Genomic DNA, 63,581 nt, shown 5'->3' on the forward strand with positions numbered 1-63,581 from the left:
CTTAGGATGAAATGTTGGAGGGAATGGCAGACCTTCTAAATGTCCCTATTTTCCAGGAACGTCCCTGATTTAGAGACACCGTCCCTGTTTCTGATTTGATCCTGGAATGTCCTGCTTTTCCTTAGGATGTCCCTATTTTCATTGAATAAATATTAGGAGGGTATGGAGTTATCTGACCCCAGAGCTGTCTGAATGCAGCCCTGTATAGGGGAAGTTTTTGAAATGTTTAATGTTTTATTATGTTTTTATGTATGTTGGAAGCCACCCAGAGTGGCTGTGGCAACCCAGTCAGATGGGTAGGGTATAAATATTGTATAAATGTTGTTGTTGAATAGGACGTCCCTATTTTCACCAGGGAAATGTTGGAAGGTATGGAACCATGTGAACCACCTTGAGCTCCTTAGTGGAAAAAGATGGGATATAAATGCATTTTATACATATAAGATTGCATATGGAAATTGGAGAGGAATGAGGTTTGAAGTTACCCAAGCCACTAAGAACAAGCTTTACCCACATTTCAGAAATAAACACTGCAAAACCCCATGATGAAAACAAGACAAGGTCTCATGTGAAGAGACTGTCATTTCTGGAGACAGTCATCCATAGTAAAACATTTAGTGAGGAGCTAATAAGTTGCTTGGATCTGATCAGGAATGGATAGGCCCACTGGAGGGAGCAGGGAGGAAGAGCCAGTGTGGTGTAGTGGTTAAGAGCAGCGGACTCGTAATCTGGGGAACTGGGTTCGCTTCCCCGCTCTTCCACATGCAGCTGCTGGGTGACCTTGGGCTAGTCACACTTCTCTGAAGTCTCTCAGCCCCACTCGCCTCACAGAGTGTTTGTTGTGGGGGAGGAAGGGAAAGGAGAATGTTAGCCGCTTTGAGACTCCTTCGGGTAGTGATAAAGCAGGATATCAAATCCAAACCTCCTCCTCCTCCTCCTCCTCCTCCTCCTTCTTCTTAATTGCACTTTCTGAGAACACTATGCAAGCTGAAACAAAATTCACCCTTAGAAATTTGCACTTCTCTGAATTTTGCAAGGCAGTTTTCCAGTCATGTAAAGTGTACTAAAAAGGCACATACTAGAGTAACATTTGCATAACAGATGAATATGCTTTCTACAAAAGCACATATTGTAAAACTGTAATGATCCAGAGAAGATCCGCAAGTACGACACACAATATTGTGAAGAGTTTCGTATTTTTTCTGCATATGGGGGGGCGTATTGTTTCTGTTTGTGTATTGTAAACAATCCTGTGATCCTCAGATGAAGGGCATTATAGAAATTTTAATAATAATAATAATAATAATAATAATAATGGTGAAAATAGCATGCAAAAACGTTCTCCATGAGGGAATATTACTTTGCCAAAAATGTGTATATTAGACAAAATTGCATACAAACATGTGTTTATCTGGAGAAATGTATGCTAAAATGCTGGTGAATTTTCATGGAGACTTTTTTAAAAAAAATCACAAATGGAAATGAAGGGGACTTAAGAGCAGAAAAATGAGAAACTGAAAAGTGACAGATTTGCTCATCTCTCCTTTCCTGGACAGAGTTAGCGTTTGGCTATTTCCTGAGCCACTTTCAAGCAACCTTTTCTCCTCACATTCAGATCATTCCACTACTACACAATGGTCATCGCTTGGGCCAAAGAAGACTCTTCACCATCTCAGAAATGTTGAGTTTCAATTTCCTGGGTGAACTTTTAAACCTCCTAGCGGGAGCCACCTCTAAACAGTAAACAATCACTTTACAGCGAGGGACAAAGAACAAAATGGCTGAACAGTTTCATTCCTTCAGTGGGACTGGGTTAAACATGCAGAGGATAGGCTGCCAATGTAAAGAAAAGCTGGATCCAATCTTATTTCGATACAAGAAAGAAACGACAGGATCAATACGGATTTTGGCTAATGACCTGAGAATGTGGCTTCAAATATTAGCAGTGGGAAGCTCACTGGATGTAGAGTAAGCCGTAATGCGAACATACCCACAGTTCTGCCCTAGTAGCTCCCTTCAGCACCCCCCAATTTTTTTTAAAGGGGTTGGGTTCCCCCAAAGTTGATGGGTATTGCCATTAAAATGGTGTGTGTGTGCCATGTAATGTGATCAATTACGCAGGGTAGGACATATTTTACGCAAGCTGGCACCCCTGCACACCACAATGCTTGATCTTGAGCGTAAATCTCAACACAATTCAGAAGAAAACAGAGGCAAAGTTTTCTGCTTTTTCTTTCCAAACATATTGCAAGAGACATTGTTTTCCATTACATACAGGTCAGCATGGAAAGTTTCCGCTGTAAAATGGGCCCAATGTCCTCTTTAAACCCAACATTTGGAGGATTATTTATTAAGTGTCCAGGTTGTCATAGCTTTTTCTAAGTGTCCAGGCTGTCAAGCTTTCTCTACTGATACACACATGCCTTAAAGTGTCTCTTGCTGATTTCTTAAAGGCCTTACCATTATATATAATAATTCAGAAGGTTCCTATTTAAGGCCAGGAATTCTGAAGCCTTTCATTTATACTCCCCGTTACCTTCCAAAATACAACTTATTAAGAGACCAGATTTTCTCTGCTTTCAGGATTTACAGAGAACAACAGGTGGGCTATGAGGAAGCAATTTGTTATGAGCATAAACTCTTTCCATATTCATCACGGTAGACCCATAATCCTCCATTGCAGTTTTAGTAGCCAACATGTGAGAACTGAGGGGGCGACTTTGTTTATTTATTTATTTTTTTAAAAGTTCCCCTCTCCCAATATGAGTAATATGCTATAAGGATCTGACAGCTCTGATTATATCTTAGCTCCCTCCTGCAGTCTGGAGGAAAGATTTCGAGCCAGTCATATCCTATGGCATTTAGCAACCTAATTTCCAGTTGGGGCCCTTCTTAGGTTTTCATCCTTTCCAGGCACGGGAGGAAGAGGGGGGTTTCAGCAGATGAAAGATGCTTGCGCATGCTAACAGAACACATTCCATATTGGAAAGGATGCTGAAACGCAGGTTCCGTTCTCCCACCAGGATATTAGGGGCTACTGAGTTCTAACTGGCACTTACGCTCCACGTTCCACGTCTGCCACTGGCAATCCGACAGAGCTGGTTCACATGATACGGGTACCTTGTGGAAGCTATGCAGGTCTGGATGGGAGGCTATTAGGGAGCCCTGCAGATGCAGCCTTGAACTTCATGGAAGAAAGGTGACCTATGGGACATATATTGCCCTAGGACAGCAGGATCCAAAGGAGAAACACATACTGGCCTCTGCTGCCACCAGTAGGGGAAGGGTGAATATGTCAAGTTAAGCTTCTTCTCTTTCCAGGCTTAAGTTCAGTTGTCTGTATTTCCAAATAATAATAATATTTATTATTTGTACCCCGCCCATCCGGCTGGATTTCCCCAGCCACTCTGGGTGGCCTCCAACAAAAATCAAATACATTAAAATATCACACATTAAAAGCTTCCCTAAACAAGGCTGCCTTCAAATGTCCTCTGAATGTCTGGTAGTTGTCTATCTCTTTGACATCTGAAGGGAGGGAGTTCCACAGGGCGGGCGCCACTACCGAGAAGGCCCTCTGCCTGGTTCCCTGTAGCTTTGCTTCTCGCAGGGAGGGAACCGCCAGAAGGCCCTCGGCGCTGGATCTCAGTGTCCGGGCTGAATGATGGGGGTGGAGACGCTCCTTCAGGTTTGCTGAAGTTTGCTGTACATTGGTACCCCGTGTTATGCACGCGATCCTTTCCAGGTCGCGCTACGTAACACAGGCGTGCTTAACACAAACGCCCCCCCAAAAAAGAAAAAACCCGGAAGTTCGCGCGTTTTCACGCATGCTCCAGGGAGGACTTCTGGATCGCGGAGGTCCGTAGGTACACAACACGGAGCGTCCACAACTCGAGGTATGATTATATATGCACAGTGTAGATAGCTGATAGCTGATTGATGATGGTGATGGTGATAAATTATTTATACCCCGCCCATCTGGCTGGGTTTCCCCAGTCACTCTGGGCGGCTCCCAACAAAATATTAAAATACAGTAGTCCATCAAAAATTAAAAGCTTCCCTAAACAGGGCTGCCTTCAGATAGACAGATAGATAAATAAGTAAACAGATAGATAGATAGTCCTAATGAAGATTCATCAGCATTTTTGTGTGAATTGCTTTGATTAAAAACAATACATTTTATACAGGGTTTTGCCAAATATGCATAATTTTGTTTGCACAGCCATTTCCACTCATATAACGCATTTATAACACTCCCAATCGAGTGTTAAAAACAATACAGCATTAAATATTAAAAACTTCCCTAAACAGGGCTGCCTTCAGATGTCTTTTAAAAATAGGATAGCTGCTGATTTCTTTGACATCTGATGGGAGGGCGTTCCACAGGGCGGGCGCCACTACCAAGAAGGCCCTGTGTCTGGTTCCCTGCAACCTCACTTCTCGCAGCGAGGGAACCACCAGAAGGCCCTCGGAGCTGGACCTCAGTGGAGGGGTGGAGACGCTCCTTCAGGTATGCAGGACCGAGGCCGTTTAGGGCTTTAAAGGTCAGCACCAACACTTTGAATTTATGTTATTGTTACTAACATATGCATCTCCCTGCACATTTTAACACAGTACGTGCATTTTTGTAAACATTAATTGGCTGGAGAACTGTGTCGTAAAATTCAGAGAAGTACAAATTTCAAAGGATGTGTCTCATTTTGCATATTGTTTCGGAAGGTGCAAACTGAACCGAATTTCTCTTCATCCCTAGCCATTAGCCCAGGGGAGGCGGCATAATTCCTGCAATTTTGTTGGGTCGGCGACCATGGGGCATCTCCATTCAGACCCCAGAGAACCAATATTGACATAAATTTTCAGAATAATGCAAATGGATCCTGAACGCCTTGGTACTCGGATGTTTTGGCTCCCAAACACCGCAAAACTGGAAGTGACTTGTTCCGGTTTGCGAACTGTTTTTGGAAGCCGAACGTCCAACGGGGCTTCCGCAGCTTCCGATTGGCAGCAGGAGCTTCCAGTAGCCAATCAGAAGCCGTGCTTTGGTTTCTGAACATTCTGGAAGCCAAACGGACTCCCGGAATGGATTCCGTTCAACTTCCAAGGTACGGCTGTACTCCTACCAAAGTAGGGATGCACAGGGTAGCCTGAAAATAAAGGCAGGATAGCAATTTCACAATAAATGCCCTAATGTGTATTTTCTAACTAGGGGATTTTGAAATGTTTTCGATTCGGTGTTGTAAAACATAAACACAGAATGCTCTGGGAAACAAGGATAAGAAGTTATCTTTAGTTTACACTGACCATACGCAAAGAATGCAGGAGGAAGCAGTGTGTGGTGTAGTTAGCACATGTAAATGGATAAATATAGCAATAGCTGGCATGCAGATTTACCAGGGGTGGGGAGATAAAAGCCCTCAGATGTATTCCAAGCTTGCCACCAATGAAGGATAATGCTATGTATGCAAAACAGTTTGCTTTTTAAAGCAGCCCTATATATTTACAAGCATCTGTATCCATAGTGAACATATGGGGTGGCGATCAACCCGGCCCTGTGGAGATAGCACTATACAAGGGCATTTTTAAAAGTTTTTTTTTAAAAAAAATCTACAAGTGATGTTGCATCTAAGTGAACGAGAAAGATATTGCGCTCAGAGCCGCAGCGGCAAATCACGAGGTAATTGTTTCCTTCTGCAGAAGTTATCGTAATACGGGCCCAAATTAGTTATCATATTCAATGAAGTTTATCCGAGAGCACTTTTACTGCCCTGCTAATGATCTGGCTAAGGCAAGTTGGGGCAAATAAATTATGAAACAATAGGAAGATAGCGGCGGTTTACAAGGCATGCTCTATATAACAATTTTAAAAAGGCTGTAACACAGGTTTATTGAATCTGGCACAGCTTATAAATCCCAACACCCGTTAGTACACCATGGGAGTGAGTTGGGCAGGGAGAGAACAAAAAGGATGTCCTTCCATTTGTCATTGGAAGTTTTACACCTAAGTGGGTTTACTGCAGAATGTGGCCACCGCCCCACCCCCACCTCAACTGGAAGATCTACCAACGAATGGCAAGATGTATTAAATACTGACATTAAAATGTTCCCTTTGCTCTCCAGCAGCAACCAGTTGTTCAGCAAGGAAACCAGGATGGAGAGCTTTCTGGGTTTATGTTACTTTGGAAAACTGGCTGAGCAATTGATTTTAAAGTATTCATGTCCAACATCTACTATACATTTTGGAAAGTGGTCTGTCTGTCTATTTGTTTTTTCTCTACACATTCGGACACCTCTCAAGATATTGCTGCCAAATTTGATACAAGCTTGAGGTGGGGGCTGCACTCTTCATCAACACTTCTCACTGGGTTCCAGTGGCGTAGCATGAGCTGCTGGTGCCCGGGGTCACACAGAGGGGTCTGAGGAAACCAAAACGAGAATACGCATGTGCATTCAACTGCCTAACAGCGTCCACGTCAGCCAAGAGATCACAGCTGCAGAGATAAGAAAAGAAGAGTCGATCTGTTGTCTGGAGAGGTCACTTCCTGGTTCGCATGGAGAAGTCATTTTCAACGGAGTCCAGCAAGAGAAGTACACAGCTGTATTGAGCCAGCACTGGTTGCTGAAATTTTGCACCCCTAACATTTTTGCAGCCAGGACAACCATCCCTATGCCCCCCCCCATGCTACACCACTGCTGGGTTCCATTTTGAATCAAGATGGTGGGTTTAAATGTCACTTTGACCAATTTTGGTCATAGTTTTGGCTGCCTCTCAAGATCCTTGCCACAAACTCAGTACAATGATTCCTGGAGTGGGAATGGGGGGTCTATGTAGATGTTGTGGTGCCAGCCACCCTTTCAAGTCAAGATAGCATCCTGAAGTATGACTTTGGCATGACCTCACCCTTTTTTGACATAGATTTGGCCTCCTCTCAAGACATCTGCACCAAACATGAGGGCGGCAACACGAGAACGGGCATTCTCTGCAGTGGCTCCCCATCTGTGGAATGCTCTCCCCAGGGAAGTTCACCTGGCGCCTTCACTATACACCTTTAGGCGCCAGGCAAAAATGTTTCTTTTTAACCAGGCCTTTGCCTGACTCAATCTACATCCTATACCCTGTTTAAAAATGCGGGCTCTTTGGGGGATTTTATGTGTACCGACCTGAGACCTTTGGTGATAGGACGGTATAGAAATTAAATAATAATAATAATAATAATAATAATAATAATAATAATAATAATAATAAACAACTTGACACAAGAGTTCTCAAGGTGGGATCGGCAGACTTTGTCCCCATCAGGATGCCAGGAGCCATTTTGAATCAAGTTAGCAGACCAAAACATCATTTGGGATGGCTCTGCCCATTTTTGACCTCTTACTATGTTGTTGATGATGTTGTTGTTGTTGTTGTTGTTTAGTCGTTTGTTGTTGTTCAGTCGTTCAGTCGTGTCCAACTCTTCGTGGCCCCATGGACCAGAGCACGCCAGGCACGCCTATCTTTCACTGCCTCCACAATTTGGCCAAACTCATGGCAGTCGCTTCGAGAACACTGTCCAACCATCTCGTCCTCTGTCGTCCCCTTCTCCTTGTGCCCTCCATCTTTCCCAACATCAGGATCTTTTCCAGGTAGTCTTCTCTTCTCATGAGGTGACCAAAGTATTGGAGCCTCAGCTTCAGGATCTGTCCTTCCAGTGAGCACTCAGGGCTGATATCCTTCAGAATGGATAGGTTTGATCTTCTTGCAGTCCACGGGACTCTCAAGAGTCTCCTCCAGCACCATAATTCAAAAGCATCAATTCTTCAGCGATCAGCCTTCTTACTATATCATTGCCAAATTCAGCATGAGGGTTCCCGAGGTTGAAGTGAGAGTCTTCGTTGACATTTAGACACCAGGCACTGTTTTGAATCAAGATGACAGACTGAAACATGACTTTGACATGACTTTCTGTGGTCCAGGGAGCCTAGAATTTTCCAAGATAGTGATATGGATGGTTATTGTATCACTGGATACTAAAGCATACCTTCTAGAGTTCTCGTTTTAATCCAACAACCCTCTTTCTTTCTTTCTTTCAGGTCACTTCCATAGGACCTGGAGGAGGCATTAATGGTATTTTATAGAAGCTCATCTAACTTAGACTGTTCTTCCTTAAGCAAGAATAGAGTAGGATCAGGGATTTTGTTGCTGTAAATTACATAAAATCCTTACCTGGCCATCAGAGATGCCTGACTGGAAACATAAAGGGATGCAGACAGAGCTAACATTGCATGTAAATGATGGCGAGAGTCAAAAAATGGCTTTTAATGATCCAGTGGGCTACAAACTATTACACATAAAACCTTTGTTAAAAAGAGGCAAGTGGGAGATCATGACTCAGCATTTTATCTCCACGGTGTTGTTTAGTCTATCCGCTTTCGGAAAATGAAATAATACAATTAAAGTTAAATGGACCACACAAGAATAACAATTAGAGTATTGCAATGTATCAGATTGTTGTTGGTTTGGGCAATAATTCAAATCTGGCAAGAATCTCTCATTGTCACTGGTGTCCTTGATTTGAACTTTTTTTCCCCCTCACCGCCCCTCATTATATTTGCAAAGTCTTTGATTCTTGCTCTGCGTTTGGAAACATATGGCAGCTTCATTGTTTGCCGCAGGATTCAGCAAGACCTTATTGAAAGAGGTGCAAAAATGAGCAGCTGCAGTGATGGGAAGAACACTTCGGTAAGAAGAAAATGGGAAGTTTGCCTTAGCATTCAAAACACAGCTTTGAACCAACAAAACAAACTAAACAGCTCCAAGTGGTGATGGCCAATGAAACAATCATGTGATGCATGTCAGTTGACTTCTGTGTTATTCAATTAACTCCAATGCACTTTACCAATAGCCTTGAAAAATATTGTTATGGGATCTGGTCTAGCAGATGTGTTGATGGCTGGGGGAGGTAAGACCCAGCCTTGAGCTGCAGTCCTGTGCACATTTACTTGGGAGTAAACCTTTTGGACAATTGGGTGTATTCCATTTCTAGCCTCAATCAATTAAAGGATTAGGAGCCTCTCGAGAATTTGATCAACCCAGCTTCCTAGTTTCCCAACATTCATAAATTTGCCTGATCTTCACTTGAAGTGCAGTTTGGGGGTTTTCGAAAACGCTTTGTCATAACTTAATAGTGTTTGAACAAACAAACCTGTTTTCAAGTTCCAACACAAATAAAAGTTTTAGCTGCCATTTTTTCCAATCACTCTGAAAGCAAAGAGAAATCAAACTCAAAGTCATTTGGGATTATACAGGTTGTGTTTCATAACGATCTTAGAAAGCCAAGCTGCAGCCTTAGCCCTAGCTGCAACTACTGAGATCGTCTTCGAAAGGCTCCTGTCCCCGCTAAAAGGCTTGTTAACGTTCGCAAATCCCTTTTCAGAATCTGCTTTATGTGAATCTGCTTCTGGCTTCAACCTTTCTCAAGCTACCCTTACTTAAAGCAATATCGCTTAAATGAGTTGCATGGTTTTTTTGAGTCACTTCTTGCAGCATATCAACGTGAGGCTGATTCAAGACTCCTTTGGAGCCGACTTTGGCAACAAATACTTATTCTGAGATCAGAGGCACATTTTAATATGTAAAATATGTTTCTTGGGCAAGAAATCCCTCTCATTTATTCTCCCCCCCCCCTTTTATCATTTCAGGCTGAGCAGCAGAAAGCCTTTCATTAACATACTTCTACACCACATAAAAGTGAGCTATTGTGTCAAAGACTACAGCTGGTGAAAGTAGTAGATGAGGTAATACCAGGCAGATGCATCTGCGTTCATCAAAGGGAACTTCAGATGGTCTGGGAAGAAGGTAGGGGAGTTGAGGTGCCCACATTTACCCACCTTTCCCAACCCCCTGGGTCGGTTTCGAAAGAGATACCCTTGATTCAAAAAGATCTAAAAGCACACACACACACACACACCACTCCCTGGATTCCCTTCCTACACCGTTCTGAGACCATCTAACAAAAACGTTCTCTGCACACTGCTTCAGAACACCTTTGCCACCCTCAGGGCATGCCAAAAATCTGCTTCACTTATCCTCTCCTACCATTGGCTGAGCACTGGGTGGGCAGAGGTGTACAGCCAACATGCATCATTTGTGCTGTGACACATCTGGGCCACTTGGATGTCAGATGCAGAAATTGCTTGGAAGACAAAGCATTGGGCTGTGCACTTCCATTAGGGACCAACTTTCCGTGCTCCAGGACTGGCTGCATGACACACAACTGGGAACATGAACAATCTGGATCCAGGAAATGAAAAGGCCCAGTAAGCCAGGACAGCCAGAACTGCTGGACGCAATGCTCACACTGATCCGGCAATTTGCACCCACCAGACATGTGCAATGGTGTATTGAGGGGGCAGGAGTTTGATGCACCTCACACAGCAGAATGAGCAGGAAGACTCCCAAATGCAGCTGGGCTGGCTTGTCCACTTCAAAGTACTACTATCTAAAGAGCTCCCTGTAAGCCCATGAAATCCGGTTTATTTTTAATTTTGTTTTTAAATGATTTGTATTGAATTTTACAATTTTATCATCGTCACAATCAATATTTCAAAAACAAAATACTGTACATTATAAATCCTCAACCCCAACCCCGGTTGACTTCCCTCAACTTCCTTTTCTGGGTTTGTTTGTTTTTTGGCATATTATCTCTCCCTGCTCATTGGTTAATTCTTATTCTTTATAGTTTTTTAAATAATTATTATTATTCTCTAGCCATTTTGACATCCTGTTTCTATTTCTACATTTATTTTGTGAATTGCAAGTGTTTAATCAAACCCTGGAAGTGAGTCCACTTCTTTACATTGATTCTGTAAATATAACATAAATTATTCCCAGTCCTTCTTAAAATCTCTATTGTCTTTATCTCGAAGTCTTTCCGTTAGTTTTGCCATTTCAGCGTATTCCATCAGTTCTCCTTGCCCTTCTTCTTTAGTTGGTATTTCAGTACTTTTCCAACTTTGTGTATGAAATCCAGAGTCTAAATGGCCTGTATACACTGCATCTGTGTGCGTGCAAGTTGTGTATATTCTGTTTCTCTTGACTTGCAGGCACAAGAAACGTTTGAAACAATCCTCCATACCTACAAAATCAAAGCCCATTAGATAACTCCCTCAGGGAAAAGAAGGGAATTCTGGGCGCATGCTTTCTCCAGGAACGGCGTTGATTTTTGCAGATGACCTGTGTTATGACCAAACACATTGAATACCTACAAGCAAGGTGTGAAGGGTACCAGGTGTTAGTTCAAACAAACTAGGAGGATCAGCAAATGAAAGGTGAAACCATTCACGGCATGTCGATCATGGTGTGCTTTGCTTTGCTCCCTGGTTTCAGCCAGCCCAAGCCAAACATTTGCAAGAAATGAATGTCAGTACAAAGCCTCATACATACAGATCAGCCATGTTGAGGACAGTATGATTTATATCTCACACCCACACACTCAAATGTGCAGCCCTGCCTTTGTGATTGTTCCTAAGGAGGATACAATAGCTGTGTATGCCAGCGAGATGTTTCTGGCCAGGAACATCAGCCATATCTCCTAGTCAAGCCCAACTTTCGTCCTCTAGATGTGGGAATGGCTGTGTGTCTCATGCTGCAGATATATTTGCAGGTTTTTGAGCTGGGAGTCCACTGTGCGTTTGTGGCAGCCGCAGCCAGAAAATCAGTTTGCTAAACCTACCAAAAGAACAGAAAGTTTTGACTCCCACCCATTTTTGTCCTTCTGAACTACACAAGGGGATCTTTCCTTTGTCTGAAAATCCACCCCAGTGGAAGAAGGCATAACTTTACCGCCTTAAGAAAAAGGGCCATTTCAAACTTCTCTCTGGCCACATCTGCACCATACATATTAGAACAGTATCGTGCCAATTAAAACAGTCATAACTTCCCCCCCCCCCAAAGAATTCTGAGAGCTGTAGTTGGTTAAGGATGCTGAGAGTTGTTTGGAGACCTCCTGTTCCACTCAGAGTGCTACAGTTCCCAGAGTGGTTTAACAACCAAATCCTCTTCACAGAGAACTCTGGGAATTGTAGCTCACTGAAGGAAACAGGAGCCACCTAATGATTCTCGGCAGCCTTAACAAACTGCAGTTCCCAGGATTCTTTGGGGGAAGCCGTAATACTGCTTTTAATGTGTCGTGCAGAAGGGGGTCTCTTAGAAAATGCTTCCAGGAGGGCAGCTCCTAGCACCAAGCAGCACGGTGGCTGTTTCTTTCTTTGTTTCAAACAATCAAAAATTGTTCTAAAACCCTTATTTCGTTTTCAGCACAACCGTGCAAATATTTTAAGATTTCTTTGTACAAAAACCACAGAAGCCAACTGGAGTGACTGTTGAACCTTACATCGGCCATGCTAATTGGATCTGAAAGCAATTGGATTTGAGATTTCCTTCAAGAGAAGAAAGCATATGCCTTAGCTGGTTCATGCCATTTCTTGTTTCGAGGCTGTCTCCAATGCTGTCCATGCTGCGTTCAGAGCTATGCGCCCTGCAATCTGGATCGTAGAGTTTGCAGTTAATCCAGCCTCAGCTTTTCTTTTCTTTTTCTTTTTTGGCAGTGAGGAGAGGCTCATATGTGGAACATGTTGGGCAAAGCATTCTGAGCTCTATATAAGCATAAATCCCTTCTGGATTTGGGATACATGGTTATACAACTACCCAATGTCATCTTGCTATAGCTGGCATCTTTACAATATCTTCTTGGAACAAGATGAAAGACAACTTCTTCTTTTTTAAATAGTGTGGCTATCATGCAATTCCAAACATCTATTAATTAGGCAGGTTATTTCTGCTGACTCATTCTTCAATGAATGAGGCACGCTGCGATTTCTCGATGTGACACAGAAACGCCCCATCTCTCCATCATCGTCAGTTCCTTGGCAAGTTGCCTGACAGGGGCTGAACTTGTTGATATTACAGACGCATACGTTTCCCTGGAGAAATGTAGCCCCATATCTTCAGGCATGTATGAGAATGCAGCGTTTACAAGAATGCCGTTGACCACAAGTCACTTCAGTGAACAAAGAGGAACAACCCTCATATTCTAGTAGTGAAAACTGTGCTTTTAAATTCCTGTTAACAAATACCCATTAACAAACAAGCCCCCAGTCGCTCTAGCTTTCCCCTTAAATCAATTTTCTATCTTGGGGGGCCACTTTATCTAAATTATATAATTCAATATTTGAATGACTGCTATTAATAACAGTACTATAAATTGGTATTGTTATAATGAGGCTATTAAAAGGTAAAGGTAAAGCTACCCCTGATCATTAGGTCCAGTCACGGACGACTCTGGGGTTGCGGCGTTCATCTCGCTTTACTGGCCGAGGGAGCCGGCGTTTGTCCGCAGACAGCTTCCGGGTCATGTGGCTAGCATGACTAAGCCGCTTCTGGCGAACCAGAGCAGAGTACAGAAACGCTGTTTACCTTCCCGCCAGAGTGGTTTCTATTTATCTACTTGCACTTTGACATGCTTTCGAATTGCTAGGTTGGCAGGAGCAGGGACTGAACAACGGGAGCTCACCCTGTTGCGGGGATTCGAACCGCCGACCTTCTGATCGGCAAGCCCTAGGCGCTGTGGTTTAGACCACAGCGCCGCCCGTGTCCCTTAATGAGGCTATTACTGGACTGTAATTGAAAACTAATAAAAAAGTATTATTTAAAAAAAATCAATTTACTACCCATCCAAATATTACTCTTAGGACAGCTGCAAACAGTTGGAATAAGTGATAGATGAACCAGAGGGCAAAAATCCCAACTGAGTCATAATCCTCCTCGGAAAGCGGAATGCTCATGCCGGATATGAAAATAACTTTGTGGTACAATTGATGAACCTAGATACAAATGACCCATTTTCTGAAATTTTTATTTCCGCATTATTTCAAATCTGTGATGTTAGGGACTTCAGGAATCAGCAAGGGAATTACACAGTCCTCTCTTCCAATGGAGCCAGTATTATTGATTATAAATTGGTTCCCATTGTGATATCTAATCATTTTAATAATGTTGAAGTTTTTACTTTTAGTTTAGGGACAAACTTTTTTTCTTTTTAAGGAATAAGGTATATTTACTGTGCCCGTTTGGTGCTAAACCCATTGAAGCATTTTATGAAGAGCTAATTAACCCTTAACTCCCCTGCTTGCCCTAAGCAAAATCCTTTCTCTAAAGCTTACATTTGCATTGAAAAGAAACCCCTCATTGCACTGCATTTTGTAACCCTTTTCTGTAGATTTCACTCCAAAAACTCCGTTTTTAAATTTTATCGTACATAACCCACAACTTCATCAACATTCTGTTTTAGGATGTTGCTTTAGATTCAGAAGAAAGAAGGGATCAAATGCTTTTTCTGCCTCTGGCCACTGATTGGCCAGTTACCTCTTCGACCCCTCAGTAAGGCTGGATCTACACTGATTGCAAAAACGCTTTTCAAAAACTTATATAGCTCTCAATGCACTTTTACACTGATGATGTACAGCGCCCTCTGGTGCCACATGTTTATAACACCTTTATAACGTTTTAACTCACCAGTGTAGATGAGTCCTAACTCAACCAACTTCCCTCCATATGCATTGCAGCAGACCAAGAAAGAGTCAGAGAAAAGAAAGTCTGGCAAATGCACATACAAAGGACATATAATTCACACTTCCATTCTCTAGGCTTAACAAGATAAAATGAGACCGGATGTAATACCTGGAACTGAGCTGTATCTCTGAAAGTTTCCAGGTCAAATTTCACCAGGATAAGATGACATCAGGCAAGCAGCTCACTTTCAACCTCAGGACTTCCATCTGCAATAAATGGACTTACAGGGTTGTTTTAATGACTGCTGCAAGACACAAGAAGTAACATTTGTACTACCATACAAATGTTATCACATTAAAGGCCCTCCAGTTTTACAATATTATAGCTAAAGTCTTTTATAATATTATTTTACTATTTTTTGCATTAATCAAGAGTAATCCAAAAAATGCTTCCTCTTTTTAACAGACACACACACACACACACACACACACACACACACATATACATACATACATACATATATATATTCTTTGGAACTTGAAATTAGGGAAAGACAAAGCTAGCAAAAGATGGGAGGAAGTTCTAAGCAGATCCATTTCATAGTGAATAATGTTCTTATTTACAGTATGTAAACAGTATGGTATCACACATTTGCTAGACTTCCAAAATGGGTTGGTCTCCTAGGATTTGCTGGAGGTATAACATCGATAATGCTAGTTTCTTGCATATTTGGTGGCACCATGTCAAAGTCTCACCTTACTAAGAAAAATATCCAGTGAATAATTAGATTCAGCCTCTTTAGCTACCAGAAGCAATTACTCTAGTTTTATTTTTATTTTATTTAAACGTATATGGACAAAAAGTGCCATTCCTTGGTATGATGTCCTCTTACAGCAGCCAGTACTGCAGTTACAAATAAAATAAAATAAAATAAAATAAAATAAAATAAAATAAAATAAAATAAAATAAAATAAAATAAAATAAAATAAAATAAAATAAAATAAAATAAAAATGGAGGACCAAGCACACTTCTTGTTGACTGGAATAGCTGGCTGAAATCTGGATGCTTCTTTTATTAATAAAATGACCTATTGTGCTCTTATACGACAAGGAAGAATAATGACCATCACGGTTGGACTCTTTGGCAGCTCCTTTGTATTTTTTGGAAAAACTGGAGACGAGATATAAATATACAAGATCGTTTTTATCTTGGTAAGCTTTTAATAGTATCTGTAAGGAGCTGTTTCTTTTTTTTCTTATGCGGTCTCACTGTACTAAAATCCTTCAAAACAACATTTAAACAAAAAGAGAATGGACCAACTGGAACTTGGACAAGTCTCAACACCCAATTAACTTTCTGCTACTCTCCACATAATCCCCCATCCCTTCACCGGAGATCCCTAAGGGATTATCCATACTTACCATTTGCTCTGCTCTTTCCAGGCACAGGTCTGTGCTTAAAAGCTCCATGCCTGAGCAGTTGGGGTTATTTGCCCTGGAAAATCTGTACTTTACAGTGGTACCTCTAGTTACAAACTTAATTCGTTCTGTAGGTCCGTTCTTAACCTGAAACCATTCTTAACCTGAGGTACCACTTTAGCTAATGGGGCCTCCCACTGCCGCCACGCCAGCAGTGCACAATTTCTGTTCTCATCCTGAGGTAAAGTTCTTAACCCGAGGGTTAGCGGAGTCTGTAACCCAAAGTGTTTGTAACCCAAGGTGTTTGTATTGGACTAGAGCATGCACCACTCTGGCGAGACAGTCTGCGGGCAGGTAGGGCAAACATGTGAAACACCAGACAGGCCAAAGAGCGGCAGTCTGACAGACCAGAGGACGAACCTGCTGGTCTCACAGAGGTATAAGCTGCTCATGCTGACAAGTATTCTACCAAACAGACATAAGATTGGCCTTCTAGTTTCATCAGACTCCCTTGACCAAGATTCTGGGAAGCTGCATGAGCCCCATCTACAAATTCCTGCAGATCTTTCTTGTTCTTCTTCCTCCTCCTCCTCCTCCTCCAGCCAGCAGCCCTGGTGGCGCACAGAGCCAGCTTCGAACCTGCTCTCTAGTGCCCAATAACTTATTTTATTAATTAGAAATGCAGCATGATTCATGACCAGATCAGATCAGAACCCTCCTTTTGGGGGGGGGGGGCGGGCGGGAAGAAACTTGATTTTTTTTAAAAAAAATAATAATCTATTTTTTATTAACTTTACGACCTTGGAGTTAACAATGCCAGGATTGGCATTAGCAGCCGCCGCCACTGGTTGTTGCCAATTTGTATCTCTTACATAAAGCAAACATATGAAAACACTTAGCTTGTTAAAACATTGTCAAGAGCAATGATGGCAGAAGTGGGAACCGTTTAGCAATTTTTCTTTGTCAAAGTTGATAGGAAAATTATATTTGCAGAGCAGCTGTGTGCCGAAGAGCTTCGAATTTCGCTGGCTTGCAGGCACAAACAGCTTTGCAAAGAAAAGTTTAAGATGCAGAACACTCTTTCTTGATGCGGCTGGGAGCTCTAGTTATTCAAATTCACCACCGCGGCTCCCTATGATTATCATCAGATGTTAATTACAATAAACAGTAGTTGCCATGCTAGATCCAGAAATGGAGGCTGCAATCTCAAAACATGTTTACTCGGAAGTGAGCCCCATTGGGGTCAGTGGGACATTTTCCCTTGAGTATTTACAAGGTTGTACTGTCGGGCTAGAGTCCTACATTCAGGGCGAACTACACATTACTCAGTGGCTGTTTCATTCAATCATAAACAAACCCAGGAGGCTGCGGTTTTGAGCAGCGGAACAGCTTAATCCTTTTCCCACCGGCTGACTTCCTGCTCTTAATTGCCCCCGCCCTTTTGGACAGCAAATCCCATCGAACTCTGTGGATAATAGGATTGTTGAATCAATTTGCACATGCCTTTCCGGCCAGTTGTCCCACACGGTTTCCCCACATGAGTTTTGGGACAGTGCCCAGATAGGATCCACACCGTTGCTCCGAGCTGGAGCTGTTGAACGTAATATGGGCAATCCTATCCATTGGGGGCTGGACTTGAAACTGGCCCCTCTTGGCTGAGGAACTGCTGCAATAGCTGGGAAATGTTGGTGTGAGTTCTGCAACTCTCTGCCGCTGATGCACACTGAACTCCGCTTGGTTCAGCCTCTTGCGTATTTATTATCTATTCCACCATGTCTCTCCCAACACATCCCTTTGGGTGTTGTTCCGCTGATGCATTGTGCTTTTACCTGGCTGCTTCCTTGAGAACTACCTAAACTATAAGTTAGCAACCACAAGTTAGACAGAGGACTAATCCACACTTTTGTCTGTCCTGTAATTTTCAGATAAGGTTCTGAGAGGTTTTTATTTCATTCTGGTGCTTTGCCCAGGAAAACCCACTGCTTACTGCTGAATTAAAAAAAAAAAGTCAGTTGGATTTTCTGCAGCTTGACATTAGTTCTGATTCAGCAGTAAATATAATAATAATAATAATAATAATAATAATAATAATAATAATAATAATAATAAATTATTATTATTATTATTATTATTATTATTATTATTATTATTATTATTATTATTATTATTATTTATACCCTGTCCATCTGGGCGGCTTCCAACAAAAGATTAAAAATACTTTAAAACATCAGTCATTAAAAACTTCCCTAAACAGGGCTGCCTTCAGATGTCTTCTAAACATCAGATAGTTGCTTATTTCCTTGACATCTGATGGGAGGGCATTCCACAGGGCGGGCGCCACTACCGAGAAGGCCCTCTGCCTGGTTCCCTGTAACTTTGCTTCTCGCAGTGAGGGAACCGCCAGAAGGCCCTCGGAGCTGGACCTCAGTGTCCGGGCTGAACGATGGGGGTGGAGACGCTCCTTCAGGTATACTGGGCCAAGGTCGTTTAGGGCTTTAAAGGTCAGCGCCAACACTTTGAATTGTGCTCAGAAAATGTAGGTCTTTCAGGACTGGTGTTATGTGGTCTCAGCGGCTGCTCCCGGTCACCAGTCTAGCTGCCACATTCTGGATTAGTTGTACCGGTAGTTTCCGGGTCACCTTCAAAGGTAGCCCCACGTAGGGCACATTGCAGTAGTCCAAGTAAAGAGTCGGTTTTCTTGGTGAAAGTGGCAGAACTAAAGAAAAACTTCTCAGACCCATGGCTATAAATCACAGGACAATTGGAAGAAATTGCAGAACAAAGGGAAGTGAGGATGAGCCCTAAATTAGCAGATTTGTCCCCTGGCATGTTCTGAATTTATTCTTAGCACTAAGTGTGCTATGAAGCTGTGAATGAGATCCATACCTATTTGACACATGCATTGCTCCCCCCTTTTAATGGTTTTGTTGGTTTTAAAGGTTAAGTCAGGGGTGTCCAAACTTTTTTCAAAGAGGGCCAGATTTGATGACATGAACATGCATAAGGGCCAATCAAAGGGCCAATCAAAGTTGTCGACCTTTTTTTAGGATTGAAGTTTTGGGATTTTATCCCAGGAAATAAACTGCCAGACCCAGCTGCCAGTCCCAGAAAAATTTACCACCTAGAGAAAAGTTATATCCCTTTTTTAGCTCACAGTTTTAAAAAGTTCCATTTTCCTCTCCCACTTACCTTTGAAATGCAACTTTATATTTCTTTTTTAAACAGAAAGTTTCAATGCTTTTAACAAGTCAACAAACCTCTCAATTAATATCTGTGGCCCTCTGTTCAGTAGGGTGACCTTTAAAAAGCATTCCAGCCTAGATATGTAATACGGGGGTGTCCCCTGAGCCATTTCGCTGCGTCAGGACTTAACTGCGGCTGCAATCCTTAATCATGGATTTGGTGAGGCCACAAACAAAAGCTTGGGTTTGGCAAGAGCTATAAACGAAGCCATCAGGCCTTGCATGCCCAAGCTTGGTTTCCACACAGGAACTGGAAAAACCCATCTGATTCTGCATGAGTTGCAAAACAGGCCATGTATCTGTCCCACGAGGCTCTGCGGTTCTCAGCACGTACGCAGCAAAGTCAGCAGGTGTCTTGATTTACTGGATGCATTTTGCACAATTGCTTCATACGCGAAGATGATGAGAAAAGAAGTAGAAGAAGAGAAGCAATGGAGGGCCAAATTGTGTGCGCGGTTCTGTTATGTAAATTGGAACATTGGAAAGCTTGAGCATCTTTTCACAGTCACATCTCAGGTCGCTTCAGGTTGTGTTTTTTCAGGTTAAGAACGCAGCAGCCCCAGAAGTGCTTATTGCCGTTTGTGCATGCGCAGAAGTGCTCTATCACGCTTCACGCATGCGCAAAAGCACCGCTCTGGTTGCAGACTTTTCGGGGTGCAAACAGCACCCCGGAACAGATCGTGTTCGCAACCAGAGGTACCACTGTACAACAACAACAACAATTATTCATTATTTGTACCCCGCCCATCTGGCTGGGTTTCCCAAAAGAGAGGAAGAAAGTGCCACCCAAGGATTTGGAATCAGTCACACGAAGAGCTGCTACTTCTTGTTCTCTCCGTGTGTGTGTGTTTTAGCCTCCTGGATACGCAATGGCAAATTTTCTCCCCCACCCCCAGAAACCGCTTCTGATTTCCACATAAGCAGTTTCAGATAGTAGAATGGTTTTGTCACAGTGTAATTTGTGCTTGTTTTAATACAGCTGTTTTCTGCAAGAGCGCTTCTGTGCAAAAGAGCTGTTTTAATTCCCTTCCCTCCAAACAAACTAACTAACTAACTAACTAACAAAAATTATGCATACCTTCAGCAACAACTGGTGGGGGGAAAGGCAGGCTACAGCTGACAATGAGTTCATTTATTAAAAAAAAGGAATTCTAAACAATATTATTTTGGAAACCATCGTTTTCAAGCATGAATTTTGAGATCATGTTTCTGACCACTTCTCCCTCACTTAAGCTCCTATTTTGGTGAGGTAGATAATCTTCTGTGTAAGGGAACCAAGCAATAGCAGGTTCTGCACAATCAATTCCACTTAATGAATGCCCCTTTGATTCATATATATTGTGCAAGGTAACACAGGCTGTATACAGTAGTCACTGGAAATAATAATAATACTAATAATAATAATAATAATAATAATAATAATAATAATTTTATAATTTATACCCCGTCCATCCGGCTGGGTTTCCCCAGTCACTCTGGGTGGCTTCCGGCATATATAAAAATGTAATAAAATGTCAAACATTAAAAAAACATTAAATGACTCTGTGAGACAACACCAGCATCCCTTTGAGATGTCAAAATGTTATTTCCACTACATTTCTGCATCTATTAAGGCTGCAGTTGAAAAGCATTTTTCTGGGTTCCAAATATGCACCACCATATGGTTTCATTAACCACTTCCTTAGTGGATTTGCAACATATGCAAGAATTAGGGGGGGGGGTCTTCTGTTTGCCATGAACTGTTATGGTAGGGATGCAAGGCAGAAATGCCCCCTCATCCACTGCCTGGCAAAGTACAAAATTTACAAAAACAAAGGCATCGTGATTTCTGCCACTCCAGCAAACTTCCACATTGATAAATTGCCCACCAAGGTCCAAGCAAGGGCTTAAGTTGACCCAGGCATTGCGGAGAGGGGAAAGGAAATCTCAGGCAATGCTACTCTTTGGGGCAGCGGGTCCATTTTCTTTGCAACGTGCAGTTCCACTCTTAAATACATGCAGTTCCGCTAAGGCTGCCAGCCATCCCAGCCACTGTTTTGTGTGTCCATTATTTTAATTCAAAGTTAATGAGTGAAGTAGGACATAGCCCACAAGGAAATTGAGCAACACGTCACAACTAGGTGGGATCAAAGCACAACAGGGAGCTGATTTAGTTTGCATTTACTACACAGATTATTTGTGCCACATGCTACAGCAGAAGGTTAAAAAGTGGGGGGGAGGCCCCGTGGCGTAGTGTGGATTGCCAGTGCCCAGTAGGGGGGAAGGGAAGGGCAATACTGGAGGGGCAACCAGTGGCGTAGCATGGGTTGCCAGCGCCCAGGGCCATGTAGAGGGGGGAAGGGAAGGGCAATGCTGGAGGAGCAACCAGTGGCATAGCGTGGGTTGCCAGTGCCCAGGGCTGTGTGAAGGAGGTGGGGTGGAAGGGAGGGAAACAGGGGGAGTATGCATGCACGTTCAACTCCACGTCACCCAGGAGATTGCAGCTGCAAAGATAATAAAAGAAGTTCCGTTCCGTTGTCTGGAGAGGTCACTTCCTGGTTAACATGGATAAGCCATTTTCAATGGAGCCCAGCAACAGAAGCATGCAGCTGTATTGAGACAGCACTGGGTGTTGAAATTTTGCGCCCCCTAACAATTTTGTGCCTGAGGCAATTGCCATTATCTCTGATCAACTGGCCATGCTGTCTGGGTCTGACGAGAGTTGGTGACCAACAATATCTGGGTGGCCGCTTCCCTGCTTTAGATACACAAATTCAATGACTAAATAACAGAAACAAAAAAATGCCCTGTTATCCTCCTCCCACCCCATCCCATCCAATGTGGTGATGGGAAAGAAGACCGTTCTCTGCCAGAGGCTCTGAAAATGAGCCACCGGCAGTCAGAATAGTCAAGACTGGGATAGATGGACAAATCACCTTTACCGGTATAAGGCACCATCCCTATGTTCCTGGCTCATTTATTTCCACTGTCAAGAGAGTAGCAAGTGAGTTCAGGACTTCTGTCTGCAATAAATGGACTTACAGGGTTGTTTTAATGTCTGCAAGACACAAGAAGAAACATCTGTACTACCATACAAATGTTAAGTATTATTACATTAAAGGCCCTCCAGTTTTACAATATTATAGATAAAGTCTTTTATGGTATTTGTTTGATCATAATTTTTGCATTAATCAAGACTAACAAAAAATGCTTCTTTTTTAACAGACTCAACAGCCGTTAAAAGATTACTAATATATAATATTCTTTTGAACTTGTAATCTAACAAAAGATGGGAGAGAGTTCTAAGCAGATCCATTCATAATGAAGAATGTTCTCATTTATGTAAACAAGGATAGGATATTTCAATGCATGTCAGCTTAAAAGAAAACTTTCAGAAAGGCTTGTATATCAGTGGTATCACACATTTGCTAGACTTCCAAAATGGGTTGGTCTGCTAGGATTTGCTGGAGGCATAACAACGATAATGCTAGTTTCTTGCATATTTGGTGGCACCATGTCAAAGTCTCACCTTACTGGGGGAAAGTGGTAGATAGGATCCAGTTAATAATTGGATTCAGCTGTCATTGCCACCATGTGAAGTGGTGGTCACAATGTGGTTTGCTGTTGCTGTTAAAATTTGTATACCCCCCTGGCATCCGCAGATCTCAGGGTGGTTCACAACAAAAAAAATACAATATAAAAGCATAAAAAACAAAGAAAACAACCAATAACAAACCAATAATTCCCCCCCTACTAGATGAACTGAGCCACTAGAGATTGTTGCTGTCAGTTCCTTGCTTCCCTGCCAGTTGCCCCCAGTGACATGGATTGGAGCTGGGGAATTTACACTACCCAATTCATAGGGTGCTGTTAAATATTCCAGCTGGGACATCTCACCATGGCGGTGCCAGTCTGGTCCTCGTCGCATCTCTTAAGATGCTGCCCAGCTCAAAGACAGACCTATCTAGGAAATGCAACATAGCCCACCTAAACCACAGAGCCTAGGGCTTGCCAATCAGAAGGTTGGCGGTTCGAATCCCCGCGACGGGGTGAGATCCTGCTGCTCAGTCCCTGCTCCTGCCAACCTAGCAGTTCGAAAGCACATCAAAGTGCAAGTAGATAAATAGGTACTGCTCCGGCGGGAAGGTAAACGACGTTTCCGTGCACTGCTCTGGTTCACCAGAAGCGGCTTAGTCTTGCTGGCCACATGACCCGGAAGCTGTACGCTGGCTCCCTCGGCCAATAAAGAGAGATGAGCGCTGCAACCCCAGAGTCGTCCGCGATTGGACCTAACGGTCAGGGGTCCCTTTACCTTTACCTTTACCACCTATTGGAGTTCCACATTTACAACAGTAATATAATATAAAATGTTGTTTGTTCCATGTAACAAAAACACAAACTAATAGTTGGCTAGTAGCTTAGGACACATTTCTGCCAGGGCTGGCTGTGCTGCATAATCTTAATCTAGAAGAGTGATGTGTTCAGGGGTACATGCCTTGGATAAGTGACCTTGTCAACTGTGTTCCCTGCCCCAAACAAAGCTACGGTGTTAAGTCCTATAATGTTAGCATAACTCCACAATCAAAGGGATTTAGGTTTGGGGATCTGGAGACTCATCTGGCCCAGGACATCTTTTAGAGAAGAAATATTGATTTGTAGCTGTGCACCTGCTTGCAAAAGGCTATGTTTATGCGGATGGTTATTTATTTCTAGATCTTCTTCCTGTAGCTTGACCCTTGGCAATCTACCCCATCTAGGGCTATTTTAAAACTGCACAAACCATTTGGGTCAGCCTCTCCCCGTCCCACTTCTCAAGTATCTACAGTGAGCTAATAATATTAACAGTGAGACTCTTCTTTATTCTCGATGATCTTAAACGTTCTGCTTTTGTAGGCTTGGCACTTCTGTCTAGGAATGCGTTCGGCATCATCGCTTTGGATTAAAACACACAGGGAGCTTTTTATGGACAGTTTGCCAGCATATTTAATGTTCTCATAAAAAGTCCAACTATTGAAAAGAGGGCAAGCCAAGTAATAAAGCATTATCTGGGCCCAAAATAATACAAATGTTTGAAGAAAAGTTAGGCTGCAGATTTAGAATATGTTAAGTGTTAAGGAAATGTGTAATAATGAATTAGGATAATAGTTGAAGAAATGGATAAGATTTTTTGGGAAATATGGTTTGTATAATGTAAAGAAATTACTAAAGATGAATGACAATGAACACAGAAAGGGCAAACGAGAGGAAGTCAAACAACAATGTTAAGGGAAGAAACAGTTTTTAAACAAATAATTTTTTGTTTTTTTGTTTTTTGTAGTTTGTAGTCTGTTTGTAATAGTTTTTATTTTTTATTTTTGTAACGTGTTTGTAATTGTTGTATTGGTTTGTTTTATGTATTTTGTTGATGTTTGTAAAAGGTTAATAAGTACATTTTTAAAAAAGAATACAAATGTCTAGGCATTGACCATTTCTGATCAATAGGTTAGCCAAACCCCATAGTCATTACTATCGTTTTGACCACTGGACTTCTGATTGGTTGTGCTTTTCTGCTTGGTAGGCTTGTGTCATAAAATGGCTCCCCTCAGGAGGCAGGAAGTGTCTGGGTAATGTGACGACCATGTGGAGATCAACAATATTTGAGGTGTATAAAGGACAACATGAGTTTGGCCAAACTGCGGGAGGCAGTGGAGGATAGGGGTGCCTGGCGTGCTCTGGTCCATGGGGTCACGAAGAGTCGGCCGACTGGACGACTGAACAACAACAAAAGGACAACAAGCCTTGGTGTCTTCTTGAGGAGAAAGTTCAAGAGGAATGGTCTACTTTGAACCACCCTCCTACCTCTTTTCTCAAATAGCTTTGAACAATCACGGCATGAAATTGTCCAATTTCAACAATAGTTCATCCATTTCATCATGCAGGATCCACTCTTAAATCAACTAATATGGGATTAATATATTAATGGATGACAAAACAAACTAGCAATAAAGAGAATAAAGAGGAAAAGCCTTCCCTGTCTCCAAAAATATTTTTTTAATAAAGAACATTATTTGGGTCAATCCATCCATTCACTCCCCATTTTGTCCTATTCCAGCAGCTTCATACATTTTTTTAAAAAATGGTGCTGACTTAAAACACTCACAAATCAAATAGGGTGCTAAAATGATGGCGAGATTTACCTGTTTCAAAATGCCAATTCAACTGCTAACGTATATGGTATTTCTGGGATCCCTCCATCTGGAAGCTATAAAAGGCTATTTTCCTGCCTGCTCTTGGCTGATTCCAGCAATACCATCAGCAGTTCTTCTTCACGCCTCACTTTTCAATAGCAGAGAAAATGTACCAGTAGGTGCTTAACTAGGAACCTCATTGTCCTAAGCAAACTGAGGAGGATCAGTGGCTACAGCTATCAGCTCTGCTGGCTTAACATGGCAACTGTGGGATTAACCAGCCTCATATAACCAACTTTCTTAAGTTTAATTAATGCATGAAGGAGTTAATACCACAAAGTAAGCTGTCCTGCCAGGCTTAGCTATGTCCTCTTCCCCTCATCTTAGGAGGAACTAGATAAGCAAGCCTTTGTTCTCCTACAGTCTACCTGAGCAGCTCAGTGTGTGAAGAGGTTTGAACTGGTTGCTCTAGCAAAACCGCATGGCTCGCACAAGCCACTATACCATGGGTAGGCAAACTAAGGCCCGGGGGCTGGATCCAGCCCAATCACCTACTAAATCTGGCCCATGGGTGGTCTGGGAATCAGCGTGTTTTTACATGAATAGAATGTGTGCTTTTATTGAAAATGCATCTCTGGGTTATTTGTGGAGCATAGGAATTGGTTCTTTCCCCCCCTCCAAAATATACGGCCCCCCACAAGGTCTGAGGGACAGTTGACTGGCCCCCTGCTGAAAAAGTTTGCTAACCCCTGCACTATACCAATAATCTAGGAACTTTCACCACTTTGTAACTAAACTAAGTTTTACTGCCCATTGAACTTTTCTGAAGCACATGAATCTGACCTTTGGAGAGTTTGTAAGTAACCAATTTTTAACTGAACAAACGTGTGTTGTTGTTTTTTATATGCTGGGGGAAGAGGGTAAATTTTGAAAAACACTTTTTAAGTGGTTATTTTGGAACTCACTTTGACAAATACTGGTTTTTCCCCTTCCTTTTTGCATTCATTCTGGCTTAGCACCTGCCCAGACTAGCTCAGGAGAGGTTGTATTATGCTGACAAACTTTGCAGACCCAGCTCTAACATTTTTTTAAGTTTAATTATTACCAGTTCCTTCGTATTCCTTTTTTTCAACTAAGAAAGGGGCTTGCCATTTTACTTCCCCTTGATTGGCCAGTTCTGCAGTGTCTTAGTGCAAATACAGCGCTAGCTGTTCCTACAGAATCTACAATAGTGTAGATTTATATTCGGTGCTTCCAGAGAATGTTGCAGGCTACTGCTAAAGACTGCCCCCTTGTGGAGGCTACTTTTACATATAGACTATCCTGCAACGATTTGAAAAATTCTAATTAAGGGACTGCTGCACATTTTAATCATTAGGCTAATCGACTAAATATTTAGCTAATGAACCAAAAGTGCTGGGATAAGAACAAACAGTTTATTGTATGAGTCATGAGACTATTTTGGTCTTTGTTTGTTACTATAATAGGGAATTAATTGAGGCTATTTTAGCACAGTAATGAGAATTAAATATTAAAAATAGACTTTCAATTTAAAAATGAGTTGCTGTTGCTCATTAATTTGCTTCTTCAATATCTGCTAAAGACACAGATATTGGTAACAACTAGAATTACCTGGATTTAATCAATTAAATAGATATTGGACACATAACTAAACTAAAAAAAAAAAAAAAACAGAATCCCACACAACAATAAGGATTGGCAAAGTCCTTTTGTTTACTTCCTAGCTGTTGCAAGTGGTATATTGGAATGGAGCAGCCAACTCCTTCATCAGAGACTCCTTGGCAAACTTCAAAGGCACTGAAGAAGTCATGTGATGTACGAAGAAGTGTCTTGAGGTTCTCCATGACTGAAGTGGTTGTGTTTCTGGAATGGTGTGGAATTAAAGGAATTGTGTTTCTTTCAATAAGAAAGGTGCTTAGTATTTTTTGCCACCTCCTTCGTGAAGTTCAAGTTGGCTCGTTTCTGATAAACACAGTTAAGATTCACCATAATGTTTGTGTGTATCAATGTATCCTAAGGCAGCTTTAAACAGTATTTCAACCTTGGCGATGCCTTTAATTTATTTAGATCAGCTGCTGGAAAGTGTGTTCTTTTTGCTCATGCCCCATTTGTGGGCTTCCCAGAAGCATCGGCTAGTCATGATGGGAAACAGGATATTTGACTGGACGGGACTTGGGTCTGATCCAACAGGGCTCTTTTACTACAGGACTAATCACTGTATAGTGACCTTAAGAATCACTGCCCTTAAAAAGAACTGTTTGGAAGGGTAGTCGCATGAAGGGACTGCCTATTCCTTGGGAAATCTCCCTTGTTCAAGGTCTGAACAAGGACAAAGCTTTTCTGAGAGTCTTGTTAATGAGAGTTAGCAGAAAGGAGCCTCAATTCACTTTACCCTCATTCAAGATAGCATTCTGCGTTTGACTTAAAAACCAGGATGTGGACCTCCAGATGTCTCTGGACAGCAGCTCTCCTCATCCCTATGATTAGCCATGCTGGGAGTTGAGGGTCCATAACAACCCTGATTTAAAGGCACAGGATATTCAAGATATTCCAGTTCTGGGCACCACAGTTCAAGAAGGATACTGACAAGCTGGAACGTGTCCAGAGGAGGGCAACCAAAATGGTCCAAGGCCTGGAAACGATGCCTTATGAGGAACGGCTTAGGGAGCTGGGTATGTTTAGCCTGGAGAAGAGAAGGTTAAGGGGTGATACGATAGCCATGTTCAAATATATCAAAGGATGTCATATAGAGGAGGGAGAAAGGTTGTTTTCTGCTGCTCCAGAGAAGCAGACACGGGGCAATGGATTCAAACTACAAGAAAGAAGATTCCACCTAAACATTAGGAAGAACTTCCTGACAGTGAGAGCTGTTGGGCAGTGGAATTTGCTGCCAAGGAGTGTGGTGGAGTCTCCTTGTTTGGAGGACTTTAAGCGACGGCTTGACAGCCATCTGTCAGGAATGCTTTGATGTCGTTTCCTGCTTGGCAGGGGGTTGGACTGGATGGCCCTTGTGGTCTCTTCCAACTCTATGATTCTAAGATCCAGTTTAAACTTTTAAGCATGGGAATGGCTTAAGCCCAGCAGGGCCTTCTAAGCGTTTTAGCAGAAAAATGTCCAAGTGCTCACCTTTCTTCGCTGCTTCTGTTTATAAGGCCAGCATCCAGTCAAGCCGCCCTTGGACTGATAAGAAGGGTTTGCTGCAAAGGCAATCAATTTCTCTGATACAGAATTGAACGTGTTCCATTTGTGAGCTTGCTCTTGCCAATAGTTACAGAAACACGGTGACCGCATGGAAAACAAACCATCTCCCGCGTTGGATGGGCGAGGGAATCAACTTTGATCAGCAAAAATAAGGCTAAGTTCACTTTATTTCCTGCCAGATCATGGGGTTATTGAAGAGGTGGGAGCCGTTTACTCAGAGCCGTCTTAAGGGGATCTGCCGCCCTGGCGCGGCTATCCCTCCGGCGCCCCCGCCATGCCGCCTCTCCGCCGCCTCCCTCCCGCGCTTGCCGCCCCTTGGGAGGGGGGTGGGCGAGCGGGGGGTGAGGGGCGTGGCGCTGGAGCGGCGCGGGGCTCTGCGTGCCCTTCCAGCGCTTCCGGGATGGGAGGCGAGGGCGGCCGGCTCGCGCTCCCGCGCAGCTGGACGGCGCGGCGCTGCTGGGCAGCTTGCGCTGCATCGGGCGGGCGGCCGGCTGCGCGCGGGAGCGCGAGCTGGCCGCCCTCGCCTCCCAGAGCCCCAGCTGGAGTGCTGGAAGGTCGCGCAAAGCCCCGCGCCGCTCCAGCGCTCCAGCTGGGGCTCTGGGAGGCGAGGGCGGGCGGCTTACAGCCCGCCCGCCGGCGCGCGAGTGCCCGCCTGCCCGTGGGGGCGGGGGCGGGTTGGGGAGGAGGAGCCCGGTATGCCGGCGGGCTCGCGGGGCGCCCCTGGGGCGCCCAGCGCCCTGGCGCACCGCGCCACCGGCTTCTATGGATGAGACGGCTCTGCGTTTACTACACTGAAACCCCAAAGAAGCTTAATCAAAGCCTTAATGACTACCGGAAGAAGCTGTGGCACACGCCCACATGTGCTTTGCAGGAAGTTTCTAACAGGGTCCAGACTCTCCTTGCTCTCCACAAGAGCATGTAATTGGGGCAGCTGGTACATATGGCTGGGCTCCCTTGCTGTTTGTCCCTTGGCGGAGGGGCAAACCTGAGAGTAACTGTGCATGGCCCCAGCAGGTAATGAAAATCTCCTTCCAGAGGCCGCAGATCCAAGCAGAGGTGTGGTGCAGGGAGATGTGGCTAACCCAGATCCCATCAGCCATTCCCCATTCAGAATCTCAGAGCTCCAGGTGCAAATTTGCAAAACAAGAGGAAATCCACATCTGGAGCAGAAGGGAAAAGAGCCGTGGAAGATTCTACGGGGGGGGGAGGGGAGCTTGCAAGAAAGGGTACGTTTCTTATCCTTCTCTCAAAACTGTAGTACTGAATCTTGAAGCCACTTCTGATTATCTGCCAGCATTTTGTTGGACATTAAATATTTCCGATTTCCTCAGTTCCAACCTATAAAATAGCTGCATGAGTCTGTGTGGCAACTCCACCAATCCTGATCTGGGAGTCCTGGACTGCCATGCTGCAATCTAAGCCTGGAGGACATGGAAAGGCAAGATGCTGAAGCCACAGGGCAACAGGTGATGCTTTATTGAGAGCTGTCAAAGGCAGAAGTCTGCGCTGCCAGCCCCTCTACCAGGTCTGGCCAATCCACAGATTCCACAGTGCCTGCCAATCACAGGAGGCTAATGCCTTACATCAGTAGTTCATTGGTGCTTGTTTTTAACTTCTGTTGTTTTTGCCTTTTCATGTTGTTATTGTGTGTTTTATATTTTTAATGTTTTGATATATTTTATGATTTAGTGGTATACTGTATATTTATTTTTATAAATGCAGATAAAAAAATAAATAGACACTTGCAATACTCTTTAGGGGGCGCTTCAGCACACGGTCACAGGAAGTTCCCGAAGTTGGTCCTGGCTTTCATCCACAGGATGTCCTTGGTAAACTGTGAGCTTTGCCATTTGCTCATGAGAGTGCTATAATTTATCAGCCTGCTTAACCTAGGTGACCTCTGCCAGACTCTCAGGGATTTAGACTAGAATCCCCAAGAATAGCAGATGGCTAGGAAGAGCTGCTGTCTTCAGCGTTTTCCTCCCAGTCTATGAAATTATTTGCATGCCACCCCCCCTTTTATTTCTACAGCTGGAACTGCAGACACTAACTGGGACACTTTCAGGCTAAACATGTTTAATGATGCAACAGCTTGCCAGGCAACTGACAACAACAAAAACCTCAACTATTTTCTTTTTTTTAAGCAAATGGTAAGAAACGCACAGCTTTAGGAATTTCATGCGATTAAGGGGGAGGGGTGTTGAACATTTTCCTTGCGAAAGAAAGAATTAGAATGTCAAAGATCTCCCAACCACCACCACAAAAAAATTACAATCTACAAGAGAAGGTTAAGGGGTGATATGATAGCCATGTTCAAATATATAAAAGGATGTCATATAGAGGAGGGTGAAAGGTTGTTTTCTGCTGCTCCAGAGAAGTGGACACGGAGCAATGGATTCAAACTACAAGAAAGAAGATTCCACCTAAACATTAGGAAGAAAGAAGATTCCACCTAAACATTAGGAAGAACTTCCTGACAGTGAGAGCTGTTCGGCAGTGGAATTCACTGTCAAGGGGTGTGATGGAGTCTCCTTCTTTGGAGGTCTTTAAGCGGAGGCTTGGCAGCCATCTGTCAGGAATGCTTTGATGGTGTTTCCTGCTTGGTAGGGGGTTGGACTGGATGGCCCTTGTGGTCTCTTTCAACTCTATGATTCTACAATCTTTGGCAGGTGCTTCACTAAAGAGTGCATCACATACAAGCATACTTTAATTGTGCTTTAGCCTGCATCCATAATGTGGGTGCTGTTCCTTTGATTCTACCACATCAGCAGCAGCAGCAGCAGCATTTTATTATTTGTACCCCGCCCATCTGACTCGGTTGCCCCAGCCACTCTGGGCAGCTTCCAATGTATGTATATAAAAACATGACAAAACATTGCACATTAAAAGGCTTCCCTAAACAGAGCTGCCTTCAGGTGTTCTCTAGAGGTTATATAGTCAATCATCACCTTGAAATCTGATGGGAGGGCATTCCACAGGGTGGGCACCACTACTGACAAGGCCCTCTGCCCGGTTTCCTGCAGCTTCCATTCTTGCAGTGAAGGAACTGCCAGAAGGCCCACGGAGCTGGATCTCAGTGTCCAGGATGAACGATGGAGGGTTGAGACACTCCTTCAGGTATGAAGGGCCGAAACATCCCGTTGGGGGGGGGGGGGTTCAGTTCAAAGATGTTGAGCTTTAGGAAATTAGGAAAGCAAATCCCAGGCTTTTTTGGGGGGGACAGGGCAAACTAATAACTATAAAGTCGCTCATTTACAGATCGCTAATTCAGCCGCGCAGTGAGAGGTTCGTCTTACAGTATAGAGATCTAAAGGGCGGGGACAGGGGGAGGGGCCAGATGAAGGAGCCAGCGATCAACCGCCATCTACCAAAACCTGCTGGGGATGGACCAGTAGATCACCAATGACCTGTTGGACATCCCTGGGAAATACCTATATAATGAGCCATAGGGAGCGTATTATACCTATGCCAAGAGAAATGGCACCACCTGGCGCCAACACTGGCATCTTTTAAGTGCCAGGTTATGACTTTCCTCTTTTCCCCAGGCATTTAAAGGGATATGATTCAGCTGCATCAAAGCTTTGTGTGTTAGTGCTGCTTTCAGTCGCTGCTTTCAGTTTTCTATTTGTTTTATGTATTGGTTTGTTAATTTTTGATGGCTGCTTTTTAACAACCTTGTATGCCTTCAAATCTGACTAAGTTGTGTGGAGACTGCCTGGTGATAGGTAACTAACAAACCAAATAAATAAATATCAGTAACTGCACTAGGTCTCAATCTGTGCCTGTGTGTAGTTAATAGCGATAACTTTAATCTTTATAGTCTAAACCAGGGGTCAGCAAACTTTTTCAGCAGGGGGCCGGTCGACTGTCCCTCAGACCTTGTGGGGGGCCAGACTATATTTTTTGGGGGGGAGAACGAATTCCTATGCCCCACAAATAACCAAGAGATGCATTTTAAATAAAAGGACACATTCTACTCATGTAAAAACACCAGGCAGGCCCCACAAATAACCAAGAGGTGCATTTTAAATAAAGGACACATTCTACTCATGTAAAAGCACTGATTACTGGAACGTCCATGGGCCGGATTTAGAAGGTGATTGGACCGGATCCGGCCCCTGGGCCTTAGTTTGCCTACCCGTGGTCTAGACAGTTTAGGCCTATAGTGGGGTAGGAGAACTGAAAATGATGTCAATGTATTTCACACCTGGCAACCAATGCTCCCCTTTGGTTTCAGATAGTAGTAGTAGTAGTAGTAGTAGTAATAATAATAATAATAATAATAATAATAATAATTTATTTGTACCCCGCCCATCTGGCTGAGCTTCCCCAGCCACTCTGGGTAGATGAGTCTAAAAAGCCTGGGACACAAATTTTCACAACCATCAAGCAGCTATGGTGGCTCATTTACCAGAACTAGTGTATTTAGCATTAACTCTGGGAGTGCATACTCAATTCTGAACAAACTAAGCCTCCTAGAAAATTTGTGTCTCGGGCTTTTCAGACCCATCTACCCATGCACTATCTGAAATCAAAGAGGTGCGCTGGCAAAAAAAAAATTCCAACTCTCCTACCCCAGTACTGTACTAGGAACTCCTTTGGTAAGAGACTTCAATTTGGCATCAAGTGGTGCCCTGGTTTAAATAACAGGCCACACACAAGAAACAAGATGACTTATTTGCATTGGATTTGATTGTTATAGGATATGTTGTATAGTTTGTTGTTTTGACAGCTTGTAAACTGCCCTCTGTATAACAACACAGAAAGGCAGCATAACAAGTTAAAGGTGGAAAAACTAAGAGTGAAATGCATGTCAGCATTGTCTTAGGTGAGGCTAGGCTGGCTAGCACAAAGGTCTGCATTTTTTCAGCAGTAGAGCCCATTTTAGGGAACCCCCTTCCTGCTGAAATTTGAATCAAGCCACTTGTTTATAAGTCTTCGTTTTGCATGAATGTCGAGGGGGGAGTTATTTGCAAAGCAAATAACGGAATGGATGAGTGGGGAAGAGCGGGAATTGAGAGGATTCAGGCTGCCTGCAATCCTAAACAAACATACTAGGAAAAAGTACAGAATGAAATCCAAAGATACTTACTTCGTAGTAAATGTGCCAAGAGATCACATTATTCCAATTTTTATTTATACTTGATCTTATTGCTATCACCGCCGCCAACTTTACCCCCTAAATATAAATGTAAACCACTTTAGGATAAAGCCTTCTGAACCTTGGGAAACTGGACAGGAATGACTATTACCAACAGAGCTAAGCTGTAATAGGAATGAAGATATGGGAATGATGTGCAGTCTAATTGTCTACATATTGATTTTGATCCCTTGAAAACGAGAGTAAGGACAAGGCGATATTCTTTCTGAGCTCATAGGAAAGGCAGCTCAATTTGTTTTCAAATATGGCAGGTGCAGCTGGATACCAATTAAACTGAACCAAAAAATATAAATCATTATTAGTTTTTTAAATTATTATTCTGATAACTGGCAGATAAAATATGCAAGTTTCAAGATGTTACCACTGGGGGGGGGACCTCACTGGCCCAATTAAGCACAATTTCACCTGCACAATATCACCTGATCACCACTGAAACATGTCTCACACTATATCGCTTTGCCACTGCACCTTGTAAGAGCCTATTGTTTGAGGAAACATGCCATGAACTATGGGCTGGGTTGGTGCTGCCCTCTAGGGGCTGTCCTGCATGGTCTGCAATAGCAGGTGTCACTCAAATTAATCCTCAAAGGAGGAATCAGCCTTCACACACATACACAGAAGTTTTTCAAGAGTTTTGGCATCAAAATCAAACACCAGGTCACAATGTTCTATTTATATCTCTGGGAAATAACCAGAGACTCGAGGCAACAGCTGGCAGGAAGCATCTAGTGAACTCAATTCAGTGCCAAAGTGTGATATACGGAAAAGGTGCCATGTTGCACAGATTTCTGTGAATGTTTTCACCATGTAAATGGCACTGCATAGGCATAGGCTGCAATTGCAACGAACTATGGGAACAAAGGGATGCGGGTGGCACTGTGGTCTAAACCACTGAGCCTCTTGGGCTTGTCGATCGGAAAGTCGGCGGTTTGAATCCCTGCGACGGGGTGAGCTCCCGTTGCTCGGTCCCAGCTCCTGCCAACCTAGCAGTTCAAAAGCACGTCAAAGTGCAAGTAGATAAATAGGTACCACTCCGGGGGGAAGGTAAACAGTGTTTTCGTGCACCGCTCTGGTTTCACCAGAAGCCGCTTAGTCATGCTGGCCACAGACCCGGAAAAACTGTCTGCAGACAAATGTCAACCCCCTCAGCCAATAAAGCAATATGAGCGCTGCAACCCCAGAGTCATTCATAACTGGACTTAACCGTCAGGGGTCCTTTACCTTTTTACTGGGGAAAGGCACAGGGTCAGCACAGGAGCTCCTTGGCTTCTAGGAAATCAGGTGCATGGAAGCAAGTTTGAGGCTCAATCCAAGACAAGGGGATGATAGCTCTCGAAATAATTGGGGATTGCCTTGCGTTTGCTGATAAGAGCTCCATTGTACTTGCATGATTAAATCAATGGAAGGCAGGCAAAAGCGTTCAGGTGCGAAAGCAATATGTTGCACCAGCCATTTCCCCCACGTTTATATTGACAATCACATTAAATGAAACACACACATTGTACACACTCAAAAAGCCTGTATTCTTCAGGAGCGATCCTGTAAGAACACCAATGTCTAATAAATAACATATACAAGAAAACTGAAGTGCAACAGTTACGATGTTGGGTTTGTAACATGGATACAAATATGGATTGACAGCTCAATGAGGTCATTCACATCAAATCAAAGAACTAAAACTGCACACGTGACAAGGGGAAAATAATAAGCAGCTCACAGTAACAGCATGCTAAACCAAAAAATAAAACCTATACCGTTTCCAAGCCAGTTTAAAGCGAAAAGTGCTACAAAATTGCCATCCACCTAGTTTCTGATATTCCACTTTTCTAGTTTCCAAGTTTTATAAACCATTTCACAAAAAAAACAAGAGGTGTTCATGTTGAGTCTCAAGTAAGTTTCAAGGAGATATAAGTTTAGAAGTCCGCATTTCTACCCCAGTGTCACCTCAGTCAACAGCGTCGTCAAATTGGCCTTCCACTGGCATGGTCTCTACCTGTCTCCAAATCACCGGTGCTACATGGTGCAAGCTTGGGTCATACAAAGGCTTTTCTTGAACTGAACATGCCACTGGCTCTTGATCCAAGAAACCTCCGCAGTGAATCACATCTTCAAAATCTAAAGTGTTGAGTGATTTTAAATCAATATGACTATGTCTATAAAGCTGTTTTCAACAGGCTGCAATTCTAAGAACCCACGCTAGGGAATAAGGCCCTCTTGACATCAGAGCAAATTATTTTTGATAGCAATTATTCCTCTCATCCCACACTTCCTCCAATAAGCCTAGGGCAGCATACATGGAGAAGATATCATTTTATCTTCTCAACAACTCTTAAGGCCATGTTGTCAGCTTTCTTCCTTGAGCCAAGAGAACAGAAAGCTAAATACATGCACAAAATTGGATCTCTGAGCATTTATCAGTGTGTGCTTATTCTGCAATTTGGTTGCAACCCTCATCAAAGGATATCAACTTACTTTAGCAGTATGTCAGCTTACTTTAGCCTTATAAAGGTCTATGCTGAACACAATGAAATTTGGGTCTAAGTTGTTAAGTAAAATAACATGGCAAGAAAATTTGTTGTTGTTGTTGTTGTTGTTGTTATGTCACTGAATAATTAATTTCCCCTTCCTTCACCACTCCAAACATATTGCAATAAGAATGTCGGCAAATCATGCAGAACAACTGGAAACTTCCTCTCTTGATTAGAACAAGTTTCAGGAAGATAATATTCTCTGGCGCTACTGCTCACTAACTGCTCAAATCAATGCTGTAATCCAGAAGTGGTAGCACCAGAGTACACCATGTTGAGTAGAGCAATATGTGCATATGTCTGATGGCTGCTAGACTACAACAAGCCCTGGCCTATTTCGCTCTCTGCTTGTTTTCTCAGGGGCTTTTCCCAACCATCTGTGATGTACTGGGAGAAGGTAACTAGGTGAGACAGTCAGCCAACCCACACCAACAGCAAGGAAGTATCACTGCTTCCAGAGCACCAGCTCAGAATGGGAATGGCTAGAGGGCTCAGGAGAAATGGCTCAAAAAACTGATGCTGCTGCCACCACCCAACAGCAGCTGCTGCCAGAAGTGGCTGATTTACTCCACCCTACAAGGAGACGGGATGTACGTTTTGTCAATGTAATCTCGACATCTAGGTGCCAAGTAGACTTTGATCTTTAGCTGACTTACAACTGGTTTTTCAAAAGACTGGTGCATATACCCGGTCTACTCTGTTCTCCCAGACTGCTCCACTCTCTCACACATCTAATGCTGTTGCTATGAACTGAGTGGCACATGTTGTCTTAGACTGCGTATCTCCAAGGTTTCACAAATTAAAAGAGATACATTTGTGTTCTTGAAACATCCCTATTTTTACACCACACTCTGTCCTCTATAGACAGGTGGGTTAAAAAAAAAAGTCCACAGTAGCTTCCCTTTAAATACCCACCCACCCACACCCCTTAAGTTTTAATCTCATACTCAATTTGGTACAATTTATTCAAAGAATACTTTTAAAAAAAAATCATGGATACGACTATGAATGGCTAATAGTCATGAAGCTATGTACCACCACAGGCATCAGAGCTGGTATACCTCTGAATACCAGCTGCTGGGAATCACAAGTGCTATTGAATTTATGTCCTGCTTATGGGATTCTCACAGACATTTATCTGGCTGGTCACCATGAGAACAGCATGCTGGACTAGCAATCCAACAGGCTCTTTTTATGTTCTTGTGACACTTGTATTGGCCTATTGCAAGAGCAGTTCTAAAGAAATCTTCCCACAATGCACCTCTCCCTAGACACCTGGCTTTCTAGCATTTCTTTTCTTCTTCTTCTTTTTTTAAAGAACCACGTTGAGGCATCCACCTACCATAAGGATTGCTATTGTTTTCGTTTTCTTCCAACTCTTTATCCCAGTCCTCTTCTACATAGTGAGATACAGTTTTCGTCTCAATAAAAGCTGTATCTGTGGGCACGCTTAAGTCTTCGCCATCTGACTCGGAGTCTTCGTAGGGTGACTCAAAGTCTTCCCATTCCTCAAGGGCGCTTTTCGCTTTCTCCATCGCATGTTCTGCCAAACCTATAAAGAAAGAAGCCTTCGATGATTTATTTGAAAAATTAAACAGCAAAATGGATCCAGAAACCTAGGACGTTTCATAGGTTAAGGCGATAAATCAGCTTAGCCATTTCCTCACTTCATTGTACGTGGCAGCAGAAAACAACTGCTGTTGTTTTAGGCGATGTCTGAATATTACAAATTCACACCTGGTAATCTTTTAGTATCAAATATTGTCTGATATTTCCCTTTCAGTTTTAACTGATATTATTTCATAAAGCTAGTTGACTGAGGAAAACAAGGGATAAGTAAAAACGTAACTAGTTGGGACTGAGAGGCAGTTCAGGGCAGCCTTGGCAACTGTTGCAAAGGGAATCTGAATGTTTGGTCAAGTGGCAGTTGGGGCAGTTAGGCCAGAGAGAGGAAGGGACAGTGCGGTTAAGGGAAAATGAAGAAAATGTTGTTGTGGGTTTGTGAAGCACGTCTGGGGAGGGAAGACTGGTCGTTCTGGGAATGACTGTGGCAGAGAGAGATGGAAGAAAACAAGGATGGGGTGCAGAATGACTGTGACACCATGTCATCCAAAAGGGATGCAACTGGGGGACACAACAGAAGTGTTGGTCTCATTGTACAAGAGTGGATCAGGGGTACCAACTTGGAATAAAATATTGCAGGGTGGGGTGGGGTGGGGAGCAAGTAAGCCTTGCATAATTGATCACATGCCACGGTGCACCATTTGAATAGCAATGCCCATCAGCCAGGGGGGCCCTCAAATATTTTATTGGGGGTGGAAACGCGAAGACCCCTTGGCCCCTAGGAGTTGGCTCCTATGGGATGGATACATGCTAGGGGTTAATCCGTCCCTCATTTATAACAAAAGTTGTTTTAGCTAGCAAAAGTGTTTTGTGTAATCTTCCAAACTCCCTTCCCAGAGTGCAAACCTGGGAGCATGGCTTTCCAGCTCTCATGGTAGCACTTCCTTGTTCTGTTTATAACCTCACAGCTCTCATCACAAGAGTTGGAAGGGTCCCCAAGGGTCATTTGGTCCAATCCCCAGCAGTGCAGGAATCTCAACAGACGGCCATCCAACTTAAAAACCTCCAAGGAAGGAGAGTCCACAACCTTCCGAGAGAGGCCGTTCCACTGTTGAAAGGCTTTTACTGTCAGAAAGTTCTTCCTGATTTTTAGTCAGAATCTCCTTTCTTGTAACTTGAAGCCATTGGTTTGAGTTCTACCCTCTAGAGCAGGGGGAAACAAGCTTGCTCCATCTTCCATGTGACAGCCCTTAAGATATTTGAAGATGGCTATCGTATCTCCTCTCAGTCTCCTCTTTTCCAGGCCAAACATACTCAGCAACTTCAACTGTTCCTCAAAAGGCTTGGTTTCTAGACCCTCAATCGTCTTGGTTGTCCTCCTCTGCACATGTTCCAGCTCATGGAGAGATACATAGCCACAGCAGGCTCCAACAGTTTGACTTCACCCCCAAAGGCGCACTCTTTCACTGTCTCCCAAGAGGGCAGATGCCAACAATATATGTATATAATGTTATAAGGAGCTACCATCTACTGAACAAGACCAGTACTTCACCTAAACCAGCAAGGACTAGCAGTGGCTGTCCTCTTTCCCAGTTCTGCTACTCAAAGTCTCTTACAGGGATTGAGAGATTGGGAGATAAACAAGGTATGTATTCTACTACTGAACTATAGAGCCTTCTCCCAGGAATATGGGAATCTCTGGTATTCAAAGCTAAGATTGTACTTCTCAGCCATTTCCTCCCCACCCCAAAAAGTACCTTTTCCATGCCTCCAACTGAAAGTCTTCACCACTTCAAATTCCTCCTGTTCAGCAAAAGCAGATGCATCAGCCTTTTTCTAGAGGGGAAAACCGTTTAAGAAGTCAAATGATCCACATCTCTGATTGGATTCCTCATCATGAGATTGGCTGTTACTGAACAATAAAGTATCCTATTATTGAGCTTTTGGTAACCATCTCTTTATTTTTGAAAGATTGTGTTGCATTACCTTTTACAGTTAGCAAAATGTCTGTGACCTATTTGTGTAAATTTTTAATACTGATTTCACTGTTATGACCTATTTGGTTAACTAAAATGTTAGATGATTATTCCTAACGTATGTTGTGTAAATTATTAGCCTCCTCATGTAACCTCATGAAAACAATCCCAACACCTGTCTTAAGAAAATGTTTCCTTCTACCACAATATACAAATGCATTGGCACACTTGCTTCCCTGGAGTCAAAAAAAGGAAGTCATATAAAGACGTATGCACTCCAACCCTCCTGCTCAGAGGCAGGAAATTTTATTTCTAAAGAAGGATGTCAACAAGTTTATCAAAATGAACAAAAAACCTCTAAGGCTCCACCCATTTGTTCACCTGATAATGCTCATTCTTTGTCTTTGTCAGGAGCAGAACAGAAGATATAGGATCAACCACAGGGAAACACTCTACAGAAGATTTTTTTAACACCCTCAGAAAGTAAATAATTTATCCAGTGATCCCCAGAATAACAACAAAATGCCGCAGATGCAGAAAGGCCCATATTAATTTCCACTCCCTCCCTACAAAACATAATAAAAAGCTGGTACCCTGGGAAGCTGTTCTTTACAAGAGCAGAGGAAATGTGAGTCTGCAGCAATAAAACCACTAGCACATTTGCAAAGCTAAGCAGGGTCCGGTATGGTTTCAAATGGGATGGGAGACCTCATGTTCCTGCATTTTAGGGTTGCCACCTGTCCTGTATAATACAGGACTGTCCCGTATTTGTTTATTTATTTATTTTTTAAATATTTTATTGATTTTACCAATTATAAGCACATTACATATCAGTTAAATTTTTTCATCCCTCACCCTCTCCCACTGGGGGAAGCAATTTTCCAAACCCCTCTCTCACAGGAGAACATATTGAACATTACAAATTTAACATACTTAAGATACAAAGAATCATAGCTTAGGTCTGACCCTTTTTCCCAAACATTCATCCTTTCCTCAATTTCATTGTCTATTGACTTCCTCAGATCCCCCCTGTTGAATTCATTATCTATCCTTTTTTACAGTTTTCCAATTCATATTCACATCTATTTTTAATTATTCATTATATATTTTCCCCTTATCTTTTTAAACAAAATCACACAAATCATGCTTAACTCCTATTAATTTATACTCCACCTCAGCTCCTTAATACTTCTGAAACTTTCTAATATTTTTATCCAATTTTCTCCTACTTAAAACTAAATTTCCACACCTAAATTCCTCTGTTTTACCTGCGCCCTTTCCTCCCACCGGTCTCAAAATTTTTGACTTATAATTCATAACATTTCTCCATTATACCAGTATCCAAATCCAACCATCATGACCATTTGTTATGAGATAGCATTTGTTATGCGATGGCCAAACTGCAAGAGGCAGTGAAGGATAGGCATGCCTGGCGTGCTCTGGTCCATGGGGTCACGAAGAGTCGGACACGACTGAACAACAACAACCGTGTTACCGTGGGGGGGGGGGAAGCATTAGGATTTTAGAGATGCTTAGGTGGGGCATGGCCAAAAAAAAAAGGTTGGGAACCACTGTTTTAAAGGATTCGCTCGACAGCTTTTCGTGGGACCTACCTCCCTCACCCTCCCCAAAAAAAGAGCTGAACATGTCGAGGGAAAGGAATGTGGACACAAGTTTAACACGCGTTTCCTCTCCCTGCACGTGAACTCCAGAGCGCCCCGCTCTCTCTCCCACCCCGTGGCCGTTATTCCCTCACCCGCTGCTCTGGGAGGAGGAAGCGCCCCAGAGGCTCGCGCTGCCCGGCCGCCTCCATGCGCGCGCTGCCGCCCCGCGCGGCCAGTCCTCCCCTCAGTCACAAGAGTCACCCAGACGCAACCATCGCCTGCCCCGAAGTGCAGCAGCGCCTCCACTTACTCCGCTGCCTCAGGCGCGCGCGCGCGTCACGTGGCCCACCAAAACCCCCGCCCCGGGAGCTCCCCTTGAGCAGCCGACCAATCCGCTCCCGGAACCGAGAAGCTGATCCATTGGGAACCCTCCCTCGCGCGCGCCCCCTGCCGGCGTCTCGCCTGCCCGACGCAAGGGTTGGCGAGGGCGGAGAGGAGGTTGCGCGCTGCAGCTTGCCTTATTATTATTATTATTATTATTACTATACAGAAGTTTGAACTCTACCTCACACCATCCATTATTATTACATTATTATTATGATTATTACAGTATGGAAGTTTGAACTCCACCTCACATCATCCATTACTATTATTATTATTATTATTACATTACTGTATAGAAGTTTGAACTCCACCTCACATCATCCATTATTATTATTATTATCATCATCATCATCATCATTACATTACTATATAGAAGTTTGAACTCCACCTCACATCATCCATTATTATTACATTATTATTATTATTATTATTATTATTATTATTATTACTGTATGGAAGTTTGAACTCCACCTCACATCATCCATTATTATTATTATTATCATCATCATCATCATCATCACCATTACATTACTGTATAGAAGTTTGAACTCCACCTCACATCATCCATGATTATTCCGGCGATTATTTATTTTTGGCTATCCACGCGTACTCGGGAGGAATTCGCTTTGTCCTGTGTCCAAAAGGATTGTTGGCATGCGAGCCAGCACTGCACAAGTTTTGCTTTATTATGCTTTCTAAACTCTGTTTATGCTTAAAACTTATAAAATCATTTACCCAGAGCACGGTACAGGTTTGGATTGGGCAATGGTGTTATGACACCTGTTTGAAAACATGGGCCAGTGGAAACGTTTTATTACATTTGGAGTCTTAACACAGGTCATGGGCATGCAGTTTTGTTTCCCCCCCCCCCTAAAATAACGGATGCAAGAATTCAAGACTGCCTGGAAGTCGTAGTAGTACCCTAAATTTTATATTTTAGCTTTCAACTGTATGCCCGCAAACTTTGGGTTGCATCTATTGAAATCTAAATACAAGTGCACCAATGGGCACATTCTGTTAACTGCATTCTTGTGCAAGCTCTTCTGCTAGGACTTGGAAGAATGTGGAAGTGCAGCCAATATGCCTGCAACTGCATGTCAGTGGAAAGCAATAGCAGGAGTGCACTTTCCCCCTTGGGATATCCTTACAAGCACAGCCACTGAGATCTCAAGTCTTGGGCAAGCAAATGTTGCTTTCCAGCATTTCTCTACCAGCCAATAGGGTATCATTTTGCAGTGTGCAACTGCACGTGACCCAGCTATTTATTTGGGCTTCATCTGCCCTAGACAAGGTGTTTATAAAATAATCAAAACAAAATAAATCCAGACCCCGGGGGGTGGGAAGACAGCAAAGGATTTTGTGCAAATGGATGTACTTGGATTTCACATTGCTATTTAGTGCAATGCTGCACATGCTAAGACAAAAGTCTGAACTGAAGAGGCTTTCTGCTTGTAGAAGGACACCTTTAGATACAATCTATTGGCACTTTTTAAATTTAAAAACTTCATGAGACCAAACTGACCGGTCGGTCTTAAGTTCCTTGCAATTTGAGTAATATCAATGCATTCCAAAAAAATCTGACACAAGTGATTGGATATTAGATTGTTAATGATACTTTGGACAGCTAATGCTACTGGCTCTATATGCACTGCTAACTAATTAATGTCCAAGAGTTAGAAATACTATTTATTTAAATACTCTTTATTATTGTACTTGTAGACCACTCTTCAGTGTATGTCACAAGGTGGATTTGAAAAATGTGACAAAGCAAAGAGATTTTACAAAAAAAACAACAACAGCAAAACCACAAAATAGTGTTATGGGATGGGGGTGTTCTCTTAAGCAGGGGAAACCCTAGTTCAGGCTATTACTTTGAACTAGAGACGTCTCTTGTAACAACTTCCGAGTGTCCAAATAAGCTAGTTTAATATGGGTATAACAAATTAATCAATTGTGTAACAATAAACAGCTGGAAGAGCCAGGGACAAAGTGGTTACTGCAATAAATTTAGGTAGGTAGCCATGTTGGTCTGAGACAGTCGAAATAAATTTAAAAATTATCCCGTAGCACCTTAGAGACCAAGTTTGCTCTGGGTATAGGCTTTCGTATGCATACACACTTCTTCAGACACCCTGGACAATGCAATAAATTAGTTTATTTGTATAGCGCTCTTCATCCAAAGATCTCAAGGTGATTCATAGCAATGTAAGCTTTTCTTTCTGTGTCTTCCGTTTTATGGGTCAACAGAACACACACAACAATGTGCCAGCTGTTTCCTCTAACTCCACTTTTATGTTCTTATAGTTGTTGTTTTTTTTGTTCACTGGAGTACGCCGAATGAACGCCAGTCAGAATCTTTGATCCACCCATCAAAAATCCAGCAGTAAAGAGAGAAGGCCCCCCAATATATATATATATATATTTATTTGCCTTTGGGTTAAAAATTTACACACAAAGTTTAAAGTAGGTTTAGCTCTTAAGATAAGACACATCTACGATTATATTTCTCACAGGTGTCCAGTTTGCAGCAATGTGTACTTTGAAATAAAAGTTTCCACTTGTTCTCCTTGCAACGTTTTCATCGCCCTCCAGTGAATGCTGCCGCAGTTCTCAGGTTTGCCTTGGGAGTGAGTCAGTTCCTCTCTGATATAATCCAGCCAAAGATCTTCAAAGAAAGAAAAAAGGCTAGTTAATATTGTAATAATGGAAATGCCCCCATGGGCCCAAAACTTAGCAACACATGGGGTATACAGGTGAAACTCGAAAAATTAGAATATCGTGGAAAAGTCCATTTATGTTAGCAATTGTTTTCATTAGCTACTGGAGTTTAATATATGAGATAGACTCATGACATGCAAAGCGAGATATGTCAAGCTTTTGCTTGTTATAATTGTGATGATTATGGCGCACAGCTGATGAAAACCCCAAAGTTGAAATTGTTAATTTGGGGTTCTCATCAGCTGTACACCATAATCATCACAATTATAACAAATACAGGCTTGACATATCTCGCTTTGCATGTCATGAGTCTATCTCATATATTAGTTTCACCTTTTAAGTTGAATTACTGAAAGAAATGAACCTTTCCTCGATATTCTAATTTTTCGAGTTTCACCTGTATGTGTGGAGTGTTTGGGGTTTTCTTTTGCAAAACTCTGGAACTAAAAACTTAGCAGCTGCTATAGTACTTACAATAGCTCCTTCTTAAAGATTATATACTCTGCATCAAAGAGGAGAAAGTGGTTCCAGCAGCAGTGATGGGTTACGATTTACGTTATGGTATATGTTGAACAATGCAGACATTGATGATGAACAACCTTTGGGCCAAGTCCAGAGTAAAATAACTTGTGTACAACTTTTTTTTAAAAAAATATCCCTTTCCTGTACATTGGATGGCTCTGGCTATCAAATCTGATGGCCAGCCCACAGGTTAGCCAGATGCTTAATTCTGGGGATTGGAGGGGTGGTGTGGGGATTTCATCTGAGGGACGTTGCTATTTGGGCTGCCTGCTTATTTATCTGCCGACTTAATCCTTATTACCAGGCATAGGCAAACTCCGGTCTTCCAGATGTTTGGGACTACAATTCCCATCATCCCTAGCTAACAGGACTAGTGGTCAGGGATTATGGGAATTGTAGTCCCAAACATCTGGAGGACCGGAGTTTGCCTACGCCTGCTTATTATGATTCTGGCCTAAGTAGGTTCTCAAGATGACACGCAATAAAATCCCGTTTTTTGTGTGCGTGTGTTTAAATTTACTCTAACCAAAATGCAAAAAGAAGGAAGAGAGGATCTCTGGTTATACCCACAACACTTGAAGAAAGAAAACTTCTTACCGGGGTCTGTGGCACCAAATTCTCTCAAGGCACGTTCATAATATTCTCGGATATTGGACATTTTACAGGATTCCTTGGAGGTAGAAAAAAAGGGGGGGTAACTAAGGATGCTGAGCCAAAGGTTATGGCTGTTAAATATACTTGCCAAGTACATAAAACAGTGTATTGCTATTTAGTCCTTCAGCCCATGCATTAAAAGGGCACATGAGTAAGAGCAGAAGCTGTGACAGGCTTGGACAATAAAGTATTGAGAAGCTTTCCCCTCTCACATGGCACTTTTCCTGCCTCACCACCCAAACCCATAGCCTTGAATGCTTCCCCTGCTATTCCTTCTCCACTGTCCCACCACACCCCCTGGAGCTCCCTGAAAACTATCCATAAAACACACATATCCGTATCCCACCAGATCCTACCATGGGCACCAACTAACATGAAAGTTAAAAACATTCAGAAAGCACACAGAGGATGCTGCTTTATTCCAAGACAGAACGCAAATCAATCCAGCTCAGAACTGACTGGCAGTGGCTCTTCAAGGTTTGGGGCAGGGTTATCTCTCAGCCCTACTTGAAGCTGCCAGGATTTGAACCTGGGACCTTATGCATGCAAAGCAAATGATCTACCACTGAAGGCAGCCCTGTGTATAGGGAAGCTTATAACAGTTCAGTGTTTTGCTATGTCTTTAAATATGCTGGAAACAGCCCAGAGTGGCTAGGGCAACCCAGTCAGATGGGTGGGGTACAAATTTATTATTATTATTATTATTATTATTATTATTATTATTATTATTATTATGCTAACTATCAAATAGGCAGAGTAGGCACTGATCTACAGGCGCCACGCCTTTTAGGGGCCCCACACCTTTTAGCGCCCCTGTGACAATGTATCAAAATTGGTTTATTAAAATGGTTGGTTGGTTTTATATATATATATATATATATATATATATATATATATATATTAGGAGATAATTTGCGAAGGCCCCTCCCACCCAAAAAATTACTGCCTAGAGGCATCCACAACGTTTAATCCAGGGGTCCCCAAACTAAGGCCCAGGGGACGGATGCAGCCCAATTGCCTTCTAAATCTGGCCCACAGACAGTCTGGGAATCAGTGTGTTTTTACATGAGTAGAATGTGTCCTTTTATTTAAAATGCATCTCTGGGTTATTTGTGGGGCCCGCCTGCTGTTTTTACGTGAGTAGAATGTGTGCTTTTATTTAAAATGCATCTCTGGGTTATTTGTGGGGCATAGGAATTCATTCATTTTTTTTTTTCAAAATGTAGTCTGGCCCTCCACAAGGTCTGAGGGACAGCGGACCGGCCCCCTGCCGACCCCTGGTTTAATCTGACACTGCGGAGCTATGACCTTCCCCCCCCCAAAAAAAAACAAAAAAAGTAAAATAATAATAAGCAACATCTCTAGCTGTTTAGGGCTTTCAAAAAACAACACATTTTGAGTCATGTCGGGAAACTGAATAGCAACAATGCACTTGATATAGGTCAAATCCTTTAAAAAAAAAAAAAACCCAGATGTTTTCTAAAAAGGCACCTAATAGTAGTCCAATCCCAAAATACCGTACTCCAGGATATTAGCCGCTGCTTCCTTTAAAAATTCACAGTGGCATATGCCTCTAATGATGCAGAACATCCTAAAACTAAGTTTGTCCTAAGTTACGTTACTTACTTGCTCCTTTTCAATCTGAATCATCTTCTTGAAGAACTCCAGGGAGAACGGACGGCTTTCATGCAAACTAGGACATAAAGATGGTGTGTGAGGGATTCGGTTTAAAAAAAAAAAAAAAACCACCAGAGAAAGCAGAAGAAATAAATAATTGTACTTCTGTATATGTGTGTGTGTGTGTTTCAGGAGGAGTTCTTCTAACCTGGTAAAGACTTTCTTAGCTTTCTTATAGCCACCGGCCCTGTACGCCCATTCGATATACTTTTCCTTCATGGTTACTGAGTCAGCAGGCAGCGTGGCAAGCAAAGATCTCTGCAAGTTAAAATGTAAAAAGAACATGAGCGCATTTAGAAAAGACCTGTGAAGCTCTTAAGCACGTGTCATGGACTATGAGGAGCCTGCATATTCCGAACTAAAAGGGAAGGGCCTGCTGACCGGTTTTGATCCAAAGTGGGATGTTTCAACCCAAACAGAGAGCTAAGGACTCAAATAGAGGGCAGGACTGGTGTACATAGATGGAAGAACAAACCTTAGCAAATCTGAGTACATTTTGTACTTCTGAGACTGTCCTTTCCAAATCAATATACAGCCGTACCTTGGTTTTCGAACAGCTTTGTTCTCCAACGTTTTGGCTCCTGAACGGAAGTGACGGTTCTGGTTTGCAAACTATTTTTGGAAGCCAAACGTCCGACAGGGCTTCCAACTGGCTACAGGCGCTTCCTGCAGCCAATCGGAAGCCGTGCTTTGGTTTCCGAACGTTTTGGAAGTCGAACGGACTCCCAGAACAGATTCCGTTCGACTTGCAAGGTATGACTGTACAGTGGTACCCCGGTTTTCAAACGTAATCTGTTCCGGAAGACCAAGTTCTGAAACGTTCAAAAACCGCAAACCCAACAGCCGACAGCTAGGCCTCAGGATCTTGCACTCAGCGGAAGTCGCGTGGCATGTTCGACTTCCGAGGCGTGTTCAAAAACCAAATCATTTACTTCCAAGTTTACGGCATTCGAAAACTGAAATGTTCATCAACGGAGACGTTTGAAAACCGAGGTACCGCTGTATTTAGAAATGGAGATTGTGTCTGAATGCATTCATACACACATTATATCTGGGGTGCTTTCAATGGGTGTGCGCTCCCCCCCTTGAGTATTACTGTCTCCAGTCATTCCCCTCCTTCTCCCCCTTTCTTGCACCCTCCTCCTGTCTTTGCTTCCACTTCTCTATTGTCAGAGACAACTCACATCTTCAGCAAAGGCTTTCCCCAAGTATGGCAGCCAGATCGGACCCTACCTTCCCTCGCCAAAGCCCTTGGCTCCAACTTAAGTCTGCCTCCCGTACTCTACAAGGCTCTGCCTTGGGATCACATAATTTCTTTGATCTGCTGATTACCAAGCCCAGTGCTGGTTCTAAAATTAATGCTAACATGATAATGTTGCTAGCTATTCCCACCCGCTTTCCTGAATAGTTCTACTCATTTTGTTGTTTTCAATAGGATATGTAGTACCTGATAGAGTGCTTCCGTTTCAGGAGTACTATTGACTTTCCCGCTCCATTCTGTACATAGAATCCATAACGGCAAGCTGTCCTAGTGGTAGGAAGAGAGAAAATTTAGGCCATGAAAATACTGCGCATGGTACTTTGTTTGCGAGGCACACACATAGGAGCCAGACCCAGCGTTTGAGGCTATGTGAAAGCTATGCAACATATTTTTAAAAGCCACCAGAAAGCCCAGGGTGGGCTAGGAGATTAGGATGGCAGCAGAATTAATGCACTTATCTTCCTATTGGGAGGGGTCCAGGCAGATCAAGCAGCTGGAACCCCTTGCTGTAGAGGATAATATCAAAGGCTTGTAAGGGGACAATAATGGATGATACCTGTGTTCTAATTACAGGTGTTTAGGCAAGTGACTTAGCCCTTAAGCATTACAAGCAGGGGGTGTGTGGCACACCATCTTAGTAACCCTGGGCTGTCCCCATAGTCTTGTGCTTTTCCCCAAGTTGCAGCTGCTGCCCACCCGCGTAGAGTGCAAGTTATACGAATTTTTATTATTATTATTATTATTATTATTATTATTATTATTATTATTATTATGCTGCCCATCTGAGTGGGTTGCCCCAGACACTGTGGGCGTCTTCCAACAAATTAAAACACATCGAACATAAAAAAAACTAAATAAGGCTGCCTTCAGATGTCTTCTAAAAGCCAGATAGTTGCTTATTTCCTTGACTGGGAGGGTGTTCAACAGGGCGGGCACCACTACCAAGAAGGCCATCTGCCTGGTTCCCTGTAACCTCACTTCTCACAGTGAAGGAACCGCCAGAAGGCCCTCGGAGTCGGACCTCAGCGTCTGGGCTGAATGATGGGGGTGGAGACGCTCCTTCAAGTATGCAGGGCCAAAGCCCTTTAGAGCTTCAAAGGTCAACACCAACACTTTGAATTGTGCTTGGAAACGTACTGGGAGCCAACGTAGATCCTTTTAGTTTATATGGTCTCGGCGGCTGCTCCCAGTCACCAGTCTGGCAGCGGCATTCTGCATTAGTTTCAGTTTCCGAGTCACCTTCAAAGGTAGCCCCACACAGAGTGCACTCCAGTACTCTAAGCACAAACGCATGCACACAAGACACCCTTCCTACTATGGCTGAAGAAACCCATAGGCCAGCCATCATTCCAGAGGCATTCTGGGGGGAAACACTAAATGGAAGGAGCAAATGAGAAGAGTTGCTGCCCCTGCCATCACATCCCTGAACACCACCTGTCCTCAAGATGAGGGGAACGTTTTCCCACTACCAACCCAAGATCAGAACACATGCCCCCCCAAATGCAAATGAGGTGGCAAATTAGGGAGGGGGTATTTCAAGGAAGCTGCCCCTCCACCACGAGGCTTGCAAACAGCAATCCTTTCATTCCAGGGGCTTGTAACTTACCTTCGCCTTAACTTCTCTAAACGCTTCCTGGAAACAAGGGCCTACACCATCCGTCTTCAGCTGGAGTAGCAACTTCAGCCTCATTTCCCACATTTCTACCGAGCGGCTGAATCGCCTCGTTGCCGCTGCTGCCACCTCTTCAGCCTTTTCTCGGAGGTCGAGCCCCAGTAAGAGCTGGAGCTGACGAGGTCGCAAATCAAAGATAAAAAGGAAGCCTTTATTGAGAAATGTGTCCCGAGACACAAAGTCAAGTCTTCCCGTTTCGTGCGATGTGGAGCTTTTTTATATATTAAAAAAAAACCCAGCAAGAATCATATACATCCTTACCCACTGCTGATAGAGAGAAGCTGGCAGCAACTGTAATTCATGAGCTCGACTGTAAACACTTAATATCCTTTCCAACCTCTAAAAAAAACAAGAAGAGATAAGGGGGGGGGGAATAAGCTTCACTGCCACGGAGACTAGCCTCCACAAAAACAAAAGTAAACTTTTGAAATTGTCTGCAGGAATACTTAAAGCATTTACCTTCTGCTTTAACTCTTCGCTGTTTGTCTTCCGGTTAAATCTGTCCAAGCAAAAAGCGACGTAACGTTCCCACATGTCCGCTGGAGGGTTAAAAATGTTTTATTTAATAAAAACAGCAGTCACTCCTTCTGAACAACAACAACAACAACAACACTGCTTTTCTAAGACCCAGTAAAGAAAAAACCTTGCTGCCTCTCTTGCATTTCCAGATGGGTGTTTAAGCGTGGGAAGGAGGCTCATCGCGCATGTAAATTCTTCGCAGCATCTGCATGACATCATTGGCAAAAACAAATGTATTGCCTTCCCGTTTTAATTCAAATATACCTGTGGGAAGGGAGGCGACTGCTTCCTCAAACACCATGCAACACCGTTCTTCTTTTAGGGCTGCTTCCAGCGCTTTTGACTGTTTGGACCGATGTTCTGATGTGGGCAACGAGTCCTTCTCCAGCTCCTGCCGTGCTATGTAGTCCCACATAAGAGGATCGTTGGCGTATTCTGCCTGCAGGCTAAGAGGGAAACTATCATGCTATTGTTCCATGCGCCACCCTCTTCTTAGGAGGGAACATTAAGAGTGCTTTGCTCTCCAAGCAGGCAGCGATATCACAACAGTGACATTTTATTTATCCTGAGAGACTCTTGGCACCGATTCAGGTGAAGCCACGTCAGACATGCCGGAGTCTTGCCAAGTCATAGTCTGGTCTACACACGCTGAAGAACAGAATGGGAATGAGGTGGTAGACTGAAAGTGAGGGCATCACACCTGAATGCTTTCCATGTTAAACAAAGTAATACTTCTAGCACAGTGGCTTCCAAACTTTCTTTCCCACAGACCACTGAAGGTCTTGGCCGACCACTTAATGATTTTTCTGCCTATTGTAGCAATTGCAATGCGCTGCGATAGATGCTATATGGTTTTTTAACACTGTATTTTTACAGACACACTGCAGACCACCTGAATGGACCACACTAATCGTGCTAGTTCTCCACACCCACCCCAAACTTACTTTTCCAGAATTTCCTTTTGAAGGTCTTGTGTAAAATCAAAAAGTTTTGCAATTGACAGCAGTGACAGAAGAAACTCTGCACCTAGAATGGAGTCACACAGACAGACATTTATTAGGGGGGGGGGGTCCAGAACCTCATAAACAGTCTCTCTTAAGGCAGAAAATATTTAACAAATAAAGTATATGTACTTTAAAACAAGAGGATTAATTAAAATAAAAAATAAACCATAAGAACTCTCCAAACTTTGCTTGAAACGCATCTGTTTAATGTGGAGTGTCAAATTTTGCCCCAAGGCTTGGATTGACTTGTATGTGAACTTGCCTACACAATTCATGAATGCTCAGTAGAACAGCTGGGACAGATCAGTCTGTTGATCATGAGGCTCTTAATCTCAGGATCATGGGTTCGAGCCCCACATTGGGCAAAAGATTCCTGCATTGCATGGGTTTGGACTAGATGACCCTCAGAGTCCCTTCCAACCCTTATGATTCTATGCAGGTAATACCGGGTCAGGGACAACTGGCCCATCAACACTGGCATCCTGAGAGCAGCCAAATCTAGATGCTACAAGAAAGCTGAACAACTCATCCTACATACTAGCAGATATATTTCTTAAAAACCTAGATGCCACTTTGGAATTTTGAATCAGTCCCAATATTCATAAAACCATTCGAAACAATAAACAACAGCGAAAAACATCCATAAAGTCGATTTAATTTCAGCAACCTCCGCAGCCAGAACCAAACCAGAACTCGGTTATCAACAGCTGTGGAAATCTAGGGTGGGTAAAAGAGAGGTCTTTTAACTGTCTGTGAAAGTACCCCTTTGTCAGTAACACCTTCAGGGTTGTATCCATCCCAGAGTTATTCTGTTAGAATGGGTGCCACAATATTCAACCCCAGCCAACCAAACTTCAGTCACCAGTGGCCTATATTTATTTTTAAAAATCTAAGGCAGGTTGCTACTCAAAACACACACACACACACACACGAAACACAACAAGGAGTTACCTTTGATTTTTTGAACAGCATTTCTGTAGACAACTCGAGCCATTGCACCATTAAGCATTTCCTCAGAGTAGCTGAATTCACCCTAAAATTGCAGGCAAAAGTCAAGCTTTCATGCCCTAGACCCCTTTCAGATAAAAAAACAATTCACGGCACATGACCAACATGTTTTCCTCCACAGAGTTGCAACCGGGGCCCCACCGCACATATGGGCCACTGCACGAAAAGTGCCAGAGAAATGCTCCACATATATTGATAGGTGGACATTCCCCGACACTGAAAAAGCAACAAGAGTGTGGCCTCTGGTTAGCTTCGTTGGCATATATTTTCCATAAGCAACGAAAGTAGGGGAGGAGGAAAGGCACAGCAGGTCACAAGAAACTTGCAGCTTGTCAATGTCTTCTAGGAGCAACACAATACACTTTGGCGGTCGGGGTCAGGGAAGGGAAAGATGGAATATTTTAGCTTTTTCCTACCCACCACAAGCCATTTGGATGGGGTGGGCTATATGTTCAATGGAATACATAAATTAAAAAGGAACTTGGCAAAGAACCTTTCACAAGAGGTGTGTGATCTCTGAAAGAGTGCAATCCCTCAACGAAGCACAATCTGGTTTTCACCTTGTGTTTGTTAACAGCTGTACAAGTTACTAGAACTGTTCCACAGCACATGTCCCAAGCTGATGACTCGGCACTATTACAGGAGCACAGAAACTTTGCTCCGCGGGAGATAGCTGCGCCAGTGATGTTCCTCGAGTCATGCAGACTCCGTGCTGCACTTAAAGGACAAGCACAAGACCAATTAAGGGATAGCTGTTTTTGCTTCAGGTGTCTCAAATGGACACACAGCACAGGAAAGTACTGTATAAGAATGCCGTAATTTATGGTATCGCAAACACTTCAAATGATACTACTTAACTGTCTAAGTCAGAGGCGGGAAAACATTTTCCAGCTTAAAGGTCCCGTTCCCTCCTGGGCAACGTTTTGGGGGATGCACACCAGTGATGGGAAGGGGGCTAGAAGCAGGCGAAAAGTGGATACAGCAACTGTTGAGACACTTCACTGTACAAAGTTACGTGCATCGCAGTCGCCAGGGCCGGATTTAGGTTTGATGAGGCCCTAAGCTACTGAAGGTAATGGGGCCCTTTATATGTCCAGCTGTCCTTTCTCAACAGCAAATTGTCCCCGTTTTTTGTGTTGAATATATGCTATATGGTAATTTAAGGACCCAATAGGTATCTAAAGCCATTTGCACATAACAAAATATGTATTTTATCAAAGTAATTGTTGAACTTAAATACAATTAAGAAGTACATTAATAGTGAAATACAATTAAGAAGTATATTGGGGGGAGGCAAGAGAATGGGGCCCTAAGCTAAAGCTTGTTTAGCTTATACGTAAATCTGGCACTGCCAGTCACACAACGCTCACAGGTTTCCACAAACACACACCCATCACCACCCAGGCAGGAAAGAGGCATCTTCACAAGGACTTATTCCCGCCAAGCAAAAGCACTTGAGAAGGGTGTAGAGACAGGCTGAAAAGGAGCGTGGCCTGGGGACAGGAGATGGTAGCCTGGGGGAAAATCCCAAGGGCTCAACGGACAGGTTTAGAGTTTCCCCACCCCTGATCCAAGAGGAATTGTTTCCGACACAGGCAGAACGTGACAACGGCATCTCATTTCTTACCAGGTCCATCTTTGCTTGCTCAAATTCTTTCTTTTCTTTCCTTTGCTTTTCAGCATTCATGAGCTCCATCCTGAAATACTACAGAAACAAAGAAAGGCAAAGAGGGGGAAAATGAGGTGGCAAGGGCCTCAAATGCAAGTGGAGAAGGATTCCTTGTTACTACAGTGGTTAACAGTGGTGCTGATGTAAAACTTAACTGGAGTAAAATCTGGACTAGGAAATCAGCCATTTTGTGGCCCGCTCCCAATTAACAATGGTTCAGGGACTCCCAGCATTATTACTACTAAAAATAAATAAATAGCAGCCTTCTTCTTAATTAACTTTGCATTCTTCGTTCTTTGGACTTTTCCCTCACTACTGTGCTTGAAATTGTTGAAGATTTTGCCCGGTTAAGCGCTTCACCAAAAACTGAGGCCGTGAGTGTGGATGGACCAGGATAAACATGGCTGTTTCACAACAACAAAGGCTGCTACTAACACATAAAAACAATGACAACAGTGGAGATCAAGTTGGCATGTTAAAATTTTAAAGAGAAATTCTCCAGCTCCCTTGGACCTTTTGGTGATTTTTAACAACAAAAGCAATACTAAACTGCATCATTTTCAGGCTGCAAAGATAAAACACAAAGGACTTCACAACAACTATTGCATATCTTAACTTTCCCACCCGTGGTAAAGACAATTACATCTGAAGTTTTTCCTGGCAGACACACTCAAACTCAGTGCCCACCATATTTACTGTAACTATAGCTCTGAGAATGAAAGAAGGGCATCGTACTATTAGCTTGAAAGTTATATGTATATTAAAAAAAAAAAACAGTATGTCCAACCAGGCTCACCCGGCACCTTCATTACATCTCCTTAGGTACTAAATGAAACCATTTCTCTTCAACCAGGCCTTTGGCTGATTATCATTATATGGCTTTTTAAATGTGTCTGTGGGAGGGGGGTTATTGGTTTGTTTTTTTATTATGCATTTTGTTTGGGCGGCTTCCACCAAACATTAAAATACATTTAAAATATCACAGTTTAAAAACTTTCCTAAACAGGGCTGCCTTCAGGTATTTTCTGAATGTCAGGTAGTTGCTTATCTCCTTGACCTCTGATGGGAGGGCGTTCCACAGGGTGGGTGCCACTACCGAGAAGGCCCTCTGCCTGGTTCCCTGTAGCTTTGCTTCTCACAGTGAGGGAACCGCCAGAAGGCCCTCGGTGCTGGACCTCAGTGTCCGGGCTGGACGGTGGGGGTGGATACGCTCCTTCAGGTATACAGGACCGAGGCCGTTTAGGGCTTTAAAGGTCAGCACCAACACTTTTGAATTGTGCTCGGCATTCCGTTCTTCGGTTCAACAAACTAGCATTCAATGAACAAGCAGATCTTAGCTGAAATGAACTAGTTAAGCATTTGCAGCAGAGGAGGTGGGGAAACATCAACATCACCTATTACCTCTTGATACAGTTTGGGACATTCTGGATGGAAACGCAACGCACGAAGGAACAACTGCCGGGCACTTTCAGATGACAGGCGGTCCTCCATTTCCCATTTTGCAGCCATGATCCAGAGAGCTACAACAGAGAGAGAGAGAGAGAGAGAGAGAGAGAGAGAGAGAGAGAGATATGCATGGTGCTATTTAAGACAGTCGCTGCAAAACCAGCTGACAACCAAGAAGTCATTCCAAGTAATGCTTCTGATGCCTTGTTCTGCTAGCCTCGCCTTCCCCAATACTGCTAGACTACAACTCCCATCATCCCTGGCCATTGGCCACACGGGCTGGAGCTGATGGGAGCTGGAGGCCAACGTCTGGAGGACACAACATTGGGGAAGGTTGCTTTAGTATACCAACATAACCTGTTCCATCAGCTTAAATGAGCCAGATCAGGCAAGCGAATTGTGCCACTGCCAGGATATCCCATCCATCTTTTCCAAGACTGCCTACCCTGCTCACTTCATTTACAAGCTTAAGTACCGTACCTGGTTTGTTGGGATGAAGAGCTAACATGGCTGAAAACACCTTGCTCAGCTGTATTTTCCTGTTCTATTAGGAAACAGAAAGCATCATATCACTCTCTTATATTGTGTACCTTTTCAAGTGAAACAGATTCGCCTTCATTACAGAGGACTTTGATACTGTTTGGTTTGCCATCTTACAATGAAATATATCTGGATCTGCACAGGAGGAAACTTACAGCTTTTAGTATCTGCATTCCCCATAACAAAAGCTTGGGGTGGTTGGGCAGAACAACAAAGCTCAAACAGCACCAAGACTGTGAATATTTATTTAGTATTTTAATAATAATAATAATAATAATATATTTGTACCCCGCCCATCTGGCTGGTTCCCCAAGTCACTCTAGGCAGCTCCAAACTGAATATTAAAAACACAATACAGCATGGGTGGCACTGTGGGTTAAGCCACAGAGCCTAGGGCTTGCTGATCAGAAGGTCGGCGCTTTGAATCCCTGCGACGGGGTGAGCTCCCGTTGTTCAGTCCCAGCTCCTGCCCACCTAGCAGTTTGAAAGCACGTCAAAGTGCAAGTAGATAAATAGGTAGCGCTCCAGTGGGAAGGTAAACGGCGTTTCCGTGCGCTGCTCTGGTTCGCCAGAAGCGGCTTAGTCATGCGTGCTACATGACCCGGAAGCTGTACGCCAGCTCCCTTGGCTAGTAAAGCGAGATGAGTGCCGCAACCACAGAGTTGTCTGCGACTGGACCTAATGGTCAGGGGTGCCTTTACCTTACACCATTAAACATTAAAAACTTCCCTAAACATTTATTTATTTATCACAAACTCTGGGTCTTGTAAACTCTGTCATACATACTCATATATAAGAGACAGGGACTAATTCACAATCCTCTTATAGTACTGGCAGGTAAAAATATCAAAAGCAAGTCCATTCATTCCAACAAGTCCAGTCATTTCAACAAGGTTCTTCCAAATTTTCACAATGCAAAGACCACATTCCATGTCTCCCTTGAAAGGAGGTTCAACTGCTTATCAGCTCACAGCTGAAAGGAGGAAATTACACTCCGATACTCACCCATTTCTTGCAAAAGGCAACATGAGACAACCACAGCTGAAGATCATCCTATGGAAATTAAACAAAGAGGAGGGTACGGATAAGCTAAGAACACAACAAGTACCATTAATCCAGAATTGTTATCCTTTTTATAACAACGGCGTAAGGAGCAAGAAATGGGAAAGTCAAAGCTTCTACAGCCAGCAATTGAGAAAAGAAACTATGGCATGAAGAAGTGTCTCAACTAGCAGTCACTGATGGACCTATCTTTCAGGAGGAGGAAGAACCAGCATTCTAAAACAAGCATTTTAGAAACTAGAAAGCTACAAATTGCAACTGGTTTGTTCTTGGCTTAGCACTCTTGGTTTGTTTGGAGCAAGACAACCCATGAGCCCAGGTTTGTACATAACACTAACACCAGGAGAGGAGTGAAACAGCTGCTATTTTCTAACTATGTCGCTAGCACACCTGCTCATTCATACTTAGCTGCAGTTTGGCTTTAGAATTACGCACAAATAAGGTCAGCATAATGTTACACGAGAGGTTATACAAAACTATCAAGTTCTATAGAATAAAACAGTCTTACACTCCATTTTGTTGTGGCGCGTTTGAAGACACCATGTATTCTCTGCAGAATGGAGTACTCAATCTCATCCTTCTTGAACGAGTAGCCAGTGCGCTATGGAAAACAATGACCAACTTTACAATCCTTGGTAAATTCCATAAGGACCTCTTCAAGTTTTCAGTTACATGTCAACTTACCGCTCTTCTTTTCTTAATCAATTCCAATAGATTGATTTCATACTGAAGGGGGAAAAATATTTAAAAGGTCAACAATACTTCAAGGATGATAAAGAATGAGTAATGGCTAGCACAGAAAAAGCCATGCATTTATTGCTTTTTTTATATAATAACAACTGCAATTAAGGTCCGTAATAATGAGGTGAATAAATCAAAAATTATCCAGTACCCATTCATCCTAGCTACTAAATATGGAAAAACTCTTCTCCCCACTCAAAAAGTGGAATGAACGATCTTGGATTTTGATGGAACCAAAACATACATTTACCACTTTCTCTTCTCTCTCTCTCTCTCTCACACACACACACACTCATTTCTCTAGGTAGGGTCCATAAGACTTCTGTCTATTCTTAAGAGCTAATCAGTGCATAGACCAGGGACGGGGAACCTGCGAACCTCCAGATGTTAGTAGTCCAAACCCCATCAACCTCAGCCGGCATGGCCAATTGTCAGGGATTATGGGACCTGTAGTCCAGCAACATCTAGAGCAGGGGTCCACAGACTAAGGCCCGCGGGCTGGATGCGGCCCAAGGGGCTCATTTATCCGGCTCCCGGCAACCCCCGCCGCCCGCTCTTACCAGCGCGGCACAGCTGCCCACTTTCGGGTCAGCGGAGCGATGAAAATAGCTTGTGCACATGCGCAAGTGTCATTTCCTGTGCACTTCTGGGTCTGCAGAGGCCTGTGCACGCGCGCACAAGCTATTTCCAGTGTTCCACCGACCCGAAAATGTGCCTGAAATTACGTCTGCGCATGCGTACAAGCTATTTCCGGTGCTCCGCCGACCCGAAAGTGCGCCGGAAATAGTGTGTGGGCGCGCACTCCCCCACCCCGCCACGCGATTGGCGCTGGAGGAAGTGGCCCAAGGTCCGGTAAGTCTGGGGGCACCTGATCTAGAGGGTCAATAAGTTATCTACTCGTCTGGTGATATAAGGCAGCTCCCTGTGTTTTTAAAAGGCCCTCTCTACATCCTTATAACTGTATTGTAATTAATGTATAAATATGCTGCAGCAAAATTTAGAATCAAGAGATATACCAGACTGTGCATTTGACCACTAAGCAGTGCTTTCTTGCATTATGTTTTCGGTTCACATTTTTAAGGAACACCACAAGATATAATGCTTGTTAACTGTGATAAATATCAAGAGATGAAAGCATATTGAAAATAAATCTTAAGAAACCTACCTGAATGTAACTGATAAAATGTTCCTTATGCAGTGCTCTCCGTTGTATTTTATATTCAAGGGCTAAGGTCTTCTTAATAACTGCCCTGCAGAAATACAAAAGGGCAACATCATCCACAGAAAACACAGGTATCACAACGTTTTTGGGGAAGGTGTTAACAACTCAACTTCCTCCTTATCGTGCATGTCTGGTGAGGGGCATGCAGGTTCTAGATGGGTGCCTGGTTGGCTTGGCTGCTTGTAGGTCTGCTGAGTAAGGTGAACAGCCTGTTCCCTACCACCCTTGAAGGAGTAGGACCAGGGCCACATTTAGGTTTGATGAGGCCCTAAGCTACTGGAGGTAATGTGGCGCTTTATATGTCCATCTGTCCTTTGTCAACAACAAATTGTCGCTGGTTTTTTTGTGTTGAATATATGCTATATGGCAATTTATGGACCTCATAGGTATCTAAAGCCATTTGCACATAACAAAGTATGTATTTTATCCAAGTAATTGTTGAATTGAAATACAATTAAGAAGTATATTAATAGTGAAATACAATTAAGAACTACATGAACAGAGAAATAATTATTAAGCTCTAACTTAAAATGGTTGGGGGGCCCATTATACTTACATCACAGGAGCCTACACAACACAAAACACTGTTGCTGCATGTAGGTTTTATTTTATTTGTTTTTTATCTTATATTTTGAAAATGTACATCCAGGTTTTTTTTCCTTTAATTTTTTTGGGGAGCCCCAAGAGACTGGGTCCCTAAGATAGAGAATGTTTAGCTTATACGTAAAACCGGAACTGAGTAGGACCCAGACAAACGAAGCTCCCTTTCCCCACCATCCTGCTGCTTCCACCCCCAATCCATGGGGTCGTTCCCTCCCTAGATCCCGGGGGATCGCGGAGATCCCGCCTCGCCCAACCTGATCTCTTTGCTGGTGAGAAGCCCGACCCTCCCCAGCTCCTCTAGCTCGGGGATCCGGTCCTCGATGCGCTGCTCGGTCCTCTCCGCCATGATATGGAAAGGCGACCAGCCTCCGAACGCCGGTCTCTATCTAGATGCACAGCAGCAGCGAGAGACACACATGCCCGCGCCAGGAGAGAGACTCCGCTTCCGCTTCCGCCGGGGTGTCGCCGCGTTTCCCTTCCGCGCAGGGCTCGCTGCCTCCCTGCGGCTCCCAGGGGAACTGCAGCATTTCTGGCTCCGGCCGGGAAACGGGGTCAGGGCAGATCTGGGCCGCTTGGTCAGCTTTGGCTCCTGTGAAAGGAAAGCCTGGTCCAGACCTGAGGTGGGATGAGGGCCTGGTGACAACCTGAACTGCTAAGATGTGGAAGAGTGCAGAAGCTACTTTATACACAGTACTATCTATGACAGTAGTGTTCTCCACTAGGGGTCAAAGCTAGGTGGAAATGTATTTATTTAAAAATTATTACTTATTATTATTATTATTTATTGAATTTATATACTGCCCTATACCCAGGGGTCTCAGGGCGGTTCACAAAATAAAATCAAGATATAAAACCACAAAACACCTAATAAAAAATAAACAACAACACAATAGCCCCCCCCCCCAACAAAAAACACATTTTAAAAGGGCATTTTAAAAGGATTTTTTGTTGTTGTTCAGTAGTCAATCCTTTTAAGCAGTGCTATTTTTTCTATAAAAAGAGGTGCCAGAGCTCACCATGAATGCCTCCCTCTTTCTCTTAGAATGGCAATGGTGCCTGCCTGAGAGGTGCCAGAACTGAGTTCTGCCGAGTTCCCCCTGAAAAAAGCCCCTTTGACCGTGAAATTCCCACAAATTTCACATATACATTCCAATACACAATATATTTTTTCCTTTGTTTTGTCGACTTCCCTTCCCATTTTTCCATGGTGTTTTTTCATTTTCCCTCCTTGCTGCACTCTGTCTTCTCTCTCTTATATCATGGCAATAAAACAATAATCTCTTAATTCCTTCTGTTGCTCATAGTCCAGCTCGCGAATTCATCATACTAACATATTTCTTTAAATTGTCTGAAAAGGCCTCCATTCTTCCACAAAACAATCGTCATTAAGTTCTCTTTTTTTAGCTGTTAACTTTGTTGATTCATCACTTTACTTATCGGTTCTTGTTCGGTGAGAACTTCACCCTTTCACCAAACTACAGTTTCTCTGGTAGAAAATCAATATAAGGTTTGTTTTAGATATGTCTTAAAAGGCTTTTTGAGTCTATAGTAGGAAGGCTAGAGACGGAGTAATTTACATGTCACACCAAACACATCCGGAATTTGAAATACTCAGATTGAGCCAAACTTGCAGTGCTGTCAAGTATCCCGTTTCCCCCGGGATTCTCCCTTATTTTAAGCAGTTTCCCGCTGCTCTCCCTTATTTTTTATTTCCCTTAAATTTCCCGTTTTTAATGGAAGCAGCTCCTCCCCTGCTGGCCAGGGACTGGGTGGGAAGACCTCGCCTACTTGGAGAGAAAAGCCTCAGCCCTCAAAGCAAGTGGGAGCCGTTTCCCGTGCTTACAGGGGGGGTGTATTCCTCCCCCTGCATCAGCCCCTATCCGTTGCCGCCGAGCCCCTCAGCCGGCCAATAGGGTTAGCTGGTGGGCGGAGCCTGGCTGCCTTTGAGCAGCTGCTGCTTCCTGTCCTGTTTTGATGGGATCAGACAAGAAGACGATGAGGCTCCATGGCGCGGAGCACATGGCTGCCCTCCTCTTTGCTCCGCTCCGAGCCCGAGCCCACTTGGAGTTTACATTGCTGCTCCGCCCACTTTTGCTTCTGGCTCCGCCCACCACTGACATGTGACTGTCCCCGGGATAGGTGAGACTGCTGATCCCTTATTTTCAAATCCGAAACTTGACAGCTATGAGCCAAAGCTTTATAGGGCTCCAGAACCTACTTTCAATGCAAGGGTTCACTAACCAATACATATAAGAGAGGTGATGGAGCTTACACCTTCTTGGAAACTATATGGTGGCCTGAAATATTTCCTCTGAGTATATTGAAGATGGGCTGTAATTAAAGTTCCACTGAACAAATGTCTAAGTAGGATCAGATTGCAAGCGTTGTGGGAAATGCACTTTGAACATGGCTCTGAGGTTGTTGTTGTTGTTGTTGTTGTTCAGTCGTTCAGTCGTGTCCGACTCTTCGTGACCCCATGGACCAGAGTACGCCAGGCACGCCTATCCTTCACTGCCTCTCGCAGTTTGGCCAAACTCATGTTAGTAGCTTCAAGAACACTGTCCAACCATCTCATCCTCTGTCGTCCCCTTCTCCTTGTGCCCTCCATCTTTCCCAACATCAGGGTCTTTTCTAGGGATTCTTCTCTTCTCATGAGGTGGCCAAAGTACTGGAGCCTCAACTTCAGGATCTGTCCTTCTAGTGAGTACTCAGGGCTGATTTCTTTGAGAATGGATAGGTTTGATCTTCTTGCAGTCCACGGGACTCTCAAGAGTCTCCTCCAGCACCATAATTCAAAAGCATCAATTCTACGGCGATCAGCCTTCTTTATGGTCCAGCTCTCACTTCCGTACATTACTACTGGGAAAACCATAGCTTTAACTATACGGACTTTTGTCGGCAAGGTGAGGCTCTGAGGTACTGTACTATAATTAAATCATGTTCCAGGATTGCGCCTGACACAAAACTAGGGCTTGGCAGCTGAGCCCTGGTTCCAATTAAGCCCTTAGGGACTATTTAACTAAATGTTTGTGTAAAACATTTTGCAACTTCTCAAGCTCAAACTTTATTGTCATTTTCAAAGCACACATTTGTTTGTTTGTTTGTTTGTTTGAATTTATCCTGAATAAAACCAGCCGGAGATGACAGGGAAGGGGCTTGCAGATTAGATGTGACTGCTCGGCAAAAGGGGAATAATAAAGGTTCTCCCCTGACCCAGAAAGTGTGCTTTGGCCAGGATAACTCCAAATATTTAGCTGTATTCCTGTCGAAAAAGACCATTCCTGGTACATGGTTAAACAGCTAATGCAAGCTCTCTTTAAAGAGAGCTAGCATACTTACTGCCCTCTTCCCCATACAGATGGGGCAGCAGGACAGGATAAAGGCTTAAAGCTCCCCGCCCTTGAGAACACCTTTCTTAACAAACAGGTTTCAAAAGGTACTCTCACATTTTGTGACTCACCCTTGCGCTACGG

At 43.3% G+C, this 63,581-nt stretch overlaps 2 protein-coding genes and 1 pseudogene across 2 annotated transcripts; 1 reads left to right on the plus strand and 2 right to left on the minus strand.

The window, feature by feature from the left end:
* Positions 1-1,109: 1,109 nt before the first annotated feature.
* On the plus strand, positions 1,110-1,201 carry LOC117043058 (annotated as a pseudogene).
* Positions 1,202-35,239: 34,038 nt separating this feature from the next.
* Positions 35,240-41,630, minus strand: COPRS (coordinator of PRMT5 and differentiation stimulator). Its single transcript, XM_033138746.1, has 4 exons — positions 41,559-41,630; positions 39,584-39,662; positions 37,606-37,815; positions 35,240-35,850 (listed from the first exon to the last, which is right to left on the minus strand). The coding sequence occupies exons 1-4, from the start codon at positions 41,613-41,615 to the stop codon at positions 35,681-35,683; spliced, it is 516 nt and encodes a 171-aa protein (XP_032994637.1). The 5' UTR covers positions 41,616-41,630; the 3' UTR covers positions 35,240-35,680.
* A 2,569-nt stretch (positions 41,631-44,199) lies between these two features.
* UTP6 (UTP6 small subunit processome component) lies at positions 44,200-60,532 on the minus strand. The gene is made up of 19 exons (XM_033138747.1): positions 60,363-60,532; positions 59,449-59,533; positions 58,227-58,268; positions 58,051-58,143; positions 57,486-57,533; positions 56,421-56,484; positions 55,896-56,014; positions 54,453-54,530; positions 52,769-52,850; positions 51,758-51,839; positions 51,078-51,259; positions 50,754-50,833; positions 50,556-50,633; positions 50,229-50,408; positions 48,809-48,889; positions 47,510-47,619; positions 47,311-47,377; positions 45,628-45,700; positions 44,200-44,455 (listed from the first exon to the last, which is right to left on the minus strand). Exons 1-19 carry the CDS (start codon positions 60,452-60,454, stop codon positions 44,298-44,300), a joined length of 1,794 nt encoding a protein of 597 aa, XP_032994638.1. The 5' UTR covers positions 60,455-60,532; the 3' UTR covers positions 44,200-44,297.
* Positions 60,533-63,581: the final 3,049 nt, after the last annotated feature.

Source organism: Lacerta agilis, chromosome 2, assembly GCF_009819535.1.
Source record: "Lacerta agilis isolate rLacAgi1 chromosome 2, rLacAgi1.pri, whole genome shotgun sequence".
NCBI lineage: Eukaryota > Metazoa > Chordata > Lepidosauria > Squamata > Lacertidae > Lacerta > Lacerta agilis.

What these genes read in the sequence shown, in the direction of transcription:
- COPRS (XM_033138746.1), bottom strand. Translation starts at nt 41,615, where the DNA reads ATGGAGGCGGCCGGGCAGCGCGAGCCTCTGGGGCGCTTCCTCCTCCCA. An exon ending in TCCTCCTCCCAGAGCAGCGG is followed by an intron (nt 39,663 to 41,558) that starts GTGAGGGAATAA and finishes TTTCCCCTCTAG; the next exon opens with AAAAAGGCTGATGCATCTGC. An exon ending in AAACAATAGCAATCCTTATG is followed by an intron (nt 35,851 to 37,605) that starts GTAGGTGGATGC and finishes TCAACACTTTAG; the next exon opens with ATTTTGAAGATGTGATTCAC.
- UTP6 (XM_033138747.1), bottom strand. Translation starts at nt 60,454, where the DNA reads ATGGCGGAGAGGACCGAGCAGCGCATCGAGGACCGGATCCCCGAGCTA. An exon ending in TGATTAAGAAAAGAAGAGCG is followed by an intron (nt 58,144 to 58,226) that starts GTAAGTTGACAT and finishes TGTTTTCCATAG; the next exon opens with CGCACTGGCTACTCGTTCAA. An exon ending in AAACGGAAGCACTCTATCAG is followed by an intron (nt 47,620 to 48,808) that starts GTACTACATATC and finishes TTTAACTTGCAG; the next exon opens with AGATCTTTGCTTGCCACGCT.